Below are 71,681 nucleotides of genomic sequence, written 5' to 3'. Positions count from 1 at the left end.
ATTTCGTGCTCTTCTTTGCGAATTCAAGCCAGAAAACAACGAAAATCGGCGAGAAATCGTCGTTTTGCATCGAAATATGCGGTTTTCTGTAAGAATTTTGATAATTTCGTGCAGAATTCTGCTGTTTTCTTGCAATTCAGCCGTTGAATCTTGGTAAAAAGTCATGATTTTGTAGATTTTGTGCTCTTCTTTGCGAATTCAAGCCAGAAAACAACGAAAATCGGCGAGAAATCGTCGTTTTGCATCGAAATATGCGGTTTTCTGTAAGAATTTTGATGATTTCGTGCAGAATTCTGCTGTTTTCTTGCAATTCAGCCGTTGAATCTTGGTAAAAAGTCATGATTTTGTAGATTTCGTGCTCCTCTATGCTAATTCAAGCCAGAAAACAACGAAAATCGGCGAGAAATAATCGTTTTGCATCGAAATATGCGGTTTTCTGTGAGAATTTTGATGAGTTCGTGCAGTATTCTGCTGTTTTCTTGCAATTCAGCCGTTGAATCTTGGTAAAAAGTCATGATTTTGTAGATTTCGTGCTCCTCTATGCGAATTCAAGCCAGAAAACCACGAAAATCGGCGAGAAATCGTCGTTTTGCATCGAAATATGCGGTTTTCTCTAAGAATTTTGATGATTTCGTGCAGAATTCTGCTGTTTTCTTGCAATTCAGCCGTTGAATCTTGGTAAAAAGTCATGATTTTGTAGATTTCGTGCTCTTCTTTGCGAATTCAAGCCAGTAAACAACGAAAATCGGCGAGAAATCGTCGTTTTGCATCGAAATATGCGGTTTTCTGTAAGAATTTTGATGATTTCCTGCAGAATTCTGCTGTTTTCTTGCAATTCAGCCGTTGAATCTTGGTAAAAAGTCATGATTTTGTAGATTTCGTGCTCTTCTTTGCGAATTCAAGCCAGAAAACAACGAAAATCGGCGAGAAATCGTCGTTTTGCATCGAAAAATGCAGTTTTCTGTAAGAATTTTGATGATTTCGTGCAGAATTCTGCTGTTTTCTTGCAATTCGGCCGTTGAATCTTGGTAAAAAGTCATGATTTTGTAGATTTCGTGCTCTTCTTTGCGAATTCAAGCCAGAAAACAACGAAAATCGGCGAGAAATCGTCGTTTTGCATCGAAATATGCGGTTTTCTGTAAGAATTTTGATGATTTCGTACAGAATTCTGCTGTTTTCTTGCAATTCAGCCGTTGAATCTTGGTAAAAAGTCATGATTTTGTAGATTTCGTGCTCTTCTTTGCGAATTCAAGCCAGAAAACAACGAAAATCGGCGAGAAATCGTCGTTTTGCATCGAAATATGCGGTTTTCTGTAAGAATTTTGATAATTTCGTGCAGAATTCTGCTGTTTTCTTGCAATTCAGCCGTTGAATCTTGGTAAAAAGTCATGATTTTGTAGATTTTGTGCTCTTCTTTGCGAATTCAAGCCAGAAAACAACGAAAATCGGCGAGAAATCGTCGTTTTGCATCGAAATATGCGGTTTTCTGTAAGAATTTTGATGATTTCGTGCAGAATTCTGCTGTTTTCTTGCAATTCGGCCGTTGAATCTTGGTAAAAAGTCATGATTTTGTAGATTTCGTGCTCTTCTTTGCGAATTCAAGCCAGAAAACAACGAAAATCGGCGAGAAATCGTCGTTTTGCATCGAAATATGCGGTTTTCTGTAAGAATTTTGATGATTTCGTACAAAATTCTGCTGTTTTCTTGCAATTCAGCCGTTGAATCTTGGTAAAAAGTCATGATTTTGTAGATTTCGTGCTCTTCTTTGCGAATTCAAGCCAGAAAACAACGAAAATCGGCGAGAAATCGTCGTTTTGCATCGAAATATGCGGTTTTCTGTAAGAATTTTGATAATTTCGTGCAGAATTCTGCTGTTTTCTTGCAATTCAGCCGTTGAATCTTGGTAAAAAGTCATGATTTTGTAGATTTTGTGCTCTTCTTTGCGAATTCAAGCCAGAAAACAACGAAAATCGGCGAGAAATCGTCGTTTTGCATCGAAATATGCGGTTTTCTGTAAGAATTTTGATGATTTCGTGCAGAATTCTGCTGTTTTCTTGCAATTCAGCCGTTGAATCTTGGTAAAAAGTCATGATTTTGTAGATTTCGTGCTCCTCTATGCTAATTCAAGCCAGAAAACAACGAAAATCGGCGAGAAATAATCGTTTTGCATCGAAATATGCGGTTTTCTGTGAGAATTTTGATGAGTTCGTGCAGTATTCTGCTGTTTTCTTGCAATTCAGCCGTTGAATCTTGGTAAAAAGTCATGATTTTGTAGATTTCGTGCTCCTCTATGCGAATTCAAGCCAGAAAACCACGAAAATCGGCGAGAAATCGTCGTTTTGCATCGAAATATGCGGTTTTCTCTAAGAATTTTGATGATTTCGTGCAGAATTCTGCTGTTTTCTTGCAATTCAGCCGTTGAATCTTGGTAAAAAGTGATAATTTTGTAGATTTCGTGCTCTTCTTTGCGAATTCAAGCCAGAAAACAACGAAAATCGGCGAGAAATCGTCGTTTTGCATCGAAATATGCGGTTTTCTCTAAGAATGTTGACGATTTCGTGCAGAATTCTGCTGTTTTCTTGCAATTCAGCTGTTGAATCTAGGTAAAAAGTCATGATTTTGTAGATTTCGTGCTCTTCTTGGCGAATTCACGATAGAAAACAACGAAAATCGGCGAGAAATCGTTGTTTTGCATCGAAATATGCAGTTTTCTCTAAGAATTTTGATGATTTCGTGCAGAGTTCTGCTGTTTTCTTGCAATTCAGCCGTTGAATCTTGGTAAAAAGTCATGATTTTGTAGATTTCGTGCTCTTCTTTGCGAATTCAAGCCAGAAAACAACGAAAATCGGCGAGAAATCGTCGTTTTGCATCGAAATATGCGGTTTTCTGTAAGAATTTTGATGATTTCGTGCAGAATTCTGCTGTTTTCTTGCAATTCAGCCGTTGAATCTTGGTAAAAAGTCATGATTTTGTAGATTTCGTGCTCTTCTTTGCGAATTCAAGCCAGAAAACAACGAAAATCGGCGAGAAATCGTCGTTTTGCATCGAAATATGCGGTTTTCTGTAAGAATTTTGATGATTTCGTGCAGAATTCTCTGTTTTCTTGCAACTCAGCCGTTGAATCTTGGTAAAAAGTCATGATTTTGTAGATTTCGTGCTCTTCTTTGCGAATTCAAGCCAGAAATCAACGAAAATCGGCGAGAAATCGTCGTTTTGCATCGAAATATGCGGTTTTCTGTAAGAATTTTGATGATTTCGTGCAGAATTCTGCTGTTTTCTTGCAATTCAGCCGTTGAATCTTGGTAAAAAGTCATGATTTTGTAGATTCCGTGCTCTTCTTTACGAATTCAAGATAGAAAACAACGAAAATCAGCGAGAAATCGTCGTTTTGCATCGAAATATGCGGTTTTCTCTAAGAATTTTGATGATTTCGTGCAGAATTCTGCTGTTTTCTTGCAATTCAGCCGTTGAATCTTGGTAAAAAGTGATGATTTTGTAGATTTCGTGCTCTTCTTTGCGAATTCAAGCCAGAAAACAACGAAAATCGGCGAGAAATCGTCGTTTTGCATCGAAATATGCGGTTTTCTCTAAGAATTTTGATGATTTCGTGCAGAATTCTGCTGTTTTCTTGCAATTCAGCCGTTGAATCTTGGTAAAAAGTCATGATTTTGTAGATTTCGTGCTCTTCTTTGCGAATTCAAGCCAGAAAACAACGAAAATCGGCGAGAAATCGTCGTTTTGCATCGAAATATGCGGTTTTCTGTAAGAATTTTGATGATTTCGTGCAGAATTCTGCTGTTTTCTTGCAATTCAGCCGTTGAATCTTGGTAAAAAGTCATGATTTTGTAGATTTCGTGCTCTTCTTTGCGAATTCAAGCCAGAAAACAACGAAAATCGGCGAGAAATAATCGTTTTGCATCGAAATATGCGGTTTTCTGTAAGAATTTTGTTGATTTCGTGCAGAATTCTGCTGTTTTCTTGCAATTCAGCTGTTGAATCTTGGTAAAAAGTCATGATTTTGTAGATTTCGTGCTCTTCTTTGCGAATTCAAGCCAGAAAACAACGAAAATCGGCGAGAAATAATCGTTTTGCATCGAAATATGCGGTTTTCTGTAAGAATTTTGATGATTTCGTGCAGAATTCTGCTGTTTTCTTGCAATTCAGCCGTTGAATCTTGGTAAAAAGTCACGATTTTGTAGATTTCGTGCTCCTCTTTGCGAATTCAAGCCAAAAAACCACGAAAAACGGCGAGAAATCGTCGTTTTGCATCGAAATATGCGGTCTTCTCTAAGAATTTTGATGATTTCGTGCAGAATTCTGCTGTTTTCTTGCAATTCAGCCGTTGAATCTTGGTAAAAAGTCATGATTTTGTACATTTCGTGCTCATCTTTGCGAATTCAAGCCAGAAAACAACGAAAATCGGCGAGAAATCGTCGTTTTGCATCGAAATATGCGGTTTTCTTTAAGAATTTTGATGATTTCGTGCAGAATTCTGCTGTTTTCTTGCAATTCAGCCGTTGAATCTTAGTAAAAAGTCATGATTTTGTAGATTTCGTGCTCTTCTTTGCGAATTCAAGCCAGAAAACAACGAAAATCGGCGAGAAATAATCGCTTTGCATCGAAATATGCGGTTTTCTGTAAGAATTTTGATGATTTCGTGCAGAATTCTGCTGTTTTCTTGCAATTCAGCCGTTGAATCTTAGTAAAAAGTCATGATTTTGTAGATTTCGTGCTCTTCTTTGCGAATTCAAGCCAGAAAACAACGAAAATCGGCGAGAAATAATCGTTTTGCATCGAAATATGCGGTTTTCTGTAAGAATTTTGATGATTTCGTGCAGAATTCTGCTGTTTTCTTGCAATTCAGCCGTTGAATCTTGGTAAAAAGTGATGATTTTGTAGATTTCGTGCTCTTCTTTGCGAATTCAAGCCAGAAAACAACGAAAATCGGCGAGAAATCGTCGTTTTGCATCGAAATATGCGGTTTTCTCTAAGAATTTTGATGATTTCGTGCAGAATTCTGCTGTTTTCTTGCAATTCAGCCGTTGAATCTTGGTAAAAAGTCATGATTTTGTAGATTTCGTGCTCTTCTTTGCGAATTCAAGCCAGAAAACAACGAAAATCGGCGAGAAATCGTCGTTTTGCATCGAAATATGCGGTTTTCTGTAAGAAATTTGATGATTTCGTGCAGAATTCTGCTGTTTTCTTGCAATTCAGCCGTTGAATCTTGGTAAAAAGTCATGATTTTGTAGATTTCGTGCTCTTCTTTGCGAATTCAAGCCAGAAAACAACGAAAATCGGCGAGAAATAATCGTTTTGCATCGAAATATGCGGTTTTCTGTAAGAATTTTGTTGATTTCGTGCAGAATTCTGCTGTTTTCTTGCAATTCAGCTGTTGAATCTTGGTAAAAAGTCATGATTTTGTAGATTTCGTGCTCTTCTTTGCGAATTCAAGCCAGAAAACAACGAAAATCGGCGAGAAATAATCGTTTTGCATCGAAATATGCGGTTTTCTGTAAGAATTTTGATGATTTCGTGCAGAATTCTGCTGTTTTCTTGCAATTCAGCCGTTGAATCTTGGTAAAAAGTCACGATTTTGTAGATTTCGTGCTCCTCTTTGCGAATTCAAGCCAAAAAACCACGAAAAACGGCGAGAAATCGTCGTTTTGCATCGAAATATGCGGTCTTCTCTAAGAATTTTGATGATTTCGTGCAGAATTCTGCTGTTTTCTTGCAATTCAGCCGTTGAATCTTGGTAAAAAGTCATGATTTTGTACATTTCGTGCTCATCTTTGCGAATTCAAGCCAGAAAACAACGAAAATCGGCGAGAAATCGTCGTTTTGCATCGAAATATGCGGTTTTCTTTAAGAATTTTGATGATTTCGTGCAGAATTCTGCTGTTTTCTTGCAATTCAGCCGTTGAATCTTAGTAAAAAGTCATGATTTTGTAGATTTCGTGCTCTTCTTTGCGAATTCAAGCCAGAAAACAACGAAAATCGGCGAGAAATAATCGCTTTGCATCGAAATATGCGGTTTTCTGTAAGAATTTTGATGATTTCGTGCAGAATTCTGCTGTTTTCTTGCAATTCAGCCGTTGAATCTTAGTAAAAAGTCATGATTTTGTAGATTTCGTGCTCTTCTTTGCGAATTCAAGCCAGAAAACAACGAAAATCGGCGAGAAATAATCGTTTTGCATCGAAATATGCGGTTTTCTGTAAGAATTTTGATGATTTCGTGCAGAATTCTGCTGTTTTCTTGCAATTCAGCCGTTGAATCTTGGTAAAAAGTCATGATTTTGTAGATTTCGTGCTCCTCTTTGCGAATTCAAGCCAAAAAACCACGAAAATCGGCGAGAAATCGTCGTTTTGCATCGAAATATGCGGTCTTCTCTAAGAATTTTGATGATTTCGTGCAGAATTCTGCTGTTTTCTTGCAATTCAGCCGTTGAATCTTGGTAAAAAGTGATAATTTTGTAGATTTCGTGCTCTTCTTTGCAAATTCAAGCCAGAAAACAACGAAAATCGGCGAGAAATCGTCGTTTTGCATCGAAATATGCGGTTTTCTCTAAGAATTTTGACGATTTCGTGCAGAATTCTGCTGTTTTCTTGCAATTCAGCTGTTGAATCTAGGTAAAAAGTCATGATTTTGTAGACTTCGTGCTTTTCTTGGCGAATTCAAGATAGAAAACAACGAAAATCGGCGAGAAATCGTTGTTTTGCATCGAAATATGCAGTTTTCTCTAAGAATTTTGATGATTTCGTGCAGAGTTCTGCTGTTTTCTTGCAATTCAGCCGTTGAATCTTGGTAAAAAGTCATGATTTTGTAGATTTCGTGCTCTTCTTAGCGAATTCAAGCCAGAAAACAACGAAAATCGGCGATAAATCGTCGTTTTGCATCGAAATATGCGGTTTTTTGTAAGAATTTTGATGATTTCGTGCAGAATTCTGCTGTTTTCTTGCAATTCAGCCGTTGAATCTTGGTAAAAAGTCATGATTTAGTAGATTTCGTGCTCTTCTTTGCGAATTCAAGCCAGAAAACAACGAAAATCGGCAAAAAATCGTCGTTTTGCATCGAAATATGCGGTTTTCTGTAAGAATTTTGATGATTTCGTGCAGAATTCTGCTGTTTTCTTGCAATTCAGCCGTTCAATCTAGGTAAAAATTCATGATTTTGTAGATTTCGTGCTCTTCTTGGCGAATTCAAGATAGAAAACAACGAAAATCGGCGAGAAATCGTTGTTTTGCATCGAAATATGCGGTTTTCTGTAAGAATTTTGATGATTTCGTGCAGAATTCTGCTGTTTTCTTGCAATTCAGCCGTTGAATCTAGGTAAAAAGTCATGATTTTGTCGATTTCGTGCTCTTCTTTGCGAATTCAAGCCAGAAAACAACGAAAATCGGCGAGAAATCGTCGTTTTGCATCGAAATATGCGGTTTTCTCTAAGAATTTTGACGATTTCGTGCAGAATTCTGCTGTTTTCTTGCAATTCAGCCGTTGAATCTTGGTAAAAAGTCATGATTTTGTAGATTTCGTGCTCTCCTTTGCGAATTCAAGATAGAAAACAACGAAAATCAGCGAGAAATCGTCGTTTTGCATCGAAATATGCGGTTTTCTGTAAGAATTTTGATGATTTCGTGCAGAATTCTGCTGTTTTCTTGCAATTCAGCCGTTGAATCTTGGTAAAAAGTCATGATTTTGTAGATTTCGTGCTCTTCTTTGCGAATTCAAGCCAGAAAACAACGAAAATCGGCGAGAAATAATCGTTTTGCATCGAAATATGCGGTTTTCTGTAAGAATTTTGATGATTTCGTGCAGAATTCTGCTGTTTTCTTGCAATTCAGCCGTTGAATCTTGGTAAAAAGTCATGATTTTGTAGATTTCGTGCTCTTCTTTGCGAATTCAAGCCAGAAAACAACGAAAATCGGCGAGAAATAATCGTTTTGCATCGAAATATGCGGTTTTCTGTAAGAATTTTGATGATTTCGTGCAGAATTCTGCTGTTTTCTTGCAATTCAGCCGTTGAATCTTGGTAAAAAGTGATAATTTTGTAGATTTCGTGCTCTTCTTTGCGAATTCAAGCCAGAAAACAACGAAAATCGGCGAGAAATCGTCGTTATGCATCGAAATATGCGGTTTTCTCTAAGAATTTTGACGATTTCGTGCAGAATTCTGCTGTTTTCTTGCAATTCAGCCGTTGAATCTTGGTAAAAAGTCATGATTTTGTAGATTCCGTGCTCTTCTTTGCGAATTCAAGCCAGAAAACAACGAAAATCGGCGAGAAATCGTCGTTTTGCATCGAAATATGCGGTCTTCTCTAAGAATTTTGATGATTTCGTGCAGAATTCTGCTGTTTTCTTGCAATTCAGCCGTTGAATCTTGGTAAAAAGTGATGATTTTGTAGATTTCGTGCTCTTCTTTGCGAATTCAAGCCAGAAAACAACGCAAATCGGCAAGAAATCGTCGTCTTGCATCGAAATATGCGGTTTTCTCTAAGAATTTTGACGATTTCTTGCAGAATTCTGCTGTTTTCTTGCAATTCAGCCGTTGAATCTTGGTAAAATGTCATGATTTTGTAGATTTCGTGCTCTTCTTTGCGAATTCAAGCCAGAAAACAACGAAAATCGGCGAAAAATCGTCGTTTTGCATCGAAATATGCGGTTTTCTGTAAGAATTTTGATGATTTCGTGCAGAATTCTGATGTTTTCTTGCAATTCAGCCGTTGATCTAGGTAAAAAGTCATGATTTTGTAGATTTCGTGCTCTTCTTGGCGAATTCAAGATAGAAAACAACGAAAATCGGCGAGAAATCGTTGTTTTGCATCGAAATATGCGGTTTTCTGTAAGAATTTTGATGATTTCGTGCAGAATTCTGCTGTTTTCTTGCAATTCAGCCGTTGAATCTAGGTAAAAAGTGATGATTTTGTCGATTTCGTGCTCTTCTTTGCGAATTCAAGCCAGAAAACAACGAAAATCGGCGAGAAATCGTCGTTTTGCATCGAAATATGCGGTTTTCTCTAAGAATTTTGATGATTTCGTGCAGAATTCTGCTGTTTTCTTGCAATTCAGCCGTTGAATCTTGGTAAAAAGTCATGATTTTGTAGATTTCGTGCTCTTCTTTGCGAATTCAAGCCAGAAAACAACGAAAATCGGCGAAAAATCGTCGTTTTGCATCGAAATATGCGGTTTTCTGTAAGAATTTTGATGATTTCGTGCAGAATTCTGCTGTTTTCTTGCAATTCAGCCGTTGAATCTAGGTAAAAAGTCATGATTTTGTAGATTTCGTGCTCTTCTTGGCGAATTCAAGATAGAAAACAACGAAAATCGGCGAGAAATCGTTGTTTTGCATCGAAATATGCGGTTTTCTCTAAGAATTTTGACGATTTCTTGCAGAATTCTGCTGTTTTCTTGCAATTCAGCCGTTGAATCTAGGTAAAAAGTCATGATTTTGTCGATTTCGTGCTCTTCTTTGCGAATTCAAGCCAGAAAACAACGAAAATCGGCGAGAAATCGTCGTTTTACATCGAAATATGCGGTTTTCTCTAAGAATTTTGATGATTTCGTGCAGAATTCTGCTGTTTTCTTGCAATTCAGCCGTTGAATCTTAGTATAAAGTGATGATTTTGTAGATTTCGTGCTCTTCTTTGCGAATTCAAGCCAGAAAACAACGAAAATCGGCGAGAAATCGTCGTTTTGCATCGAAATATGCGGTTTTCTCTAAGAATTTTGACGATTTCGTGCAGAATTCTGCTGTTTTCTTGCAATTCAGCCGTTGAATCTTGGTAAAAAGTCATGATTTTGTAGATTTCGTGCTCTCCTTTGCGAATTCAAGATAGAAAACAACGAAAATCAGCGAGAAATCGTCGTTTTGCATCGAAATATGCGGTTTTCTGTAAGAATTTTGATGATTTCGTGCAGAATTCTGCTGTTTTCTTGCAATTCAGCCGTTGAATCTTGGTAAAAAGTCATGATTTTGTAGATTTTGTGCTCTTCTTTGCGAATTCAAGCCAGAAAACAACGCAAATCGGCAAGAAATCGTCGTCTTGCATCGAAATATGCGGTTTTCTCTAAGAATTTTGACGATTTCTTGCAGAATTCTGCTGTTTTCTTGCAATTCAGCCGTTGAATCTTGGTAAAAAGTCATGATTTTGTAGATTTCGTGCTCTTCTTTGCGAATTCAAGCCAGAAAACAACGAAAATCGGCGAAAAATCGTCGTTTTGCATCGAAATATGCGGTTTTCTGTAAGAATTTTGATGATTTCGTGCAGAATTCTGCTGTTTTCTTGCAATTCAGCCGTTGATCTAGGTAAAAAGTCATGATTTTGTAGATTTCGTGCTCTTCTTGGCGAATTCAAGATAGAAAACAACGAAAATCGGCGAGAAATCGTTGTTTTGCATCGAAATATGCGGTTTTCTGTAAGAATTTTGATGATTTCGTGCAGAATTCTGCTGTTTTCTTGCAATTCAGCCGTTGAATCTAGGTAAAAAGTGATGATTTTGTCGATTTCGTGCTCTTCTTTGCGAATTCAAGCCAGAAAACAACGAAAATCGGCGAGAAATCGTCGTTTTGCATCGAAATATGCGGTTTTCTCTAAAAATTTTGATGATTTCGTGCAGAATTCTGCTGTTTTCTTGCAATTCAGCCGTTGAATCTTGGTAAAAAGTCATGATTTTGTAGATTTCGTGCTCTTCTTTGCGAATTCAAGCCAGAAAACAACGAAAATCGGCGAAAAATCGTTGTTTTGCATCGAAATATGCGGTTTTCTGTAAGAATTTTGATGATTTCGTGCAGAATTCTGCTGTTTTCTTGCAATTCAGCCGTTGAATCTAGGTAAAAAGTCATGATTTTGTAGATTTCGTGCTCTTCTTGGCGAATTCAAGATAGAAAACAACGAAAATCGGCGAGAAATCGTTGTTTTGCATCGAAATATGCGGTTTTCTCTAAGAATTTTGACGATTTCTTGCAGAATTCTGCTGTTTTCTTGCAATTCAGCCGTTGAATCTAGGTAAAAAGTCATGATTTTGTCGATTTCGTGCTCTTCTTTGCGAATTCAAGCCAGAAAACAACGAAAATCGGCGAGAAATCGTCGTTTTGCATCGAAATATGCGGTTTTCTCTAAGAATTTTGATGATTTCGTGCAGAATTCTGCTGTTTTCTTGCAATTCAGCCGTTGAATCTTAGTATAAAGTGATGATTTTGTAGATTTCGTGCTCTTCTTTGCGAATTCAAGCCAGAAAACAACGAAAATCGGCGAGAAATCGTCGTTTTGCATCGAAATATGCGGTTTTCTCTAAGAATTTTGACGATTTCGTGCAGAATTCTGCTGTTTTCTTGCAATTCTGCCGTTGAATCTTGGTAAAAAGTCATGATTTTGTAGATTTCGTGCTCTCCTTTGCGAATTCAAGATAGAAAACAACGAAAATCAGCGAGAAATCGTCGTTTTGCATCGAAATATGCGGTTTTCTGTAAGAATTTTGATGATTTCGTGCAGAATTCTGCTGTTTTCTTGCAATTCAGCCGTTGAATCTTGGTAAAAAGTCATGATTTTGTAGATTTCGTGCTCTTCTTTGCGAATTCAAGCCAGAAAACAACGAAAATCGGCGAGAAATAATCGTTTTGCATCGAAATATGCGGTTTTCTGTAAGAATTTTGATGATTTCGTGCAGAATTCTGCTGTTTTCTTGCAATTCAGCCGTTGAATCTTGGTAAAAAGTCATGATTTTGTAGATTTCGTGCTCTTCTTTACGAATTCAAGCCAGAAAACAACGAAAATCGGCGAGAAATCGTTGTTTTGCATCGAAATATGCAGTTTTCTCTAAGAATTTTGATGATTTCGTGCAGAGTTCTGCTGTTTTCTTGCAATTCAGCCGTTGAATCTTGGTAAAAAGTCATGTATTTGTAGATTTCGTGCTCTTCTTTGCGAATTCAAGCCAGAAAACAACGAAAATCGGCGAGAAATCGTCGATTTGCTTCGAAATTTGCGGTTTTCTGTAAGAATTTTGATGATTTCGTGCAGAATTCTGCTGTTTTCTTGCAATTCAGCCGTTGAATCTTGGTAAAAAGTGATGATTTTGTAGATTTCGTGCTCTTCTTTGCGAATTCAAGCCAGAAAACAACGAAAATCGGCAAGAAATCGTCGTTTTGCATCGAAATGTGCGGTTTTCTCTAAGAATTTTGACGATTTCGTGCAGAATTCTGCCGTTTTCTTGCAATTCAGCCGTTGAATCTTGGTAAAAAGTCATGATTTTGTAGATTTCGTGCTCTCCTTTGCGAATTCAAGATAGAAAACAACGAAAATCAGCGAGAAATCGTCGTTTTGCATCGAAATATGCGGTTTTCTCTAAGAATTTTGATGATTTCGTGCAGAATTCTGCTGTTTTCTTGCAATTCAGCCGTTGAATCTTGGTAAAAAGTCATGATTTTGTACATTTCGTGCTCTTCTTTGTAAATTCATGCCAGAAAACAACGAAAATCGGCGAGAAATCGTCGTTTTGCAACGAAATATGCGGTTTTCTGTAAGAATTTTGATGATTTCGTGCAGAATTCTGCTGTTTTCTTGCAATTCAGCCGTTGAATCTTGGTAAAAAGTCATGATTTTGTAGATTTCGTGCTCTTCTTTGCGAATTCAAGCCAGAAAACAACGAAAATCGGCGAGAAATCGTCGTTTTGCATCGAAATATGCGGTTTTCTGTAAGAATTTTGATGATTTCGTGCAGAATTCTGCTGTTTTCTTGCAATTCAGCCGTTGAATCTAGGTAAAAAGTCATGATTTTGTAGATTTCGTGCTCTTCTTGGCGAATTCAAGATAGAAAACAACGAAAATCGGCGAGAAATCGTTGTTTTGGATCGAAATATGCGGTTTTCTGTAAGAAATTTGATGATTTCGTGCAGAATTCTGCTGTTTTCTTGCAATTCAGCCGTTGAATCTAGGTAAAAAGTCATGATTTTGTAGATTTCGTGCTCTTCTTGGCGAATTCAAGATAGAAAACAACGAAAATTGGCGAGAAATCGTCGTTTTGCGTCGAAAAATGCGGTTTTCTGTAAGGATTTTGATGATTTCGTGCAGAATTCTGCTGTTTTCTTGCAATTCAGCCGTTGAATCTTGGTAAAAAGTCATGATTTTGTAGATTTCGTGCTCTTCTTTGCGAATTCAAGCCAGAAAACAACGAAAATCGGCGAGAAATAATCGTTTTGCACCGAAATATGCGGTTTTCTGTAAGAATTCTGATGATTTCGTGCAGAATTCTGCTGTTTTCTTGCAATCCAGCCGTTGAATCTTGGTGAAAAATCATGATTTTGTAGATTTCGTGCTTTTCTTTGCGAATTCAAGCCAGAAAACCACGAAAATCGGCGAGAAATCGTCGTTTTGCATCGAAATATGCGGTTTTCTCTAAGAATTTTGATGATTTCGTGCAGAATTCTGCTGTTTTCTTGCAATTCAGCCGTTGAATCTTGGTAAAAAGTCATGATTTTGTAGATTTCGTGATCTTCTTTGCGAATTCAAGCCAGAAAACAACGAAAATCGGCGCGAAATCGTCGTTTTGCATCGAAATATGCGGTTTTCTGTAAGAATTTTGATGATTTCGTGCAGAATTCTGCTGTTTTCTTGCAATTCAGCAGTAGAATCTTGGTAAAATGTGATGATTTTGTAGATTTCGTGCTCTTCTTTGCGAATTCAAGCCAGAAAACAACGAAAATCGGCGAGAAATCGTTGTTTTGCATCGAAATATGCGGTTTTCTGTAAGAATGTTGATGATTTCGTGCAGAATTCTGCTGTTTTCTTGCAATTCAGCCGTTGAATCTTGATAAAAAGTCATGATTTTGTAGATTTCGTGCTCTTCTTTGCGAATTCAAGCCAGAAAACAACGAAAATCGGCGAGAAATCGTCGTTTTGCATCGAAATATGCGGTTTTCTGTAAGAATTTTGATGATTTCGTGCAGAATTCAGCTGTTTTCTTGCAATTCAGCCGTTGAATCTTGGTAAAAAGTCATGATTTTGTAGATTTCGTGCTCTTCTTTGCAAATTCAAGCCAGAAAACCACGAAAATCGGCGAGAAATCGTCGTTTTGCATCGAAATATGCGGTTTTCTGTAAGAATTTTGATGATTTCGTGCAGAATTCTGCTGTTTTCTTGCAATTCAGCCGTTGAATCTTGGTAAAAAGTCATGATTTTGTAGATTTCGTGCTCTTCTTTGCGAATTCAAGCCAGAAAACAACGAAAATCGGTGAGAAATAATCATTTTGCATCGAAATATGCGGTTTTCTGTAAGAATTCTGATGATTTCGTGCAGAATTCTGCTGTTTTCTTGCAATTCAGCCGTTGAATCTTGGTGAAAAATCATGATTTTGTAGATTTCGTGCTCTTCTTTGCGAATTCAAGCCAGAAAACCACGAAAATCGGCGAGAAATCGTCGTTTTGCATCGAAATATGCGGTTTTCTCTAAGAATTTTGATGATTTCGTGTAGAATTCTGCTGTTTTCTTGCAATTCAGCCGTTGAATCTTGGTAAAAAGTCATGATTTTGTAGATTTCGTGCTCTTCTTTGCGAATTCAAGCCAGAAAACAACGAAAATCGGCGCGAAATCGTCGTTTTGCATCGAAATATGCGGTTTTCTGTAAGAATTTTGATGATTTCGTGCAGAATTCTGCTGTTTTCTTGCAATTCAGCAGTAGAATCTTGGTAAAATGTGATGATTTTGTAGATTTCGTGCTCTTCTTTGCGAATTCAAGCCAGAAAACAACGAAAATCGGCGAGAAATCGTTGTTTTGCATCGAAATATGCGGTTTTCTGTAAGAATTTTGATGATTTCGTGCAGAATTCTGCTGTTTTCTTGCAATTCAGCCGTTGAATCTTGATAAAAAGTCATGATTTTGTAGATTTCGTGCTCTTCTTTGCGAATTCAAGCCAGAAAACAACGAAAATCGGCGAGAAATCGTCGTTTTGCATCGAAAAATGCGGTTTTCTGTAAGAATTTTGATGATTTCGTGCAGAATTCTGCTGTTTTCTTGCAATTCAGCCGTTGAATCTTGGTAAAAAGTCATGATTTTGTAGATTTCGTGCTCTTCTTTGGAAATTCAAGCCAGAAATCAACGAAAATCGGCGAGAAATCTTCGTTTTGCATCGAAATATGCGGTTTTCTATAAGAATTTTGATGATTTCGTGCAGAATTCTGCTGTTTTCTTGCAATTCAGCCGTTGAATCTTGGTAAAAAGTCATGATTTTGTAGATTCCGTGCTCTTCTTTGCGAATTCAAGATAGAAAACATCGAAAATCAGCGAGAAATCATCGTTTTGCATCGAAATATGCGGTTTTCTCTAAGAATTTAGATGATTTCGTGCAGAATTCTGCTGTTTTCTTGCAATTCAGCCGTTGAATCTTGGTAAAAAGTCATGATTTTGTAGATTTCGTGCTCTTCTTTGCGAATTCAAGATAGAAAACATCGAAAATCAGCGAGAAATCATCGTTTTGCATCGAAATATGCGGTTTTCTCTAAGAATTTTGATGATTTCGTGCAGAATTCTGCTGTTTTCTTGCAATTCAGCCGTTGAATCTTGGTAAAAAGTCATGATTTTGTAGATTCCGTGCTCTTCTTTGCGAATTCAAGATAGAAAACATCGAAAATCAGCGAGAAATCATCGTTTTGCATCGAAATATGCGGTTTTCTCTAAGAATTTTGATGATTTCGTGCAGAATTCTGCTGTTTTCTTGCAATTCAGCCGTTGAATCTTGGTAAAAAGTCATGATTTTGTAGATTCCGTGCTCTTCTTTGCGAATTCAAGATAGAAAACATCGAAAATCAGCGAGAAATCATCGTTTTGCATCGAAATATGCGGTTTTCTCTAAGAATTTAGATGATTTCGTGCAGAATTCTGCTGTTTTCTTGCAATTCAGCAGTAGAATCTTGGTAAAATGTGATGATTTTGTAGATTTCGTGCTCTTCTTTGCGAATTCAAGCCAGAAAACAACGAAAATCGGCGAGAAATCGTTGTTTTGCATCGAAATATGCGGTTTTCTGTAAGAATGTTGATGATTTCGTGCAGAATTCTGCTGTTTTCTTGCAATTCAGCCGTTGAATCTTGATAAAAAGTCATGATTTTGTAGATTTCGTGCTCTTCTTTGCGAATTCAAGCCAGAAAACAACGAAAATCGGCGAGAAATCGTCGTTTTGCATCGAAATATGCGGTTTTCTGTAAGAATTTTGATGATTTCGTGCAGAATTCAGCTGTTTTCTTGCAATTCAGCCGTTGAATCTTGGTAAAAAGTCATGATTTTGTAGATTTCGTGCTCTTCTTTGCAAATTCAAGCCAGAAAACCACGAAAATCGGCGAGAAATCGTCGTTTTGCATCGAAATATGCGGTTTTCTGTAAGAATTTTGATGATTTCGTGCAGAATTCTGCTGTTTTCTTGCAATTCAGCCGTTGAATCTTGGTAAAAAGTCATGATTTTGTAGATTTCGTGCTCTTCTTTGCGAATTCAAGCCAGAAAACAACGAAAATCGGTGAGAAATAATCATTTTGCATCGAAATATGCGGTTTTCTGTAAGAATTCTGATGATTTCGTGCAGAATTCTGCTGTTTTCTTGCAATTCAGCCGTTGAATCTTGGTGAAAAATCATGATTTTGTAGATTTCGTGCTCTTCTTTGCGAATTCAAGCCAGAAAACCACGAAAATCGGCGAGAAATCGTCGTTTTGCATCGAAATATGCGGTTTTCTCTAAGAATTTTGATGATTTCGTGTAGAATTCTGCTGTTTTCTTGCAATTCAGCCGTTGAATCTTGGTAAAAAGTCATGATTTTGTAGATTTCGTGCTCTTCTTTGCGAATTCAAGCCAGAAAACAACGAAAATCGGCGCGAAATCGTCGTTTTGCATCGAAATATGCGGTTTTCTGTAAGAATTTTGATGATTTCGTGCAGAATTCTGCTGTTTTCTTGCAATTCAGCAGTAGAATCTTGGTAAAATGTGATGATTTTGTAGATTTCGTGCTCTTCTTTGCGAATTCAAGCCAGAAAACAACGAAAATCGGCGAGAAATCGTTGTTTTGCATCGAAATATGCGGTTTTCTGTAAGAATTTTGATGATTTCGTGCAGAATTCTGCTGTTTTCTTGCAATTCAGCCGTTGAATCTTGATAAAAAGTCATGATTTTGTAGATTTCGTGCTCTTCTTTGCGAATTCAAGCCAGAAAACAACGAAAATCGGCGAGAAATCGTCGTTTTGCATCGAAAAATGCGGTTTTCTGTAAGAATTTTGATGATTTCGTGCAGAATTCTGCTGTTTTCTTGCAATTCAGCCGTTGAATCTTGGTAAAAAGTCATGATTTTGTAGATTTCGTGCTCTTCTTTGGAAATTCAAGCCAGAAATCAACGAAAATCGGCGAGAAATCTTCGTTTTGCATCGAAATATGCGGTTTTCTATAAGAATTTTGATGATTTCGTGCAGAATTCTGCTGTTTTCTTGCAATTCAGCCGTTGAATCTTGGTAAAAAGTCATGATTTTGTAGATTCCGTGCTCTTCTTTGCGAATTCAAGATAGAAAACATCGAAAATCAGCGAGAAATCATCGTTTTGCATCGAAATATGCGGTTTTCTCTAAGAATTTAGATGATTTCGTGCAGAATTCTGCTGTTTTCTTGCAATTCAGCCGTTGAATCTTGGTAAAAAGTCATGATTTTGTAGATTTCGTGCTCTTCTTTGCAAATTCATGCCAGAAAACAACGAAAATCGGCGCGAAATCGTGGTTTTGCATCGAAATATGCGGTTTTCTGTAAGAATTTTGATGATTTCGTGCAGAATTCTGCTGTTTTCTTGCAATTCAGCAGTAGAATCTTGGTAAAATGTGATGATTTTGTAGATTTCGTGCTCTTCTTTGCGAATTCAAGCCAGAAAACAACGAAAATCGGCGAGAAATCGTTGTTTTGCATCGAAATATGCGGTTTTCTGTAAGAATGTTGATGATTTCGTGCAGAATTCTGCTGTTTTCTTGCAATTCAGCTGTTGAATCTTGGTAAAAAGTCATGATTTTGTAGATTCCGTGCTCTTATTTGCGAATTCAAGATAGAAAACATCGAAAATCAGCGAGAAATCGTTGTTTTGCATCGAAATATGCAGTTTTCTCTAAGAATTTTGATGATTTCGTGCAGAATTCTGCTGTTTTCTTGCAATTCAGCCGTTGAATCTTGGTAAAAAGTCATGATTTTGTAGATTTCGTGCTCTTCTTTGCGAATTCATGCCAGAAAACAACGAAAATCGGCGAGAAATAATCGTTTTGCATCGAAATATGCGGTTTTCTGTAAGAATTTTGATGATTTCGTGCAGAATTCAGCTGTTTTCTTGCAATTCAGCCGCTGAATCTTGGTAAAAAGTCATGATTTTGTAGATTTCGTGCTCTTCTTTGCAAATTCAAGCCAGAAAACCACGAAAATCGGCGAGAAATCGTCGTTTTGCATCGAAATATGCGGTTTTCTGTAAGAATTTTGATGATTTCGTGCAGAATTCTGCTGTTTTCTTGCAATTCAGCTGTTGAATCTTGGTAAAAAGTCATGATTTTGTTGATTTCGTGCTCTTCTTTGCGAATTCAAGCCAGAAAACAACGAAAATCGGTGAGAAATAATCGTTTTGCATCGAAATATGCGGTTTTCTGTAAGAATTCTGATGATTTCGTGCAGAATTCTGCTGTTTTCTTGCAATTCAGCCGTTGAATCTTGGTGAAAAATCATGATTTTGTAGATTTCGTGCTCTTCTTTGCGAATTCAAGCCAGAAAACCACGAAAATCGGCGAGAAATCGTCGTTTTGCATCGAAATATGCGGTTTTCTCTAAGAATTTTGATGATTTCGTGCAGAATTCTGCTGTTTTCTTGCAATTCAGCCGTTGAATCTTGGTAAAAAGTCATGATCTTGTAGATTTCGTGCTCTTCTTTGCGAATTCAAGCCAGAAAACAACGAAAATCGGCGCGAAATCGTCGTTTTGCATCGAAATATGCGGTTTTCTGTAAGAATTTTGATGATTTCGTGCAGAATTCTGCTGTTTTCTTGCAATTCAGCAGTAGAATCTTGGTAAAATGTGATGATTTTGTAGATTTCGTGCTCTTCTTTGCGAATTCAAGCCAGAAAACAACGAAAATCGGCGAGAAATCGTTGTTTTGCATCGAAATATGCGGTTTTCTGCAAGAATTTTGATGATTTCGTGCAGAATTCTGCTGTTTTCTTGCAATTCAGCCGTTGAATCTTGATAAAAAGTCATGATTTTGTAGATTTCGTGCTCTTCTTTGCGAATTCAAGCCAGAAAACAACGAAAATCGGCGAGAAATCGTCGTTTTGCATCGAAAAATGCGGTTTTCTGTAAGAATTTTGATGATTTCGTGCAGAATTCTGCTGTTTTCTTGCAATTCAGCCGTTGAATCTTGGTAAAAAGTCATGATTTTGTAGATTTCGTGCTCTTCTTTGCAAATTCAAGCCAGAAAACAACGAAAATCGGCGAGAAATCTTCGTTTTGCATCGAAATATGCGGTTTTCTATAAGAATTTTGATAATTTCGTGCAGAATTCTGCTGTTTTCTTGCAATTCAGCCGTTGAATCTTGGTAAAAAGTCATGATTTTGTAGATTCCGTGCTCTTCTTTGCGAATTCAAGATAGAAAACATCGAAAATCAGCGAGAAATCATCGTTTTGCATCAAAATATGCGGTTTTCTCTAAGAATTTAGATGATTTCGTGCAGAATTCTGCTGTTTTCTTGCAATTCAGCCGTTGAATCTTGGTAAAAAGTCATGATTTTGTAGATTTCGTGCTCTTCTTTGCAAATTCATGCCAGAAAACAACGAAAATCGGCGAGAAATCGTCGTTTTGCATCGAAATATGCGGTTTTCTGTAAGAATTTTGATGATTTCGTGCAGAATTCTGCTGTTTTCTTGTAATTCAGCCGTTGAATTTTGGTAAAAAGTCATGATTTTGTAGATTTCGTGCCCTTCTTTGCGAATTCAAGCCAGAAAACAACGAAAATCGGCGAGAAATCGTCGTTTTGCATCGAAAAATGCGGTTTTCTGTAAGAATTTTGATGATTTCGTGCAGAATTCTGCTGTTTTCTTGCAATTCAGCTGTTGAATCTTGGTAAAAAGTCATGATTTTGTAGATTTCGTGCTCTTCTTTGCAAATTCAAGCCAGAAAACAACGAAAATCGGCGAGAAATCTTCGTTTTGCATCGAAATATGCGGTTTTCTATAAGAATTTTGATGATTTCGTGCAGAATTCTGCTGTTTTCTTGCATTCAGCCGTTGAATCTTGGTAAAAAGTCATGATTTTGTAGATTCCGTGCTCTTCTTTGCGAATTCAAGATAGAAAACATCGAAAATCAGCGAGAAATCGTCGTTTTGCATCGAAATATGCGGTTTTCTCTAAGAAGTTTGATGATTTCGTGCAGAATTCTGCTGTTTTCTTGCAATTCAGCCGTTGAATCTTGGTAAAAAGTGATGATTTTGTAGATTTCGTGCTCTTCTTTGCGAATTCAAGCCAGAAAACAACGAAAATCGGCGAGAAATCGTCGTTTTGCATCGAAAAATGCGGTTTTCTGTAAGAATTTTGATGATTTCGTGCAGAATTCTGCTGTTTTCTTGCAATTCAGCCGTTGAATCTTGGTAAAAAGTCATGATTTTGTAGATTTCGTGCTCTTCTTTGCAAATTCAAGCCAGAAAACAACGAAAATCGGCGAGAAATCTTCGTTTTACATCGAAATATGCGGTTTTCTTAAGAATTTTGATGATTTCGTGCAGAATTCTGCTGTTTTCTTGCAATTCAGCCGTTGAATCTTGGTAAAAAGTCATGATTTTGTAGATTTCGTGCTCTTCTTTGCGAATTCAAGCCAGAAAACAACGAAAATCGGTGAGAAATAATCGTTTTGCATCGAAATATGCGGTTTTCTGTAAGAATTCTGATGATTTCGTGCAGAATTCTGCTGTTTTCTTGCAATTCAGCCGTTGAATCTTGGTGAAAAATCATGATTTTGTAGATTTCGTGCTCTTCTTTGCGAATTCAAGCCAGAAAACCACGAAAATCGGCGAGAAATCGTCGTTTTGCATCGAAATATGCGGTTTTCTCTAAGAATTTTGATGATTTCGTGCAGAATTCTGCTGTTTTCTTGCAATTCAGCCGTTGAATCTTGGTAAAATGTGATGATTTTGTAGATTTCGTGCTCTTCTTTGCGAATTCAAGCCAGAAAACAACGAAAATCGGCGAGAAATCGTCGTTTTGCATCGAAATATGCGGTTTTCTGTAAGAATTTTGATGATTTCGTGCAGAATTCTGCTGTTTTCTTGTAATTCAGCCGTTGAATCTTGGTAAAAAGTCATGATTTTGTAGATTTCGTGCCCTTCTTTGCGAATTCAAGCCAGAAAACAACGAAAATCGGCGAGAAATCGTCGTTTTGCATCGAAATATGCGGTTTTCTGTAAGAATTTTGATGATTTCGTGCAGAATTCTGCTGTTTTCTTGCAATTCAGCCGTTGAATCTTGGTAAAAAGTCATGATTTTGTAGATTTCGTGCTCTTCTTTGCAAATTCAAGCCAGAAAACCACGAAAATCGGCGAGAAATCGTCGTTTTGCATCGAAATATGCGGTTTTCTGTAAGAATTTTGATGATTTCGTGCAGAATTCTGCTGTTTTCTTGCAATTCAGCCGTTGAATCTTGGTAAAAAGTGATGATTTTGTAGATTTCGTGCTCTTCTTTGCGAATTCAAGCCAGAAAACAACGAAAATCGGCAAGAAATCGTCGTTTTGCATCGAAATGTGCGGTTTTCTCTAAGAATTTTGACGATTTCGTGCAGAATTCTGCTGTTTTCTTGCAATTCAACCGTTGAATCTTGGTAAAAAGTCATGATTTTGTAGATTTCGTGCTGTCCTTTGCGAATTCAAGATAGAAAACAACGAAAATCAGCGAGAAATCGTCGTTTTGCATCGAAATATGCGGTTTTCTCTAAGAATTTTGATGATTTCGTGCAGAATTCTGCTGTTTTCTTGCAATTCAGCCGTTGAATCTTGGTAAAAAGTCATGATTTTGTACATTTCGTGCTCTTCTTTGTAAATTCATGCCAGAAAACAACGAAAATCGGCGAGAAATCGTCGTTTTGCAACGAAATATGCGGTTTTCTGTAAGAATTTTGATGATTTCGTGCAGAATTCTGCTGTTTTCTTGCAATTCAGCCGTTGAATCTTGGTAAAAAGTCATGATTTTGTAGATTTCGTGCTCTTCTTTGCGAATTCAAGCCAGAAAACAGCGAAAATCGGCGAGAAATCGTCGTTTTGCATCGAAATATGCGGTTTTCTGTAAGAATTTTGATGATTTCGTGCAGAATTCTGCTGTTTTCTTGCAATTCAGCCGTTGAATCTAGGTAAAAAGTCATGATTTTGTAGATTTCGTGCTCTTCTTGGCGAATTCAAGATAGAAAACAACGAAAATCGGCGAGAAATCGTTGTTTTGGATCGAAATATGCGGTTTTCTGTAAGAAATTTGATGATTTCGTGCAGAATTCTGCTGTTTTCTTGCAATTCAGCCGTTGAATCTAGGTAAAAAGTCATGATTTTGTAGATTTCGTGCTCTTCTTGGCGAATTCAAGATAGAAAACAACGAAAATTGGCGAGAAATCGTTGTTTTGCATCGAAATATGCAGTTTTCTCTAAGAATTTTGATGATTTCGTGCAGAATTCTGCTGTTTTCTTGCAATTCAGCCGTTGAATCTTGGTAAAAAGTCATGATTTTGTAGACTTCGTGCTCTTCTTTGCGAATTCAAGCCAGAAAACAACGAAAATCGGCGAGAAATCGTCGTTTTGCATCGAAATATGCGGTTTTCTGTAAGAATTTTGATGATTTCGTGCCGAATTCTGCTGTTTTCTTGCAATTCAGCCGTAGAATCTTGGTAAAAAGTGATGATTTTGTAGATTTTGTGCTCTTCTTTGCGAATTCAAACCAGAAAACAACGAAAATCGGCGAGAAATCGTTGTTTTGCATAGAAATATGCGGTTTTCTGTAAGAATTTTGATGATTTCGTGCAGAATTCTGCTGTTTTCTTGCAATTCAGCCGTTGAATCTTGGAATAAAGTCATGATTTTGTAGATTTCGTGCTTTTCTTTGCGAATTCAAGCCAGAAAACAACGAAAATCGGCGAGAAATCGTCGTTTTGCATCGAAAAATGCGGTTTTCTGTAAGGATTTTGATGATTTCGTGCAGAATTCTGCTGTTTTCTTGCAATTCAGCCGTTGAATCTTGGTGAAAAATCATGATTTTGTAGATTTCGTGCTTTTCTTTGCGAATTCAAGCCAGAAAACCACGAAAATCGGCGAGAAATCGTCGTTTTGCATCGAAATATGCGGTTTTCTCTAAGAATTTTGATGATTTCGTGCAGAATTCTGCTATTTTCTTGCAATTCAGCTGTTGAATCTTGGTAAAAAGTCATGATTTTGTAGATTTCGTGATCTTCTTTGCGAATTCAAGCCAGAAAACAACGAAAATCGGCGCGAAATCGTCGTTTTGCTTCGAAATATGCGGTTTTCTGTAAGAATTTTGATGATTTCGTGCAGAATTCTGCTGTTTTCTTGCAATTCAGCAGTAGAATCTTGGTAAAATGTGATGATTTTGTAGATTTCGTGCTCTTCTTTGCAAATTCAAGCCAGAAAACAACGAAAATCGGCGAGAAATCGTTGTTTTGCATCGAAATATGCGGTTTTCTGTAAGAATGTTGATGATTTCGTGCAGAATTCTGCTGTTTTCTTGCAATTCAGCCGTTGAATCTTGATAAAAAGTCATGATTTTGTAGATTTCGTGCTCTTCTTTGCGAATTCAAGCCAGAAAACAACGAAAATCGGCGAAAAATCGTCGTTTTGCATCGAAAAATGCGGTTTTCTGTAAGAATTTTGATGATTTCGTGCAGAATTCTGCTGTTTTCTTGCAATTCAGCTGTTGAATCTTGGTAAAAAGTCATGATTTTGTAGATTTCGTGCTCTTCTTTGCAAATTCAAGCCAGAAAACAACGAAAATCGGCGAGAAATCTTCGTTTTGCATCGAAATATGCGGTTTTCTATAAGAATTTTGATGATTTCGTGCAGAATTCTGCTGTTTTCTTGCATTCAGCCGTTGAATCTTGGTAAAAAGTCATGATTTTGTAGATTCCGTGCTCTTCTTTGCGAATTCAAGATAGAAAACATCGAAAATCAGCGAGAAATCGTCGTTTTGCATCGAAATATGCGGTTTTCTCTAAGAAGTTTGATGATTTCGTGCAGAATTCTGCTGTTTTCTTGCAATTCAGCCGTTGAATCTTGGTAAAAAGTGATGATTTTGTAGATTTCGTGCTCTTCTTTGCGAATTCAAGCCAGAAAACAACGAAAATCGGCGAGAAATCGTCGTTTTGCATCGAAAAATGCGGTTTTCTGTAAGAATTTTGATGATTTCGTGCAGAATTCTGCTGTTTTCTTGCAATTCAGCCGTTGCATCTTGGTAAAAAGTCATGATTTTGTAGATTTCGTGCTCTTCTTTGCAAATTCAAGCCAGAAAACAACGAAAATCGGCGAGAAATCTTCGTTTTGCATCGAAATATGCGGTTTTCTTAAGAATTTTGATGATTTCGTGCAGAATTCTGCTGTTTTCTTGCAATTCAGCCGTTGAATCTTGGTAAAAAGTGATGATTTTGTACATTTCGTGCTCTTCTTTGCGAATTCAAGCCAGAAAACAACGAAAATCGGCGAGAAATCGTCGTTTTGCATCGAAAAATGCGGTTTTCTGTAAGGATTTTGATGATTTCGTGCAGAATTCTGCTGTTTTCTTGCAATTCAGCCGTTGAATCTTGGTAAAAAGTCATGATTTTGTAGATTTCGTGCTCTTCTTTGCGAATTCAAGCCAGAAAACAACGAAAATCGGTGAGAAATAATCGTTTTGCATCGAAATATGCGGTTTTCTGTAAGAATTCTGATGATTTCGTGCAGAATTCTGCTGTTTTCTTGCAATTCAGCCGTTGAATCTTGGTGAAAAATTATGATTTTGTAGATTTCGTGCTCTTCTTTGCGAATTCAAGCCAGAAAACCACGAAAATCGGCGAGAAATCGTCGTTTTGCATCGAAATATGCGGTTTTCTCTAAGAATTTTGATGATTTCGTGCAGAATTCTGCTGTTTTCTTGCAATTCAGCCGTTGAATCTTGGTAAAATGTGATGATTTTGTAGATTTCGTGCTCTTCTTTGCGAATTCAAGCCAGAAAACAACGAAAATCGGCGAGAAATCGTCGTTTTGCATCGAAATATGCGGTTTTCTGTAAGAATTTTGATGATTTCGTGCAGAATTCTGCTGTTTTCTTGTAATTCAGCCGTTGAATCTTGGTAAAAAGTCATGATTTTGTAGATTTCGTGCTCTTCTTTGCAAATTCAAGCCAGAAAACCACGAAAATCGGCGAGAAATCGTCGTTTTGCATCGAAATATGCGGTTTTCTGTAAGAATTTTGATGATTTCGTGCAGAATTCTGCTGTTTTCTTGCAATTCAGCCGTTGAATCTTGGTAAAAAGTGATGATTTTGTAGATTTCGTGCTCTTCTTTGCGAATTCAAGCCAGAAAACAACGAAAATCGGCGAGAAATCGTCGTTTTGCATCGAAATATGCGGTTTTCTCTAAGAATTTTGATGATTTCGTGCAGAAATCTGCTGTTTTCTTGTAATTCAGCCGTTGAATCTTGGTAAAAAGTCATGATTTTGTAGATTTCGTGCTCTTCTTTGCGAATTCAAGCCAGAAAACAACGAAAATCGGCGAGAAATCGTCGTTTTGCATCGAAATATGCGGTTTTCTCTAAGAATTTTGACGATTTCGTGCAGAATTCTGCTGTTTACTTGCAATCCAGCCGTTGAATCTTGGTAAAAAGTCATGATTTTGTAGATTTCGTGCTCTTCTTTGCGAATTCAAGACAGAAAACAACGAAAATCAGCGAGAAATCGTCGTTTTGCATCGAAATATGCGGTTTTCTCTAAGAATTTTGATGATTTCGTGCAGAATTCTGCTGTTTTCTTGCAATTCAGCCGTTGAATCTTGGTAAAAAGTCATGATTTTGTAGATTTCGTGCTCTTCTTTGCAAATTCATGCCAGAAAACAACGAAAATCGGCGAGAAATCGTCGTTTTGCATCGAAAAATGCGGTTTTCTGTAAGAATTTTGATGATTTTGTGCAGAATTCTGCTGTTTTCTTGCAATTCAGCCGTTGAATCTTGGTAAGAAGTCATGATTTTGTAGATTTCGTGCTCTTCTTTGCGAATTCAAGCCAGAAAACAACGAAAATCGGCGAGAAATCGTCGTTTTGCGTCGAAATATGCGCTTTTCTGTAAGAATTTTGATGATTTCGTGCAGAATTCTGCTGTTTTCTTGCAATTCAGCCGTTGAATCGTGGTAAAAAGTCATGATTTTGTAGATTTCGTGCTCTTCTTTGCGAATTCATGCCAGAAAACAACGAAAATCGGCGAGAAATAATCGTTTTGCATCGAAATATGCGGTTTTCTGTAAGAATTTTGATGATTTCGTGCAGAATTCAGCTGTTTTCTTGCAATTCAGCTGTTGAATCTTGGTAAAAAGTCATGATTTTGTAGATTTCGTGCTCTTCTTTGCAAATTCAAGCCAGAAAACCACGAAAATCGGCGAGAAATCGTCGTTTTGCATCGAAATATGCGGTTTTCTGTAAGAATTTTGATGATTTCGTGCAGAATTCTGCTGTTTTCTTGCAATTCAGCCGTTGAATCTTGGTAAAAAGTCATGATTTTGTAGATTTCGTGCTCTTCTTTGCAAATTCATGCCAGAAAACAACGAAAATCGGCGAGAAATCGTCGTTTTGCATCGAAATATGCAGTTTTCTGTAAGAATTTTGATGATTTCGTGCAGAATTCCGCTGTTTTCTTGTAATTCAGCCGTTGAATCTTGGTAAAAAGTCATGATTTTGTAGATTTCGTGCCCTTCTTTGCGAATTCAAGCCAGAAAACAACGAAAATCGGCGAGAAATCGTCGTTTTGCATCAAAATATGCGGTTTTCTGTAAGAATTTTGATGATTTCGTGCAGAATTCTGCTGTTTTCTTGCAATTCAGCCGTTGAATCTAGGTAAAAAGTCATGATTTTGTAGATTTCGTGCTCTTCTTGGCGAATTCAAGATAGAAAACAACGAAAATCGGCGAGAAATCGTTGTTTTGCATAGAAATATGCGGTTTTCTGTAAGAATTTAGATGATTTCGTGCAGAATTCTGCTGTTTTCTTGCAATTCGGCCGTTGAATCTAGGTAAAAAGTCATGATTTTGTAGATTTCGTGCTCTTCTTGGCGAATTCAAGATAGAAAACAACGAAAATCGGCGAGAAATCGTTGTTTTGCATCGAAATATGCAGTTTTCTCTAAGAATTTTGATGATTTCGTGCAGAATTCTGCTGTTTTCTTGCAATTCAGCCGTTGAATCTTGGTAAAAAGTCATGATTTTGTAGATTTCGTGCTCTTCTTTGCGAATTCTAGCCAGAAAACTACGAAAATCGGCGAGATATCGTCGTTTTGCATCGAAAAATGCGGTTTTCTGTAAGAATTTTGATGATTTTGTGCAGAATTCTGCTGTTTTCTTGCAATTCAGCCGTTGAATCTTGGTAAGAAGTCATGATTTTGTAGATTTCGTGCTCTTCTTTGCGAATTCAAGCCAGAAAACAACGAAAATCGGCGAGAAATCGTCGTTTTGCGTCGAAATATGCGCTTTTCTGTAAGAATTTTGATGATTTCGTGCAGAATTCTGATGTTTTCTTGCAATTCAGCCGTTGAATCGTGGTAAAAAGTCATGATTTTGTAGATTTCGTGCTTTTCTTTGCGAATTCATGCCAGAAAACAACGAAAATCGGCGAGAAATAATCGTTTTGCATCGAAATATGCGGTTTTCTGTAAGAATTTTGATGATTTCGTGCAGAATTCAGCTGTTTTCTTGCAATTCAGCCGTTGAATCTTGGTAAAAAGTCATGATTTTGTAGATTTCGTGCTCTTCTTTGCAAATTCAAGCCAGAAAACCACGAAAATCGGCGAGAAATCGTCGTTTTGCATCGAAATATGCGGTTTTCTGTAAGAATTTTGATGATTTCGTGCAGAATTCTGCTGTTTTCTTGCAATTCAGCCGTTGAATCTTGGTAAAAAGTCATGATTTTGTAGATTTCGTGCTCTTCTTTGCAAATTCATGCCAGAAAACAACGAAAATCGGCGAGAAATCGTCGTTTTGCATCGAAATATGCGGTTTTCTGTAAGAATTTTGATGATTTCGTGCAGAATTCAGCTGTTTTCTTGCAATTCAGCCGTTGAATCTAGGTAAAAAGTCATGACTTTGTAGATTTCGTGCTCCTAATTCAAGATAGAAAACAACGAAAATCGGCGAGAAATCGTTGTTTTGCATCGAAATATGCGGTTTTCTGTAAGAATTTTGATGATTTCGTGCAGAATTCTGCTGTTTTCTTGCAATTCAGCCGTTGAATCTAGGTAAAAAGTCATGATTTTGTAGATTTCGTGCTCTTCTTTGCAAATTCAAGCCAGAAATCCACGAAAATCGGCGAGAAATCGTCGTTTTGCATCGAAATATGCGGTTTTCTGTAAGAATTTTGATGATTTCGTGCAGAATTCTGCTGTTTTCTTGCAATTCAGCCGTTGAATCGTGGTAAAAAGTCATGATTTTGTAGATTTCGTGCTCTTCTTTGCGAATTCATGCCAGAAAACAACGAAAATCGGCGAGAAATAATCGTTTTGCATCGAAATATGCGGTTTTCTGTAAGAATTTTGATGATTTCGTGCAGAATTCAGCTGTTTTCTTGCAATTCAGCCGTTGAATCTTGGTAAAAAGTCATGATTTTGTAGATTTCGTGCTCTTCTCTGCAAACTCAAGCCAGAAAACCACGAAAATCGGCGAGAAATCGTCGTTTTGCATCGAAATATGCGGTTTTCTGTAAGAATTTTGATGATTTCGTGCAGAATTCTGCTGTTTTCTTGCAATTCAGCTGTTGAATCTTGGTAAAAAGTCATGATTTTGTAGATTTCGTGCTCTTCTTTGCAAATTCATGCCAGAAAACAACGAAAATCGGCGAGAAATCGTCGTTTTGCATCGAAATATGCGGTTTTCTGTAAGAATTTTGATGATTTCGTGCAGAATTCTGCTGTTTTCTTGTAATTCAGCCGTTGAATCTTGGTAAAAAGTCATGATTTTGTAGATTTCGTGCCCTTCTTTGCGAATTCAAGCCAGAAAACAACGAAAATCGGCGAGAAATCGTCGTTTTGCATCGAAATATGCGGTTTTCTGTAAGAATTTTGATGATTTCGTGCAGAATTCTGCTGTTTTCTTGCAATTCAGCCGTTGAATCTAGGTAAAAAGTCATGATTTTGTATATTTCGTGCTCTTCTTGGCGAATTCAAGATAGAAAACAACGAAAATCGGCGAGAAATCGTTGTTTTGCATCGAAATATGCGGTTTTCTCTAAGAATTTTGATGATTTCGTGCAGAATTCTGCTGTTTTCTTGCAATTCAGCCGTTGAATCTTGGTAAAAAGTCATGATTTTGTAGATTTCGTGCTCTTCTTTGCAAATTCATGCCAGAAAACAACGAAAATCGGCGAGAAATCGTCGTTTTGCATCGAAAAATGCGGTTTTCTGTAAGAATTTTGATGATTTTGTGCAGAATTCTGCTGTTTTCTTGCAATTCAGCCGTTGAATCTTGGTAAGAAGTCATGATTTTGTAGATTTCGTGCTCTTCTTTGCGAATTCAAGCCAGAAAACAACGAAAATCGGCGAGAAATCGTCGTTTTGCGTCGAAATATGCGCTTTTCTGTAAGAATTTTGATGATTTCGTGCAGAATTCTGCTGTTTTCTTGCAATTCAGCCGTTGAATCGTGGTAAAAAGTCATGATTTTGTAGATTTCGTGCTCTTCTTTGCGAATTCATGCCAGAAAACAACGAAAATCGGCGAGAAATAATCGTTTTGCATCGAAATATGCGGTTTTCTGTAAGAATTTTGATGATTTCGTGCAGAATTCAGCTGTTTTCTTGCAATTCAGCCGTTGAATCTTGGTAAAAAGTCATGATTTTGTAGATTTCGTGCTCTTCTTTGCAAATTCAAGCCAGAAAACCACGAAAATCGGCGAGAAATCGTCGTTTTGCATCGAAATATGCGGTTTTCTGTAAGAATTTTGATGATTTCGTGCAGAATTCTGCTGTTTTCTTGCAATTCAGCCGTTGAATCTTGGTAAAAAGTCATGATTTTGTAGATTTCGTGCTCTTCTTTGCAAATTCAAGCCAGAAAACCACGAAAATCGGCGAGAAATCGTCGTTTTGCATCGAAATATGCGGTTTTCTGTAAGAATTTTGATGATTTCGTGCAGAATTCTGCTGTTTTCTTGCAATTCAGCCGTTGAATCTTGGTAAAAAGTCATGATTTTGTAGATTTCGTGCTCTTCTTTGCAAATTCATGCCAGAAAACAACGAAAATCGGCGAGAAATCGTCGTTTTGCATCGAAATATGCGGTTTTCTGTAAGAATTTTGATGATTTCGTGCAGAATTCTGCTGTTTTCTTGTAATTCAGCCGTTGAATCTTGGTAAAAAGTCATGATTTTGTAGATTTCGTGCCCTTCTTTGCGAATTCAAGCCAGAAAACAACGAAAATCGGCGAGAAATCGTCGTTTTGCATCAAAATATGCGGTTTTCTGTAAGAATTTTGATGATTTCGTGCAGAATTCTGCTGTTTTCTTGCAATTCAGCCGTTGAATCTAGGTAAAAAGTCATGATTTTGTAGATTTCGTGCTCTTCTTGGCGAATTCAAGATAGAAAACAACGAAAATCGGCGAGAAATCGTTGTTTTGCATAGAAATATGCGGTTTTCTGTAAGAATTTAGATGATTTCGTGCAGAATTCTGCTGTTTTCTTGCAATTCGGCCGTTGAATCTAGGTAAAAAGTCATGATTTTGTAGATTTCGTGCTCTTCTTTGCGAATTCTAGCCAGAAAACAACGAAAATCGGCGAGAAATCGTCGTTTTGCATCGAAAAATGCGGTTTTCTGTAAGAATTTTGATGATTTTGTGCAGAATTCTGCTGTTTTCTTGCAATTCAGCCGTTGAATCTTGGTAAGAAGTCATGATTTTGTAGATTTCGTGCTCTTCTTTGCGAATTCAAGCCAGAAAACAACGAAAATCGGCGAGAAATCGTCGTTTTGCGTCGAAATATGCGCTTTTCTGTAAGAATTTTGATGATTTCGTGCAGAATTCTGCTGTTTTCTTGCAATTCAGCCGTTGAATCGTGGTAAAAAGTCATGATTTTGTAGATTTCGTGCTTTTCTTTGCGAATTCATGCCAGAAAACAACGAAAATCGGCGAGAAATAATCGTTTTGCATCGAAATATGCGGTTTTCTGTAAGAATTTTGATGATTTCGTGCAGAATTCAGCTGTTTTCTTGCAATTCAGCCGTTGAATCTTGGTAAAAAGTCATGATTTTGTAGATTTCGTGCTCTTCTTTGCAAATTCAAGCCAGAAAACCACGAAAATCGGCGAAAAATCGTCGTTTTGCATCGAAATATGCGGTTTTCTGTAAGAATTTTGATGATTTCGTGCTGAATTCTGCTGTTTTCTTGCAATTCAGCCGTTGAATCTTGGTAAAAAGTCATGATTTTGTAGATTTCGTGCTCTTCTTTGCAAATTCTTGCCAGAAAACAACGAAAATCGGCGAGAAATCGTCGTTTTGCATCGAAAAATGCGGTTTTCTGTAAGAATTTTGATGATTTTGTGCAGAATTCTGCTGTTTTCTTGCAATTCAGCCGTTGAATCTTGGTAAGAAGTCATGATTTTGTAGATTTCGTGCTCTTCTTTGCGAATTCAAGCCAGAAAACAACGAAAATCGGCGAGAAATCGTCGTTTTGCGTCGAAATATGCGCTTTTCTGTAAGAATTTTGATGATTTCGTGCAGAATTCTGCTGTTTTCTTGCAATTCAGCCGTTGAATCGTGGTAAAAAGTCATGATTTTGTAGATTTCGTGCTCCTCTTTGCGAATTCATGCCAGAAAACAACGAAAATCGGCGAGAAATAATCGTTTTGCATCGAAATATGCGGTTTTCTGTAAGAATTTTGATGATTTCGTGCAGAATTCAGCTGTTTTCTTGCAATTCAGCCGTTGAATCTTGGTAAAAAGTCATGATTTTGTAGATTTCGTGCTCTTCTTTGCAAATTCAAGCCAGAAAACCACGAAAATCGGCGAGAAATCGTCGTTTTGCATCGAAATATGCGGTTTTCTGTAAGAATTTTGATGATTTCGTGCAGAATTCTGCTGTTTTCTTGCAATTCAGCCGTTGAATCTTGGTAAAAAGTCATGATTTTGTAGATTTCGTGCTCTTCTTTGCAAATTCAAGCCAGAAAACCACAAAAATCGGCGAGAAATCGTCGTTTTGCATCGAAATATGCGGTTTTCTGTAAGAATTTTGATGATTTCGTGCAGAATTCTGCTGTTTTCTTGCAATTCAGCCGTTGAATCTTGGTAAAAAGTCATGATTTTGTAGATTTCGTGCTCTTCTTTGCAAATTCATGCCAGAAAACAACGAAAATCGGCGAGAAATCGTCGTTTTGCATCGAAATATGCGGTTTTCTGTAAGAATTTTGATGATTTCGTGCAGAATTCTGCTGTTTTCTTGTAATTCAGCCGTTGAATCTTGGTAAAAAGTCATGATTTTGTAGATTTCGTGCCCTTCTTTGCGAATTCAAGCCAGAAAACAACGAAAATCGGCGAGAAATCGTCGTTTTGCATCAAAATATGCGGTTTTCTGTAAGAATTTTGATGATTTCGTGCAGAATTCTGCTGTTTTCTTGCAATTCAGCCGTTGAATCTAGGTAAAAAGTCATGATTTTGTAGATTTCGTGCTCTTCTTGGCGAATTCAAGATAGAAAACAACGAAAATCGGCGAGAAATCGTTGTTTTGCATAGAAATATGCGGTTTTCTGTAAGAATTTAGATGATTTCGTGCAGAATTCTGCTGTTTTCTTGCAATTCGGCCGTTGAATCTAGGTAAAAAGTCATGATTTTGTAGATTTCGTGCTCTTATTGGCGAATTCAAGATAGAAAACAACGAAAATCGGCGAGAAATCGTTGTTTTGCATCGAAATATGCAGTTTTCTCTAAGAATTTTGATGATTTCGTGCAGAATTCTGCTGTTTTCTTGCAATTCAGCCGTTGAATCTTGGTAAAAAGTCATGATTTTGTAGATTTCGTGCTCTTCTTTGCGAATTTTAGCCAGAAAACAACGAAAATCGGCGAGAAATCGTCGTTTTGCATCGAAAAATGCGGTTTTCTGTAAGAATTTTGATGATTTTGTGCAGAATTCTGCTGTTTTCTTGCAATTCAGCCGTTGAATCTTGGTAAGAAGTCATGATTTTGTAGATTTCGTGCTCTTCTTTGCGAATTCAAGCCAGAAAACAACGAAAATCGGCGAGAAATCGTCGTTTTGCGTCGAAATATGCGCTTTTCTGTAAGAATTTTGATGATTTCGTGCAGAATTCTGCTGTTTTCTTGCAATTCAGCCGTTGAATCGTGGTAAAAAGTCATGATTTTGTAGATTTCGTGCTTTTCTTTGCGAATTCATGCCAGAAAACAACGAAAATCGGCGAGAAATAATCGTTTTGCATCGAAATATGCGGTTTTCTGTAAGAATTTTGATGATTTCGTGCAGAATTCAGCTGTTTTCTTGCAATTCAGCCGTTGAATCTTGGTAAAAAGTCATGATTTTGTAGATTTCGTGCTCTTCTTTGCAAATTCAAGCCAGAAAACCACGAAAATCGGCGAAAAATCGTCGTTTTGCATCGAAATATGCGGTTTTCTGTAAGAATTTTGATGATTTCGTGCAGAATTCTGCTGTTTTCTTGCAATTCAGCCGTTGAGTCTTGGTAAAAAGTCATGATTTTGTAGATTTCGTGCTCTTCTTTGCAAATTCATGCCAGAAAACAACGAAAATCGGCGAGAAATCGTCGTTTTGCATCGAAATATGCGGTTTCCTGTAAGAATTTTGATGATTTCGTGCAGAATTCTGCTGTTTTCTTGCAATTCAGCCGTTGAATCTAGGTAAAAAGTCATGGTTTTGTAGATTTCGTGCTCTTCTTGGCTAATTCAAGATAGAAAACAACGAAAATCGGCGAGAAATCGTTGTTTTGCATCGAAATATGCGGTTTTCTGTAAGAATTTTGATGATTTCGTGCAGAATTCTGCTGTTTTCTTGCAATTCAGCCGTTGAATCTAGGTAAAAAGTCATGATTTTGTAGATTTCGTGCTCTTCTTTGCAAATTCAAGCCAGAAATCCACGAAAATCGGCGAGAAATCGTCGTTTTGCATCGAAATATGCGGTTTTCTGTAAGAATTTTGATGATTTCGTGCAGAATTCTGCTGTTTTCTTGCAATTCAGCCGTTGAATCGTGGTAAAAAGTCATGATTTTGTAGATTTCGTGCTCTTCTTTGCGAATTCATGCCAGAAAACAACGAAAATCGGCGAGAAATAATCGTTTTGCATCGAAATATGCGGTTTTCTGTAAGAATTTTGATGATTTCGTGCAGAATTCAGCTGTTTTCTTGCAATTCAGCCGTTGAATCTTGGTAAAAAGTCATGATTTTGTAGATTTCGTGCTCTTCTTTGCAAATTCAAGCCAGAAAACCACGAAAATCGGCGAGAAATCGTCGTTTTGCATCGAAAAATGCGGTTTTCTGTAAGAATTTTGATGATTTCGTGCAGAATTCTGCTGTTTTCTTGCAATTCAGCCGTTGAATCTTGGTAAAAAGTCATGATTTTGTAGATTTCGTGCTCTTCTTTGCAAATTCATGCCAGAAAACAACGAAAATCGGCGAGAAATCGTCGTTTTGCATCGAAATATGCGGTTTTCTGTAAGAATTTTGATGATTTCGTGCAGAATTCTGCTGTTTTCTTGCAATTCAGCCGTTGAATCTAGGTAAAAAGTCATGATTTTGTAGATTTCGTGCTCTTCTTGGCGAATTCAAGATAGAAAACAACGAAAATCGGCGAGAAATCGTTGTTTTGCATCGAAATATGCGGTTTTCTGTAAGAATTTAGATGATTTCGTGCAGAATTCTGCTGTTTTCTTGCAATTCAGCCGTTGAATCTAGGTAAAAAGTCATGATTTTGTAGATTTCGTGCTCTTCTTGGCGAATTCAAGATAGAAAACAACGAAAATCGGCGAGAAATCGTTGTTTTGCATCGAAATATGCAGTTTTCTCTAAGAATTTTGATGATTTCGTGCAGAATTCTGCTGTTTTCTTGCAATTCAGCCGTTGAATCTTGGTAAAAAGTCATGGTTTTGTAGATTTCGTGCTCTTCTTTGCGAATTCAAGCCAGAAAACAACGAAAATCGGCGAGAAATCGTCGTTTTGCATCGAAAAATGCGGTTTTCTGTAAGAATTTTGATGATTTTGTGCAGAATTCTGCTGTTTTCTTGCAATTCAGCCGTTGAATCTTGGTAAGAAGTCATGATTTTGTAGATTTCGTGCCCTTCTTTGCGAATTCAAGCCAGAAAACAACGAAAATCGGCGAGAAATCGTCGTTTTGCGTCGAAATATGCGCTTTTCTGTAAGAATTTTGATGATTTCGTGCAGAATTCTGCTGTTTTCTTGCAATTCAGCCGTTGAATCGTGGTAAAAAGTCATGATTTTGTAGATTTCGTGCTCTACTTTGCGAATTCATGCCAGAAAACAACGAAAATCGGCGAGAAATAATCGTTTTGCATCGAAATATGCGGTTTTCTGTAAAAATTTTGATGATTTCGTGCAGAATTCAGCTGTTTTCTTGCAATTCAGCCGTTGAATCTTGGTAAAAAGTCATGATTTTGTAGATTTCGTGCTCTTCTTTGCAAATTCAAGCCAGAAAACCACGAAAATCGGCGAGAAATCGTCGTTTTGCATCGAAATATGCGGTTTTCTGTAAGAATTTTGATGATTTCGTGCAGAATTCTGCTGTTTTCTTGCAATTCAGCCGTTGAATCTTGGTAAAAAGTCATGATTTTGTAGATTTCGTGCTCTTCTTTGCAAATTCATGCCAGAAAACAACGAAAATCGGCGAGAAATCGTCGTTTTGCATCGAAATATGCGGTTTTCTGTAAGAATTTTGATGATTTCGTGCAGAATTCTGCTGTTTTCTTGCAATTCAGCCGTTGAATCTAGGTAAAAAGTCATGATTTTGTAGATTTCGTGCTCTTCTTGGCGAATTCAAGATAGAAAACAACGAAAATCGGCAAGAAATCGTTGTTTTGCATCGAAATATGCGGTTTTCTGTAAGAATTTTGATGATTTCGTGCAGAATTCTGCTGTTTTCTTGCAATTCAGCCGTTGAATCTAGGTAAAAAGACATGATTTTGTAGATTTCGTGCTCTTCTTTGCAAATTCAAGCCAGAAATCCACAAAAATCGGCGAGAAATCGTCGTTTTGCATCGAAATATGCGGTTTTCTGTAAGAATTTTGATGATTTCGTGCAGAATTCTGCTGTTTTCTTGCAATTCAGCCGTTGAATCGTGGTAAAAAGTCATGATTTTGTAGATTTCGTGCTCTTCTTTGCGAATTCATGCCAGAAAACAACGAAAATCGGCGAGAAATCGTCGTTTTGCATCGAAAAATGCGGTTTTCTGTGAGAATTTTGATGATTTCGTGCAAAATTCTGCTGTTTTCTTGCAATTCAGCCGTTGAATCTTGGTAAAAAGTCATGATTTTGTAGATTTCGTGCTCTTCTTTGCGAATTCAAGATAGAAAACAACGAAAATCAGCGAGAAATCATCGTTTTGCATCGAAATATGCGGTTTTCTGTAAGAATTTTGATGATTTCGTGCAGAATTCTGCTGTTTTCTTGCAATTCAGCCGTTGAATCTAGGTAAAAAGTCATGATTTTGTAGATTTCGTGCTCTTCTTGGCGAATTCAAGATAGAAAACAACGAAAATCGGCGAAAAATCGTTGTTTTGCATCGAAATATGCAGTTTTCTCTAAGAATTTTGATGATTTCGTGCAGAATTCTGCTGTTTTCTTGCAATTCAGCCGTTGAATCTTGGTAAAAAGTCATGATTTTGTAGATTTCGTGCTCTTTTTTGCGAATTCAAGCCAGAAAACATCGAAAATCGGCGAGAAATCGTCGTTTTGCATCGAAATATGCGGTTTTCTCTAAGAATTTTGACGATTTCGTGCAGAATTCTGCTGTTTTCTTGCAATTCAGCCGTTGAATCTTGGTAAAAAGTCATGATTTTGTAGATTTCGTGCTCTTCTTTGCGAATTCAAGATAAAAAACAACGAAAATCAGCGAGAAATCGTCGTTTTGCATCGAAATATGCAGTTTTCTCTAAGAATTTTGATGATTTCGTGCAGAATTCTGCTGTTTTCTTGCAATTCAGCCGTTGAATCTTGGTAAAAAGTCATGGTTTTGTAGATTTCGTGCTCTTCTTTGCGAATTCAAGCCAGAAAACAACGAAAATCGGCGAGAAATCGTCGTTTTGCATCGAAAAATGCGGTTTTCTGTAAGAATTTTGATGATTTTGTGCAGAATTCTGCTGTTTTCTTGCAATTCAGCCGTTGAATCTTGGTAAGAAGTCATGATTTTGTAGATTTCGTGCTCTTCTTTGCGAATTCAAGCCAGAAAACAACGAAAATCGGCGAGAAATCGTCGTTTTGCGTCGAAATATGCGCTTTTCTGTAAGAATTTTGATGATTTCGTGCAGAATTCTGCTGTTTTCTTGCAATTCAGCTGTTGAATCGTGGTAAAAAGTCATGATTTTGTAGATTTCGTGCTCTACTTTGCGAATTCATGCCAGAAAACAACGAAAATCGGCGAGAAATAATCGTTTTGCATCGAAATATGCGGTTTTCTGTAAAAATTTTGATGATTTCGTGCAGAATTCAGCTGTTTTCTTGCAATTCAGCCGTTGAATCTTGGTAAAAAGTCATGATTTTGTAGATTTCGTGCTCTTCTTTGCAAATTCAAGCCAGAAAACCACGAAAATCGGCGAGAAATCGTCGTTTTGCATCGAAATATGCGGTTTTCTGTAAGAATTTTGATGATTTCGTGCAGAATTCTGCTGTTTTCTTGCAATTCAGCCGTTGAATCTTGGTAAAAAGTCATGATTTTGTAGATTTCGTGCTCTTCTTTGCAAATTCATGCCAGAAAACAACGAAAATCGGCGAGAAATCGTCGTTTTGCATCGAAATATGCGGTTTTCTGTAAGAATTTTGATGATTTCGTGCAGAATTCTGCTGTTTTCTTGCAATTCAGCCGTTGAATCTAGGTAAAAAGTCATGATTTTGTAGATTTCGTGCTCTTCTTGGCGAATTCAAGATAGAAAACAACGAAAATCGGCAAGAAATCGTTGTTTTGCATCGAAATATGCGGTTTTCTGTAAGAATTTTGATGATTTCGTGCAGAATTCTGCTGTTTTCTTGCAATTCAGCCGTTGAATCTAGGTAAAAAGACATGATTTTGTAGATTTCGTGCTCTTCTTTGCAAATTCAAGCCAGAAATCCACAAAAATCGGCGAGAAATCGTCGTTTTGCATCGAAATATGCGGTTTTCTGTAAGAATTTTGATGATTTCGTGCAGAATTCTGCTGTTTTCTTGCAATTCAGCCGTTGAATCGTGGTAAAAAGTCATGATTTTGTAGATTTCGTGCTCTTCTTTGCGAATTCATGCCAGAAAACAACGAAAATCGGCGAGAAATCGTCGTTTTGCATCGAAAAATGCGGTTTTCTGTGAGAATTTTGATGATTTCGTGCAAAATTCTGCTGTTTTCTTGCAATTCAGCCGTTGAATCTTGGTAAAAAGTCATGATTTTGTAGATTTCGTGCTCTTCTTTGCGAACTCAAGATAGAAAACAACGAAAATCAGCGAGAAATCATCGTTTTGCATCGAAATATGCGGTTTTCTGTAAGAATTTTGATGATTTCGTGCAGAATTCTGCTGTTTTCTTGCAATTCAGCCGTTGAATCTAGGTAAAAAGTCATGATTTTGTAGATTTCGTGCTCTTCTTGGCGAATTCAAGATAGAAAACAACGAAAATCGGCGAAAAATCGTTGTTTTGCATCGAAATATGCAGTTTTCTCTAAGAATTTTGATGATTTCGTGCAGAATTCTGCTGTTTTCTTGCAATTCAGCCGTTGAATCTTGGTAAAAAGTCATGATTTTGTAGATTTCGTGCTCTTTTTTGCGAATTCAAGCCAGAAAACATCGAAAATCGGCGAGAAATCGTCGTTTTGCATCGAAATATGCGGTTTTCTCTAAGAATTTTGACGATTTCGTGCAGAATTCTGCTGTTTTCTTGCAATTCAGCCGTTGAATCTTGGTAAAAAGTCATGATTTTGTAGATTTCGTGCTCTTCTTTGCGAATTCAAGATAAAAAACAACGAAAATCAGCGAGAAATCGTCGTTTTGCATCGAAATATGCGGTTTTCTCTAAGAATTTTGATGATTTCGTGCAGAATTCTGCTGTTTTCTTGCAATTCAGCCGTTGAATCTTGGTAAAAAGTCATGATTTTGTAGATTTCGTGCTCTTCTCTGCGAATTCAAGCCAGAAAACAACGAAAGTCGGCGAGAAATCGTCGTTTTGCATCGAAATATGCGGTTTTCTGTAAGAATTTTGATGATTTCGTGCAGAATTCTACTGTTTTCTTGCAATTCAGCCGTTGAATCTTGGTAAAAAGTCATGATTTTGTAGATTCTGTGCTCTTCTTTGCGAATTCAAGATAGAAAACAACGAAAATCAGCGAGAAATCGTCGTTTTGCATCGAAATATGCGGTTTTCTCTAAGAATTTTGATGATTTCGTGCAGAATTCTGCTGTTTTCTTGCAATTCAGCCGTTGAATCTTGGTAAAAAGTCATGATTTTGTAGATTTCGTGCTCTTCTTTGCAAATTCATGCCAGAAAACAACGAAAATCGGCGAGAAATCGTCGTTTTGCATCGAAATATGCGGTTTTCTGTAAGAATTTTGATGATTTCGTGCAGAATTCTGCTGTGTACTTGCAATTCAGCGGTTGAATCTTGGTAAAAAGTCATGATTTTGTAGATTTCGTGCTCTTCTTTGCGAATTCAAGCCAGAAAACAACGAAAATCGGCGAGAAATCGTCGTTTTGCATCGAAAAATGCGGTTTTCTGTAAGAATTTTGATGATTTCGTGCAGAATTCTGCTGTTTTCTTGCAATTCAGCCGTTAAATTTTGGTAAAAAGTCATGCTTTTGTAGATTTCGTGCTCTTCTTTGCGAACTCAAGCCAGAAAACAACGAAAATCGGCGAGAAATCCTCGTTTTGCATCGAAATATGCGGTTTTCTGTAAGAATTTTGATGATTTCGTGCAGAATTCTGCTGTTTTCTTGCAATTCAGCCGTTGAATCTTGGTAAAAAGTCATGATTTTGTAGATTTCGTGCTCTTCTTTGCGAATTCAAGATAGAAAACCACGAAAATCAGCGAGAAATCGTCGTTTTGCATCGAAATATGCGGTTTTCTCTAAGAATTTTGATGATTTCGTGCAGAATTCTGCTGTTTTCTTGCAATTCAGCCGTTGAATCTTGGTAAAAGTCATGATTTTGTAGATTTCGTGCTCTTCTTTGCGAATTCAAGCCAGAAAACAACGAAAATCGGCGAGAAATCGTCGTTTTGCATCGAAATATGCGGTTTTCTCTAAGAATTTTGATGATTTCGTGCAGAATTCTGCTGTTTTCTTGCAATTCAGCCGTTGAATCTTGGTAAAAAATAATGATTTTGTAGATTTCGTGCTCTTCTTTGCGAATTCAAGCCAGAAAACAACGAAAATCGGCGAGAAATCGTCGTTTTGCATCGAAATACGCGGTTTTCTGCAGGAATTTTGATGATTTTGTGCAGAATTCTGCTGTTTTCTTGCAATTCAGCCGTTGAATCTTGGTAAAAAGTCATGATTTTCTAGATTTCGTGCTCTTCTTTGCGAATTCAAGATAGAAAACAACGAAAATCAGCGAGAAATCGTCGTTTTGCATCGAAATATGCGGTTTTCTGTAAGAATTTTGATGATTTCGTGCAGAATTCTGCTGTTTTCTTGCAATTCAGCCGTTGAATCTTGGTAAAAAGTCATGATTTTGTAGATTTCGTGCTCTTCTTTGCAAATTCATGCCAGAAAACAACGAAAATCGGCGAGAAATCGTCGTTTTGCATCGAAATATGCGGTTTTCTGTAAGAATTTTGATGATTTCGTGCAGAATTCTGCTGTTTTCTTGCAATTCAGCCGTTGAATCTAGGTAAAAAGTCATGATTTTGTAGATTTCGTGCTCTTCTTGGCGAATTCAAGATAGAAAACAACGAAAATCGGCGAGAAATCGTTGTTTTGCATCGAAATATGCGGTTTTCTGTAAGAATTTAGATGATTTCGTGCAGAATTCTGCTGTTTTCTTGCAATTCAGCCGTTGAATCTAGGTAAAAAGTCATGATTTTGTAGATTTCGTGCTCTTCTTGGCGAATTCAAGATAGAAAACAACGAAAATCGGCGAGAAATCGTTGTTTTGCATCGAAATATGCAGTTTTCTCTAAGAATTTTGATGATTTCGTGCAGAATTCTGCTGTTTTCTTGCAATTCAGCCGTTGAATCTTGGTAAAAAGTCATGGTTTTGTAGATTTCGTGCTCTTCTTTGCGAATTCAAGCCAGAAAACAACGAAAATCGGCGAGAAATCGTCGTTTTGCATCGAAAAATGCGGTTTTCTGTAAGAATTTTGATGATTTTGTGCAGAATTCTGCTGTTTTCTTGCAATTCAGCCGTTGAATCTTGGTAAGAAGTCATGATTTTGTAGATTTCGTGCTCTTCTTTGCGAATTCAAGCCAGAAAACAACGAAAATCGGCGAGAAATCGTCGTTTTGCGTCGAAATATGCGCTTTTCTGTAAGAATTTTGATGATTTCGTGCAGAATTCTGCTGTTTTCTTGCAATTCAGCCGTTGAATCTTGGTAAAAAATAATGATTTTGTAGATTTCGTGCTCTTCTTTGCGAATTCAAGCCAGAAAACAACGAAAATCGGCGAGAAATCGTCGTTTTGCATCGAAATACGCGGTTTTCTGCAGGAATTTTGATGATTTTGTGCAGAATTCTGCTGTTTTCTTGCAATTCAGCCGTTGAATCTTGGTAAAAAGTCATGATTTTCTAGATTTCGTGCTCTTCTTTGCGAATTCAAGATAGAAAACAACGAAAATCAGCGAGAAATCGTCGTTTTGCATCGAAATATGCGGTTTTCTCTAAGAATTTTGATGATTTCGTGCAGAATTCTGCTGTTTTCTTGCAATTCAGCCGTTGAATCTTGGTAAAAAGTCATGATTTTGTAGATTTCGTGCTCTTCTCTGCGAATTCAAGCCAGAAAACAACGAAAGTCGGCGAGAAATCGTCGTTTTGCATCGAAATATGCGGTTTTCTGTAAGAATTTTGATGATTTCGTGCAGAATTCTACTGTTTTCTTGCAATTCAGCCGTTGAATCTTGGTAAAAAGTCATGATTTTGTAGATTCTGTGCTCTTCTTTGCGAATTCAAGATAGAAAACAACGAAAATCAGCGAGAAATCGTCGTTTTGCATCGAAATATGCGGTTTTCTCTAAGAATTTTGATGATTTCGTGCAGAATTCTGCTGTTTTCTTGCAATTCAGCCGTTGAATCTTGGTAAAAAGTCATGATTTTGTAGATTTCGTGCTCTTCTTTGCAAATTCATGCCAGAAAACAACGAAAATCGGCGAGAAATCGTCGTTTTGCATCGAAATATGCGGTTTTCTGTAAGAATTTTGATGATTTCGTGCAGAATTCTGCTGTGTACTTGCAATTCAGCGGTTGAATCTTGGTAAAAAGTCATGATTTTGTAGATTTCGTGCTCTTCTTTGCGAATTCAAGCCAGAAAACAACGAAAATCGGCGAGAAATCGTCGTTTTGCATCGAAAAATGCGGTTTTCTGTAAGAATTTTGATGATTTCGTGCAGAATTCTGCTGTTTTCTTGCAATTCAGCCGTTAAATTTTGGTAAAAAGTCATGCTTTTGTAGATTTCGTGCTCTTCTTTGCGAACTCAAGCCAGAAAACAACGAAAATCGGCGAGAAATCCTCGTTTTGCATCGAAATATGCGGTTTTCTGTAAGAATTTTGATGATTTCGTGCAGAATTCTGCTGTTTTCTTGCAATTCAGCCGTTGAATCTTGGTAAAAAGTCATGATTTTGTAGATTTCGTGCTCTTCTTTGCGAATTCAAGATAGAAAACCACGAAAATCAGCGAGAAATCGTCGTTTTGCATCGAAATATGCGGTTTTCTCTAAGAATTTTGATGATTTCGTGCAGAATTCTGCTGTTTTCTTGCAATTCAGCCGTTGAATCTTGGTAAAAGTCATGATTTTGTAGATTTCGTGCTCTTCTTTGCGAATTCAAGCCAGAAAACAACGAAAATCGGCGAGAAATCGTCGTTTTGCATCGAAATATGCGGTTTTCTCTAAGAATTTTGATGATTTCGTGCAGAATTCTGCTGTTTTCTTGCAATTCAGCCGTTGAATCTTGGTAAAAAATAATGATTTTGTAGATTTCGTGCTCTTCTTTGCGAATTCAAGCCAGAAAACAACGAAAATCGGCGAGAAATCGTCGTTTTGCATCGAAATACGCGGTTTTCTGCAGGAATTTTGATGATTTTGTGCAGAATTCTGCTGTTTTCTTGCAATTCAGCCGTTGAATCTTGGTAAAAAGTCATGATTTTCTAGATTTCGTGCTCTTCTTTGCGAATTCAAGATAGAAAACAACGAAAATCAGCGAGAAATCGTCGTTTTGCATCGAAATATGCGGTTTTCTGTAAGAATTTTGATGATTTCGTGCAGAATTCTGCTGTTTTCTTGCAATTCAGCCGTTGAATCTTGGTAAAAAGTCATGATTTTGTAGATTTCGTGCTCTTCTTTGCAAATTCATGCCAGAAAACAACGAAAATCGGCGAGAAATCGTCGTTTTGCATCGAAATATGCGGTTTTCTGTAAGAATTTTGATGATTTCGTGCAGAATTCTGCTGTTTTCTTGCAATTCAGCCGTTGAATCTAGGTAAAAAGTCATGATTTTGTAGATTTCGTGCTCTTCTTGGCGAATTCAAGATAGAAAACAACGAAAATCGGCGAGAAATCGTTGTTTTGCATCGAAATATGCGGTTTTCTGTAAGAATTTAGATGATTTCGTGCAGAATTCTGCTGTTTTCTTGCAATTCAGCCGTTGAATCTAGGTAAAAAGTCATGATTTTGTAGATTTCGTGCTCTTCTTGGCGAATTCAAGATAGAAAACAACGAAAATCGGCGAGAAATCGTTGTTTTGCATCGAAATATGCAGTTTTCTCTAAGAATTTTGATGATTTCGTGCAGAATTCTGCTGTTTTCTTGCAATTCAGCCGTTGAATCTTGGTAAAAAGTCATGGTTTTGTAGATTTCGTGCTCTTCTTTGCGAATTCAAGCCAGAAAACAACGAAAATCGGCGAGAAATCGTCGTTTTGCATCGAAAAATGCGGTTTTCTGTAAGAATTTTGATGATTTTGTGCAGAATTCTGCTGTTTTCTTGCAATTCAGCCGTTGAATCTTGGTAAGAAGTCATGATTTTGTAGATTTCGTGCTCTTCTTTGCGAATTCAAGCCAGAAAACAACGAAAATCGGCGAGAAATCGTCGTTTTGCGTCGAAATATGCGCTTTTCTGTAAGAATTTTGATGATTTCGTGCAGAATTCTGCTGTTTTCTTGCAATTCAGCCGTTGAATCGTGGTAAAAAGTCATGATTTTGTAGATTTCGTGCTCTACTTTGCGAATTCATGCCAGAAAACAACGAAAATCGGCGAGAAATAATCGTTTTGCATCGAAATATGCGGTTTTCTGTAAAAATTTTGATGATTTCGTGCAGAATTCAGCTGTTTTCTTGCAATTCAGCCGTTGAATCTTGGTAAAAAGTCATGATTTTGTAGATTTCGTGCTCTTCTTTGCAAATTCAAGCCAGAAAACCACGAAAATCGGCGAGAAATCGTCGTTTTGCATCGAAATATGCGGTTTTCTGTAAGAATTTTGATGATTTCGTGCAGAATTCTGCTGTTTTCTTGCAATTCAGCCGTTGAATCTTGGTAAAAAGTCATGATTTTGTAGATTTCGTGCTCTTCTTTGCAAATTCATGCCAGAAAACAACGAAAATCGGCGAGAAATCGTCGTTTTGCATCGAAATATGCGGTTTTCTGTAAGAATTTTGATGATTTCGTGCAGAATTCTGCTGTTTTCTTGCAATTCAGCCGTTGAATCTAGGTAAAAAGTCATGATTTTGTAGATTTCGTGCTCTTCTTGGCGAATTCAAGATAGAAAACAACGAAAATCGGCAAGAAATCGTTGTTTTGCATCGAAATATGCGGTTTTCTGTAAGAATTTTGATGATTTCGTGCAGAATTCTGCTGTTTTCTTGCAATTCAGCCGTTGAATCTAGGTAAAAAGACATGATTTTGTAGATTTCGTGCTCTTCTTTGCAAATTCAAGCCAGAAATCCACAAAAATCGGCGAGAAATCGTCGTTTTGCATCGAAATATGCGGTTTTCTGTAAGAATTTTGATGATTTCGTGCAGAATTCTGCTGTTTTCTTGCAATTCAGCCGTTGAATCGTGGTAAAAAGTCATGATTTTGTAGATTTCGTGCTCTTCTTTGCGAATTCATGCCAGAAAACAACGAAAATCGGCGAGAAATCGTCGTTTTGCATCGAAAAATGCGGTTTTCTGTGAGAATTTTGATGATTTCGTGCAAAATTCTGCTGTTTTCTTGCAATTCAGCCGTTGAATCTTGGTAAAAAGTCATGATTTTGTAGATTTCGTGCTCTTCTTTGCGAATTCAAGATAGAAAACAACGAAAATCAGCGAGAAATCATCGTTTTGCATCGAAATATGCGGTTTTCTGTAAGAATTTTGATGATTTCGTGCAGAATTCTGCTGTTTTCTTGCAATTCAGCCGTTGAATCTAGGTAAAAAGTCATGATTTTGTAGATTTCGTGCTCTTCTTGGCGAATTCAAGATAGAAAACAACGAAAATCGGCGAAAAATCGTTGTTTTGCATCGAAATATGCAGTTTTCTCTAAGAATTTTGATGATTTCGTGCAGAATTCTGCTGTTTTCTTGCAATTCAGCCGTTGAATCTTGGTAAAAAGTCATGATTTTGTAGATTTCGTGCTCTTTTTTGCGAATTCAAGCCAGAAAACATCGAAAATCGGCGAGAAATCGTCGTTTTGCATCGAAATATGCGGTTTTCTCTAAGAATTTTGACGATTTCGTGCAGAATTCTGCTGTTTTCTTGCAATTCAGCCGTTGAATCTTGGTAAAAAGTCATGATTTTGTAGATTTCGTGCTCTTCTTTGCGAATTCAAGATAAAAAACAACGAAAATCAGCGAGAAATCGTCGTTTTGCATCGAAATATGCAGTTTTCTCTAAGAATTTTGATGATTTCGTGCAGAATTCTGCTGTTTTCTTGCAATTCAGCCGTTGAATCTTGGTAAAAAGTCATGGTTTTGTAGATTTCGTGCTCTTCTTTGCGAATTCAAGCCAGAAAACAACGAAAATCGGCGAGAAATCGTCGTTTTGCATCGAAAAATGCGGTTTTCTGTAAGAATTTTGATGATTTTGTGCAGAATTCTGCTGTTTTCTTGCAATTCAGCCGTTGAATCTTGGTAAGAAGTCATGATTTTGTAGATTTCGTGCTCTTCTTTGCGAATTCAAGCCAGAAAACAACGAAAATCGGCGAGAAATCGTCGTTTTGCGTCGAAATATGCGCTTTTCTGTAAGAATTTTGATGATTTCGTGCAGAATTCTGCTGTTTTCTTGCAATTCAGCCGTTGAATCGTGGTAAAAAGTCATGATTTTGTAGATTTCGTGCTCTACTTTGCGAATTCATGCCAGAAAACAACGAAAATCGGCGAGAAATAATCGTTTTGCATCGAAATATGCGGTTTTCTGTAAAAATTTTGATGATTTCGTGCAGAATTCAGCTGTTTTCTTGCAATTCAGCCGTTGAATCTTGGTAAAAAGTCATGATTTTGTAGATTTCGTGCTCTTCTTTGCAAATTCAAGCCAGAAAACCACGAAAATCGGCGAGAAATCGTCGTTTTGCATCGAAATATGCGGTTTTCTGTAAGAATTTTGATGATTTCGTGCAGAATTCTGCTGTTTTCTTGCAATTCAGCCGTTGAATCTTGGTAAAAAGTCATGATTTTGTAGATTTCGTGCTCTTCTTTGCAAATTCATGCCAGAAAACAACGAAAATCGGCGAGAAATCGTCGTTTTGCATCGAAATATGCGGTTTTCTGTAAGAATTTTGATGATTTCGTGCAGAATTCTGCTGTTTTCTTGCAATTCAGCCGTTGAATCTAGGTAAAAAGTCATGATTTTGTAGATTTCGTGCTCTTCTTGGCGAATTCAAGATAGAAAACAACGAAAATCGGCAAGAAATCGTTGTTTTGCATCGAAATATGCGGTTTTCTGTAAGAATTTTGATGATTTCGTGCAGAATTCTGCTGTTTTCTTGCAATTCAGCCGTTGAATCTAGGTAAAAAGACATGATTTTGTAGATTTCGTGCTCTTCTTTGCAAATTCAAGCCAGAAATCCACAAAAATCGGCGAGAAATCGTCGTTTTGCATCGAAATATGCGGTTTTCTGTAAGAATTTTGATGATTTCGTGCAGAATTCTGCTGTTTTCTTGCAATTCAGCCGTTGAATCGTGGTAAAAAGTCATGATTTTGTAGATTTCGTGCTCTTCTTTGCGAATTCATGCCAGAAAACAACGAAAATCGGCGAGAAATCGTCGTTTTGCATCGAAAAATGCGGTTTTCTGTGAGAATTTTGATGATTTCGTGCAAAATTCTGCTGTTTTCTTGCAATTCAGCCGTTGAATCTTGGTAAAAAGTCATGATTTTGTAGATTTCGTGCTCTTCTTTGCGAATTCAAGATAGAAAACAACGAAAATCAGCGAGAAATCATCGTTTTGCATCGAAATATGCGGTTTTCTGTAAGAATTTTGATGATTTCGTGCAGAATTCTGCTGTTTTCTTGCAATTCAGCCGTTGAATCTAGGTAAAAAGTCATGATTTTGTAGATTTCGTGCTCTTCTTGGCGAATTCAAGATAGAAAACAACGAAAATCGGCGAAAAATCGTTGTTTTGCATCGAAATATGCAGTTTTCTCTAAGAATTTTGATGATTTCGTGCAGAATTCTGCTGTTTTCTTGCAATTCAGCCGTTGAATCTTGGTAAAAAGTCATGATTTTGTAGATTTCGTGCTCTTTTTTGCGAATTCAAGCCAGAAAACATCGAAAATCGGCGAGAAATCGTCGTTTTGCATCGAAATATGCGGTTTTCTCTAAGAATTTTGACGATTTCGTGCAGAATTCTGCTGTTTTCTTGCAATTCAGCCGTTGAATCTTGGTAAAAAGTCATGATTTTGTAGATTTCGTGCTCTTCTTTGCGAATTCAAGATAAAAAACAACGAAAATCAGCGAGAAATCGTCGTTTTGCATCGAAATATGCGGTTTTCTCTAAGAATTTTGATGATTTCGTGCAGAATTCTGCTGTTTTCTTGCAATTCAGCCGTTGAATCTTGGTAAAAAGTCATGATTTTGTAGATTTCGTGCTCTTCTCTGCGAATTCAAGCCAGAAAACAACGAAAGTCGGCGAGAAATCGTCGTTTTGCATCGAAATATGCGGTTTTCTGTAAGAATTTTGATGATTTCGTGCAGAATTCTACTGTTTTCTTGCAATTCAGCCGTTGAATCTTGGTAAAAAGTCATGATTTTGTAGATTCTGTGCTCTTCTTTGCGAATTCAAGATAGAAAACAACGAAAATCAGCGAGAAATCGTCGTTTTGCATCGAAATATGCGGTTTTCTCTAAGAATTTTGATGATTTCGTGCAGAATTCTGCTGTTTTCTTGCAATTCAGCCGTTGAATCTTGGTAAAAAGTCATGATTTTGTAGATTTCGTGCTCTTCTTTGCAAATTCATGCCAGAAAACAACGAAAATCGGCGAGAAATCGTCGTTTTGCATCGAAATATGCGGTTTTCTGTAAGAATTTTGATGATTTCGTGCAGAATTCTGCTGTGTACTTGCAATTCAGCGGTTGAATCTTGGTAAAAAGTCATGATTTTGTAGATTTCGTGCTCTTCTTTGCGAATTCAAGCCAGAAAACAACGAAAATCGGCGAGAAATCGTCGTTTTGCATCGAAAAATGCGGTTTTCTGTAAGAATTTTGATGATTTCGTGCAGAATTCTGCTGTTTTCTTGCAATTCAGCCGTTAAATTTTGGTAAAAAGTCATGCTTTTGTAGATTTCGTGCTCTTCTTTGCGAACTCAAGCCAGAAAACAACGAAAATCGGCGAGAAATCCTCGTTTTGCATCGAAATATGCGGTTTTCTGTAAGAATTTTGATGATTTCGTGCAGAATTCTGCTGTTTTCTTGCAATTCAGCCGTTGAATCTTGGTAAAAAGTCATGATTTTGTAGATTTCGTGCTCTTCTTTGCGAATTCAAGATAGAAAACAACGACAATCGGCGAGAAATCGTAGTTTTGTATCGAAATATGCGGTTTTCAGTAAGAATTTTGATGATTTCGTGCAGAATTCTGCTGTTTTCTTGCAATTCAGCCGTTGAATCTTGGTAAAAAGTCATGATTTTGTAGATTTCGTGCTCTTCTTTGCGAATTCAAGCCTGAAAACAACGAAAATCGGCGAGAAATCGTCGTTTTGCATCGAAATATGCGGTTTTCTGTAAGAATTTTGATGATTTCGTGCAGAATTCTGCTGTTTTCTTGCAATTCAGCCGTTGAATCTTGGTAAAAGGTCATGATTTTGTAGATTTCGTGCTCCTCTTTGCGAATTCAAGCCAAAAAACAACGAAAATCGGCGTGAAATAATCGTTTTGCATTGAAATATGCGGTTTTCTTTAAGAATTTTGATGATTTCGCGCAGAATTCTGCTGTTTTCTTGCAATTCAGCCGTTGAATCTTGGTAAAAAGTCATGATTTTGTAGATTTCGTGCTCTTCTTTGCAAATTCATGCCAGAAAACAACGAAAATCGGCGAGAAATCGTTGTTTTGCATCGTAATATGCGGTTTTCTCTAAGAATTTTGATGATTTCGTGCAAAATTCTGCTGTTTTCTTGCAATTCAGCCGTTGAATCTTGGTAAAAAGTCATGACTTTGTAGATTTCGTGCTCTTCTTTGCGAATTCAAGCCTGAAAACAACGAAAATCGGCGAGAAATCGTCGTCTTGCATCGAAATATGCGGTTTTCTGTAAGAATTTTGATGATTTCGTGCAGAATTCTGCTGTTTTCTTGCAATTCAGCCGTTGAATCTTGGTAAAATGTCATGATTTTGTAGATTTCGTGCTCTTCTTTGCAAATTCATGCCAGAAAACAACGAAAATCGGCGAGAAATCGTCGTTTTGCATCGAAATATGAGGTTTTCTTTAAGAATTTTGATGATTTCGTGCAGAATTCTACTGTTTTCTTGCAATTCAGCCGTTGAATCTTGGTAAAAAGTCATGATTTTGTAGATTTCGTGCTCTTCTTTGCGAATTCAAGCCAGAAAATATCGAAAATCGGCGAGAAATCGTCGTTTTGCATCGAAATATGCGGTTTTCTGTAAGAATTTTGATGATTTCGTGCAGAATTCTGCTGTTTTCTTGCAATTCAGCCGTTGAATCTAGGTAAAAAGTCATGATTTTGTAGATTTCGTGCTCTTCTTTGCGAATTCAAGCCAGAAAACAACGAAAATCGGCGAGAAATCGTCGTTTTGCATCGAAAAATGCGGTTTTCTGTAAGAATTTTGATGATTTCGTGCAGAATTCTGCTGTTTTCTTGCAATTTAGCCGTTGAATCTTGGTAAAAAGTCATGATTTTGTAGATTTCGTGCTCTTCTTTGCGAATTCAAGCCAGAAAACAACGAAAATCGGCGAGAAATCCTCGTTTTGCATCGAAATATGCGGTTTTCTGTAAGAATTTTGATGATTTCGTGCAGAATTCTGCTGTTTTCTTGCAATTCAGCCGTTGAATCTTGGTAAAAAGTCATGATTTTGTAGATTTCGTGCTCTTCTTTGCGAATTCAAGATAGAAAACAACGAAAATCGGCGAGAAATCGTAGTTTTGTATCGAAATATGCGGTTTTCTGTAAGAATTTTGATGATTTCGTGCAGAATTTTGCTGTTTTCTTGCAATTCAGCCGTTGAATCTAGGTAAAAAGTCATGATTTTGTAGATTTCGTGCTCTTCTTGGCGAATTCATAATAGAAAACAACGAAAATTGGCGAGAAATCGTTGTTTTGCATCGAAATATGAGGTTTTCTGTAAGAATTTTGATGATTTCGTGCAGAATTCTGCTGTTTTCTTGCAATTCAGCCGTTGAATCTTGGTAAAAAGTCATGATTTTGTAGATTTCGTGCTCTTCTTTGCAAATTCATGCCAGAAAACAACGAAAATCGGCGAGAAATCGTCGTTTTGCATCGAAATATGCGGATTTCTGTAAGAATTTTGATGATTTTGTGCAGAATTCTGCTGTTTTCTTCCAATTCAGCCGTAGAATCTTGGTAAAAAGTGATGATTTTGTAGATTTCGTGCCCTTTTTTGCGAATTCAAGCCAGAAAACAACGAAAATCGGCGAGAAATCGTTGTTTTGCATCGAAATATGCGGTTTTCTATAAGAATTTTGATGATTTCGTGCAGAATTCTGCTGTTTTCTTGCAATTCAGCCGTTGAATCTTGGTAAAAAGTCATGATTTTGTAGATTTCGTGGTCTTCTTTGCGAATTCAAGCCAGAAAACAACGAAAATCGGCCAGAAATCGTCGTTTTGCATCGAAATATGCGGTTTTCTGTAAGAATTTTGATGATTTTGTGCAGAATTCTGCTGTTTTCTTGCAATTCAGCCGTAGAATCTTGGTAAAAAGTGATGATTTTGTAGATTTCGTGCTCTTTTTTGCAAATTCAAGCCAGAAAACAACGAAAATCGGCGAGAAATCGTCGTCTTGCATCGAAATATGCGGTTTTCTGTAAGAATTTTGATGATTTCGTGCAGAATTCTGCTGTTTTCTTGCAATTCAGCCGTTGAATCTTGGTAAAAAGTCATGATTTTGTAGATTTCGTGCTCTTCTTTGCAAATTCATGCCAGAAAACAACGAAAATCGGCGAGAAATCGTCGTTTTGCATCGAAATATGAGGTTTTCTGTAAGAATTTTGATGATTTCGTGCAGAATTCTGCTGTTTTCTTGCAATTTAGCCGTTGAATCTTGGTAAAAAGTCATGATTTTGTAGATTTCGTGGTCTTCTTTGCGAATTCAAGCCAGAAAACAACGAAAATCGGCGAGAAATCGTCGTTTTGCATCGAAATATGCGGTTTTCTGTAAGAATTTTGATGATTTTGTGCAGAATTCTGCTGTTTTCTTGCAATTCAGCCGTAGAATCTTGGTAAAAAGTGATGATTTTGTAGATTTCGTGCTCTTTTTTGCAAATTCAAGCCAGAAAACAACGAAAATCGGCGAGAAATCGTCGTTTTGCATCGAAATATGCGGTTTTCTGTAAGAATTTTGATGATTTCGTGCAGAATTCTGCTGTTTTCTTGCAATTCAGCCGTTGAATCTAGGTAAAAAGTCATGATTTTGTAGATTTCGTGCTCTTCTTTGCGAATTCAAGCCAGAAAACAACGAAAATCGGCGAGAAATCGTCGTTTTGCATCGAAAAATGCGGTTTTCTGTAAGAATTTTGATGATTTCGTGCAGAATTCTGCTGTTTTCTTGCAATTTAGCCGTTGAATCTTGGTAAAAAGTCATGATTTTGTAGATTTCGTGCTCTTCTTTGCGAATTCAAGCCAGAAAACAACGAAAATCGGCGAGAAATCCTCGTTTTGCATCGAAATATGCGGTTTTCTGTAAGAATTTTGATGATTTCGTGCAGAATTCTGCTGTTTTCTTGCAATTCAGCCGTTGAATCTTGGTAAAAAGTCATGATTTTGTAGATTTCGTGCTCTTCTTTGCGAATTCAAGATAGAAAACAACGAAAATCGGCGAGAAATCGTAGTTTTGTATCGAAATATGCGGTTTTCTGTAAGAATTTTGATGATTTCGTGCAGAATTCTGCTGTTTTCTTGCAATTCAGCCGTTGAATCTAGGTAAAAAGTCATGATTTTGTAGATTTCGTGCTCTTCTTGGCGAATTCATAATAGAAAACAACGAAAATTGGCGAGAAATCGTTGTTTTGCATCGAAATATGAGGTTTTCTGTAAGAATTTTGATGATTTCGTGCAGAATTCTGCTGTTTTCTTGCAATTCAGCCGTTGAATCTTGGTAAAAAGTCATGATTTTGTAGATTTCGTGCTCTTCTTTGCAAATTCATGCCAGAAAACAACGAAAATCGGCGAGAAATCGTCGTTTTGCATCGAAATATGCGGATTTCTGTAAGAATTTTGATGATTTTGTGCAGAATTCTGCTGTTTTCTTCCAATTCAGCCGTAGAATCTTGGTAAAAAGTGATGATTTTGTAGATTTCGTGCCCTTTTTTGCGAATTCAAGCCAGAAAACAACGAAAATCGGCGAGAAATCGTTGTTTTGCATCGAAATATGCGGTTTTCTATAAGAATTTTGATGATTTCGTGCAGAATTCTGCTGTTTTCTTGCAATTCAGCCGTTGAATCTTGGTAAAAAGTCATGATTTTGTAGATTTCGTGGTCTTCTTTGCGAATTCAAGCCAGAAAACAACGAAAATCGGCGAGAAATCGTCGTTTTGCATCGAAATATGCGGTTTTCTGTAAGAATTTTGATGATTTTGTGCAGAATTCTGCTGTTTTCTTGCAATTCAGCCGTAGAATCTTGGTAAAAAGTGATGATTTTGTAGATTTCGTGCTCTTTTTTGCAAATTCAAGCCAGAAAACAACGAAAATCGGCGAGAAATCGTCGTCTTGCATCGAAATATGCGGTTTTCTGTAAGAATTTTGATGATTTCGTGCAGAATTCTGCTGTTTTCTTGCAATTCAGCCGTTGAATCTTGGTAAAAAGTCATGATTTTGTAGATTTCGTGCTCTTCTTTGCAAATTCATGCCAGAAAACAACGAAAATCGGCGAGAAATCGTCGTTTTGCATCGAAATATGAGGTTTTCTGTAAGAATTTTGATGATTTCGTGCAGAATTCTGCTGTTTTCTTGCAATTCAGCCGTTGAATCTTGGTAAAAAGTTATGATTTTGTAGATTTCGTGCTCTTCTTTGCGAATTCAAGCCAGAAAACATCGAAAATCGGCGAGAAATCGTCGTTTTGCATCGAAATATGCGGTTTTCTGCAAGAATTTTGATGATTTCGTGCAGAATTCTGCGGCTTTCTTGCAATTCAGCCGTTGAATCTAGGTAAAAAGTCATGATTTTGTAGATTTCGTGCTCTTCTTGGCGAATTCATAATAGAAAACAACGAAAATCGGCGAGAAATCGTTGTTTGGCATCGAAATATGCGGTTTTCTGTCAGAATTTTGATGATTTCGTGCAGAATTCTGCTGTTTTCTTGCAATTCAGCCGTTGAATCTAGGTAAAAAGTCATGATTTTGTAGATTTCGTGCTCTTCTTGGCGAATTCAAAATAGAAAACAACGAAAATCGGCGAGAAATCGTTGTTTTGCATCGAAATATGCAGTTTTCTCTAAGAATTTTGATAATTTCGTGCAGAATTCTGCTGTTTTCTTGCAATTCAGCCGTTGAATCTTGGTAAAACGTCATGATTTTGTAGATTTCGTGCTCTTCTTTGCAAATTCAAGCCAGAAAACAACGAAAATCGGCGAGAAATCGTCGTTTTGCATCGAAATATGCGGTTTTCTGTAAGAATTTTGATGATTTTGTGCAGAATTCTGCTGTTTTCTTGCAATTCAGCCGTAGAATCTTGGTAAAAAGTGATGATTTTGTAGATTTCGTGCTCTTTTTTGCGAATTCAAGCCAGAAAACAACGAAAATCGGCGAGAAATCGTCGTCTTGCATCGAAATATGCGGTTTTCTGTAAGAATTTTAATGATTTCGTGCAGAATTCTGCTGTTTTCTTGCAATTCAGCTGTTGAATCTTGGTAAAAAGTCATGATTTTGTAGATTTCGTGCTCTTCTTTGCAAATTCAGGCCAGAAAACAACGAAAATCGGCGAGAAATCGTCGTTTTGCATCGAAATATGAGGTTTTCTGTAAGAATTTTGATGATTTCGTGCAGAATTCTGCTGTTTTCTTGCAATTCAGTCGTTGAATCTTAGTAAAAAGTCATGATTTTGTAGATTTCGTGCTCTTCTTTGTGAATTCAAGCCAGAAAACATCGAAAATCGGCGAGAAATCGTCGTTTTGCATCGAAATATGCGGTTTTCTGTAAGAATTTTGATGATTTCGTGCAGAATTCTGCTGTTTTCTTGCAATTCAGCCGTTGAATCTAGGTAAAAAGTCATGATTTTGTAGATTTCGTGCTCTTCTTGGCGAATTCATAATAGAAAACAACGAAAATCGGCGAGAAATCGTTGTTTGGCATCGAAATATGCGGTTTTCTGTAAGAATTTTGATGATTTCGTGCAGAATTCTGCTGTTTTCTTGCAATTCAGCCGTTGAATCTAGGTAAAAAGTCATGATTTTGTAGATTTCGTGCTCTTCTTGGCGAATTCAAAATAGAAAACAACGAAAATCGGCGAGAAATCGTTGTTTTGCATCGAAATATGCGGTTTTCTATAAGAATTTTGATGATTTCGTGCAGAATTCTGCTGTTTTCTTGCAATTCAGCCGTTGAATCTTGGTAAAAAGTCATGATTTTGTAGATTTCGTGTTCTTCTTTGCGAATTCAAGCCAGAAAACAACGAAAATCGGCGAGAAATCGTCGTTTTGCATCGAAATATGCGGTTTTCTGAAAGAATTTTGATGATTTTGTGCAGAATTCTGCTGTTTTCTTGCAATTCAGCTGTAGAATCTTGGTAAAAAGTGATGATTTTGTAGATTTCGTGCTCTTTTTTGCGAATTCAAGCCAGAAAACAACGAAAATCGGCGAGAAATCGTTGTTTTGCATCGAAATATGCGGTTTTCTATAAGAATTTTGATGATTTCGTGCAGAATTCTGCTGTTTTCTTGCAATTCAGCCGTTGAATCTTGGTAAAAAGTCATGATTTTGTAGATTTCGTGTTCTTCTTTGCGAATTCAAGCCAGAAAACAACGAAAATCGGCGAGAAATCGTCGTTTTGCATCGAAATATGCGGTTTTCTGTAAGAATTTTGATGATTTTGTGCAGAATTCTGCTGTTTTCTTGCAATTCAGCCGTAGAATCTTGGTAAAAAGTGATGATTTTGTAGATTTCGTGCTCTTTTTTGCGAATTCAAGCCAGAAAACAACGAAAATCGGCGAGAAATCGTTGTTTTGCATCGAAATATGCGGTTTTCTGTAAGAATTTTTATGATTTTGTGCAAAATTCTGCTGTTTTCTTGCAATTCAGCCATTGAATCTAGGTAAAAAGTCATGATTTTGTAGATTTCGTGCTCTTCTTGGCGAATTCAAAATAGAAAACAACGAACATCGGCGAGAAATCGTTGTTTTGCATCGAAATATGCAGTTTTCTCTAAGAATTTTGATGATTTCGTGCAGAATTCTGCTGTTTTCTTGCAATTCAGCTGTTGAATCTTGGTAAAAAGTGATTATTTAGTAGATTTCGTGCTCTTCTTTGCGAATTCAAGCCAGAAAACAACGAAAATCGGCGAGAAATCGTTGTTTTGCATCGTAATATGCGGTTTTCTCTAAGAATTTTGATGATTTCGTGCAGAATTCTGCTGTTTTCTTGCAATTCAGCCGTTGAATCTTGGTAAAAAGTGATTATTTAGTAGATTTCGTGCTCTTCTTTGCGAATTCAAGCCAGAAAACAACGAAAATCGGCGAGAAATCGTTGTTTTGCATCGTAATGTGCGGTTTTCTCTAAGAATTTTGATGATTTCGTGCAGAATTCTGCTGTTTTCTTGCAATTCAGCCGTTGAATTTTGGTAAAAAGTCATGATTTTGTAGATTTCGTGCTCTTCTTTGCGAATTGAAGCCAGAAATCAACGAAAATCGGCGAGAAATCGTCGTCTTGCATCGAAATATGCGGTTTTCTGTAAGAATTTTGATGATTTCGTGCAGAATTCTGCTGTTTTCTTGCAATTCAGCTGTTGAATCTTGGTAAAAAGTGATTATTTGGTAGATTTCGTGCTCTTCTTTGCGAATTCAAGCCAGAAAACAACGAAAATCGGCGAGAAATCGTTGTTTTGCATCGTAATATGCAGTTGTCTCTAAGAATTTTGATGATTTCGTGCAAAATTCTGCTGTTTTCTTGCAATTCAGCTGTTGAATCTTGGTAAAAAGTGATTATTTAGTAGATTTCGTGCTCTTCTTTGCGAATTCAAGCCAGAAAACAACGAAAATCGGCGAGAAATCGTTGTTTTGCATCGTAATATGCGGTTTTCTCTAAGAATTTTGATGATTTCGTGCAGAATTCTGCTGTTTTCTTGCAATTCAGCCGTTGAATCTTGGTAAAAAGTCATGATTTTGTAGATTTCGTGCTCTTCTTTGCAAATTCAAGCCAGAAAACAACGAAAGTCGGCGAGAAATCGTTGTTTTGCATCGTAATATGCAGTTGTCTCTAAGAATTTTGATGATTTCGTGCAGAATTCTGCTGTTTTCTTGCAATTCAGCCGTTGAATCTTGGTAAAAAGTCATGATTTTGTAGATTTCGTGCTCTTCTTTGCGAATTCAAGCCAGAAAACAACGAAAATCGGCGAGAAATCGTCGTCTTGCATCGAAATATGCGGTTTTCTGTAAGATTTTTGATGATTTCGTGCAGAATTCTGCTGTTTTCTTGCAATTCAGCCGTTGAATCTTGGTAAAAAGTCATGATTTTGTAGATTTCGTGCTCTTTTTTGCGAATTCAAGGCAGAAAACAACGAAAATCGGCGAGAAATCGTCGTTTTGCATCGAAATATGCGGTTATCTCTAAGAATTTTGACGATTTCGTGCAGAATTCTGCTGTTTTCTTGCAATTCAGCTGTTGAATCTTGGTAAAAAGTGATTATTTAGTAGATTTCGTGCTCTTCTTTGCGAATTCAAGCCAGAAAACAACGAAAATCGGCGAGAAATCGTTGTTTTGCATCGTAATATGCAGTTGTCTCTAAGAATTTTGATGATTTCGTGCAAAATTCTGCTGTTTTCTTGCAATTCAGCTGTTGAATCTTGGTAAAAAGTGATTATTTAGTAGATTTCGTGCTCGTCTTTGCGAATTCAAGCCAGAAAACAACGAAAATCGGCGAGAAATCGTTGTTTTGCATCGTAATATGCGGTTTTCTCTAAGAATTTTGATGATTTCGTGCAGAATTCTGCTGTTTTCTTGCAATTCAGCCGTTGAATCTTGGTAAAAAGTCATGATTTTGTAGATTTCGTGCTCTTCTTTGCGAATTCAAGCCAGAAAACAACGAAAATCGGCGAGAAATCGTTGTTTCGCATCGTAATATGCGGTTTTCTCTAAGAATTTTGATGATTTCGTGAAAAATTCTGCTGTTTTCTTGCAATTTAGCCGTTGAATCTTGGTAAAAAGTCATGACTTTGTAGATTTCGTGCTCTTCTTTGCGAATTCAAGCCAGAAATCAACGAAAATCGGCGAGAAATCGTCGTCTTGCATCGAAATATGCGGTTTTCTGTAAGAATTTTGATGATTTCGTGCAGAATTCTGCTGTTTTCTTGCAATTCAGCCGTTGAATCTTGGTAAAAAGTCAAGATTTTGTAGATTTCGTGCTATTCTTTGCGAATTCAAGCCAGAAAACAACGAAAATCGGCGAGAAATCGTCGTTTTGCATCGAAATATGCGGTTTTCTCTAAGAATTTTGACGATTTCGTGCAGAATTCTGCTGTTTTCTTGCAATTCAGCCGTTGAATCTTGGTAAAAAGTAATGATTTTGTAGATTTCGTGCTCTTCTTTGCGAATTCAAGATGGAAAACAACGAAAATCAGCGAGAAATCGTCGTTTTGCATCGAAATATGCGGTTTTCTCTAAGAATTTTGATGATTTCGTGCAGAATTTTGCTGTTTTCTTGCAATTCAGCCGTTGAATCTTGGTAAATAGTCATGATTTTGTAGATTTCGTGCTCTTCTTTACAAATTCATGCCAGAAAACAACGAAAATCGGCGAGAAATCGTCGTTTTGCATCGAAATATGAGGTTTTCTGTAAGAATTTTGATGATTTCGTGCAGAATTCTGCTGTTTTCTTGCAATTCAGCCGTTGAATCTTGGTAAAAAGTCATGATTTTGTAGATTTCGTGCTCTTCTTTGCGAATTCAAGCCAAAAAACAACGAAAATCGGCGAGAAATCGTCGTTTTGCATCGAAATATGCGGTTTTCTGTAAGAATTTTGATGATTTCGTGCAGAATTCCGCTGTTTTCTTGCAATTCAGCCGTTGAATCTAGGTAAAAAGTCATGATTTTGTAGATTTCGTGCTCTTCTTGGCGAATTCATAATAGAAAACAACGAAAATCGGCGAGAAATCGTTGTTTGGCATCGAAATATGCGGTTTTCTGTAAGAATTTTGATGATTTCGTGCAGAATTCTGCTGTTTTCTTGCAATTCAGCCGTTGAATCTAGGTAAAAAGTCATGATTTTGTAGATTTCGTGCTCTTCTTGGCGAATTCAAAATAGAAAACAACGAAAATCGGCGAGAAATCGTTGTTTTGCATCGAAATATGCAGTTTTCTCTAAGAATTTTGATGATTTCGTGCAGAATTCTGCTGTTTTCTTGCAATTCAGCCGTTGAATCTTGGTAAAAAGTCATGATTTTGTAGATTTCGTGCTCTTCTTTGCGAATTCAAGCCAGAAAACAACGAAAATCGGCGAGAAATCGTCGTTTTGCATCGAAATATGCGGTTTTCTGTAAGAATTTTGATGATTTTGTGCAGAATTCTGCTGTTTTCTTGCAATTCAGCCGTAGAATCTTGGTAAAAAGTGATGATTTTGTAGATTTCGTGCTCTTTTCTGCGAATTCAAGCCAGAAAACAACGAAAATCGGCGAGAAATCGTTGTTTTGCATCGAAATATGCGGTTTTTTGTAAGAATTTTGATGATTTCGTGCAGAATTCTGCTGTTTTCTTGCAATTCAGCCGTTGAATCTTGGTAAAAATTTATGATTTTGTAGATTTCGTGCTCTTCTTTGCAAATTCAAGCCAGAAAACAACGAAAATCGGCGAGAAATCGTCGTTTTGCATCGAAATATGCAGTTTTCTCTAAGAATTTTGATGATTTCGTGCAAAATTCTGCTGTTTTCTTGCAATTCAGCCGTTGAATCTTGGTAAAAAGTCATGATTTTGTAAATTTCGTGCTCTTCTTTGCGAATTCAAGCCAGAAAACAACGAAAATCGGCGAGAAATCGTCGTTTTGCATCGAAATATGCGGTTTTCTGTAAGAATTTTGATGATTTTGTGCAGAATTCTGCTGTTTTCTTGCAATTCAACCGTTGAATCTAGGTAAAAAGTCATGATTTTGTAGATTTCGTGCTCTTCTTGGCGAATTCATAATAGAAAACAACGAAAATCGGCGAGAAATCGTTGTTTGGCATCGACATATGCGGTTTTCTGTAAGAATTTTGATGATTTCGTGCAGAATTCTGCTGTTTTCTTGCAATTCAGCCGTTGAATCTAGGTAAAAAGTCATGATTTTGTAGATATCGTGCTCTTCTTGGCGAATTCAAAATAGAAAACAACGAAAATCGGCGAGAAATCGTCGTTTTGCATCGAAATATGCGGTTTTCTGTAAGAATTTTGATGATTTCGTGCAGAAATCTGCTGTTTTCTTGCAATTCAGCCGTTGAATCTAGGTAAAAAGTCATGATTTTGTAGATTTCGTGCTCTTCTTGGCGAATTCATAATAGAAAACAACGAAAATCGGCGAGAAATCGTTGTTTGGCATCGAAATATGCGGTTTTCTGTAAGAATTTTGATGATTTCGTGCAGAATTCTGCTGTTTTCTTGCAATTCAGCCGTTGAATCTAGGTAAAAAGTCATGATTTTGTAGATTTCGTGCTCTTCTTGGTAAATTCAAAATAGAAAACAACGAAAATCGGCGAGAACTCGTTGTTTTGCATCGAAATATGCAGTTTTCTCTAATAATTTTGATGATTTCGTGCAGAATTCTGCTGTTTTCTTGCAATTCAGCCGTTGAATCTTGGTAAAAAGTCATGATTTTGTAGATTTCGTGCTCTTCTTTGCGAATTCAAGCCAGAAAACAACGAAAATCGGCGAGAAATCGTCGTTTTGCATCGAAAAATGCGGTTTTCTGTAAGAATTTTGATGATTTCGTGCAGAATTCTGCTGTTTTCTTGCAATTCAGCCGTTGAATCTTGGTAAAAAGTCATGATTTTGTAGATTTCGTGCTCTTCTTTGCGAATTCAAGCCAGAAGACAACGAAAATCGACGAGAAATCGTCGTTTTGCATCAAAATATGCGGTTTTCTGTTAGAATTTTGATGATTTTGTGCAGAATTCTGCTGTTTTCTTGCCATTCAGCTGTTGAATCTAGGTAAAAAGTCATGATTTTGTAGATTTCGTGCTCTTCTTGGCGAATTCATAATAGAAAACAACGAAAATCGGCGAGAAATCGTTGTTTTGCATCGAAATATGCAGTTTTCTCTAAGAATTTTGATGATTTCGTGCAGAATTCTGCTGTTTTCTTGCAATTCAGCCGTTGAATCTTGGTAAAAAGTCATGATTTTGTGGATTTCGTGCTCTTCTTTGCGAATTCAAGATAGAAAACAACGAAAATCAGCGAGAAATCGTCGTTTTGCATCGAAATATGCGGTTTTCTCTAAGAATTTTGATGATTTCGTGCAGAATTCTGCTGTTTTCTTGCAATTCAGCCGTTGAATCTTGGTAAAAAGTCATGATTTTGTAGATTTCGTGCTCTTCTTTGCAAATTCATGCCAGAAAACAACGAAAATCGGCGAGAAATCGTCGCTTTGCATCGAAATATGAGGTTTTCTGTAAGAATTTTGATGATTTCGTGCAGAATTCTGCTGTTTTCTTGCAATTCAGCCGTTGAATCTTGGTAAAAAGTCATGATTTTGTAGATTTCGTGCTCTTCTTTGCGAATTCAAGCCAGAAATCAACGAAAATCGGCGAGAAATCGTCGTTTTGCATCGAAATATGCGGTTTTCTGTAAGAATTTTGGTGATTTCGTGCAGAATTCTGCTGTTTGCTTGCAATTCAGCCGTTGAATCTAGGTAAAAAGGCATGATTTTGTAGATTTCGTGCTCTTCTTGGTGAATTCATAATAGAAAACAACGAAAATCGGCGAGAAATCGTTGTTTGGCATCGAAATATGCGGTTTTCTGTAAGAATTTTGATGATTTCGTGCAGAATTCTGCTGTTTTCTTGCAATTCAGCCGTTGAATCTTGGTAAAAAGTCATGATTTTGTAGATTTCGTGCTCTTCTTTGCGAATTCAAGCCAGATAACAACGAAAATCGGCGAGAAATCGTCGTTTTGCATCGAAATATGCGGTTTTCTGTAAGAATTTTGATGATTTTGTGCAGAATTCTGCTGTTTTCTTGCAATTCAGCCGTAGAATCTTGGTAAAAAGTGATGATTTTGTAGATTTCGTGCTTTTTTTTGCAAATTCAAGCCAGAAAACAACGAACATCGGCGAGAAATCGTTGTTTTGCATCGAAATATGCGGTTTTCTGTAAGAATTTTGATGATTTCGTGCAGAATTCTGCTGTTTTCTTGCAATTCAGCCGTTGAATCTTGGTAAAAATTCATGATTTTGTAGATTTCGTGCTCTTCTTTGCAAATTGAAGCCAGAAAACAACGAAAATCGGCGAGAAATCGTCGTTTTGCATCGAAATATGCGGTTTTCTGTAAGAATTTTGATGATTTCGTGCAGAATTCTGCTGTTTTATTGCAATTCAGCCGTTGAATCTAGGTAAAAAGTCATGATTTTGTAGATTTCGTGCTCTTCTTGGCGAATTCATAATAGAAAACAACGAAAATCGGCGAGAAATCGTTGTTTGGCATCGAAATATGCGGTTTTCTGTAAGAATTTTGATGATTTCGTGCAGAATTCTGCTGTTTTCTTGCAATTCAGACGTTGAATCTAGGTAAAAAGTCATGATTTTGTAGATTTCGTGCTCTTCTTGGCGAATTCAAAATAGAAAACATCGAAAATCGGCGAGAAATCGTTGTTTTGCATCGAAATATGCAGTTTTCTCTAAGAATTTTGATGATTTCGTGCAGAATTCTGCTGTTTTCTTGCAATTCAGCCGTTGAATCTTGGTAAAAAGTCATGATTTTGTAGATTTCGTGCTCTTCTTTGCGAATTCAAGCCAGAAGACAACGAATATCGACGAGAAATCGTCGTTTTGCATCAAAATATGCGGTTTTCTGTAAGAATTTTGATGATTTTGTGCAGAATTCTGCTGTTTTCTTGCCATTCAGCTGTTGAATCTAGGTAAAAAGTCATGATTTTGTAGATTTCGTGCTCTTCTTGGCGAATTCATAATAGAAAACAACGAAAATCGGCGAGAAATCGTTGTTTTGCATCGAAATATGCAGTTTTCTCTAAGAATTTTGATGATTTCGTGCAGAATTCTGCTGTTTTCTTGCAATTCAGCCGTTGAATCTTGGTAAAAAGTCATGATTTTGTAGATTTCGTGCTCTTCTTTGCGAATTCAAGCCAGAAATCAACAAAAATCGGCGAGAAATCGTCGTTTTGCATCGAAATATGCGGTTTTCTGTAAGAATTTTGATGATTTCGTGCAGAATTCTGCTGTTTGCTTGCAATTCAGCCGTTGAATCTAGGTAAAAAGTTATGATTTTGTAGATTTCGTGCTCTTATTGGTGAATTCATAATAGAAAACAACGAAAATCGGCGAGAAATCGTTGTTTGGCATCGAAATATGCGGTTTTCTGTAAGAATTTTGATGATTTCGTGCAGAATTCTGCTGTTTTCTTGCAATTCAGCCGTTGAACCTAGGTAAAAAGTCATGATTTTGTAGATTTCGTGCTCTTCTTGGCGAATTCAAAATAGAAAACTACGAAAATCGGCGAGAAATCGTTGTTTTGCATCGAAATATGCAGTTTTCTCTAAGAATTTTGATGATTTCGTGCAGAATTCTGCTGTTTTCTTGCAATTCAGCCGTTGAATTTTGGTAAAAAGTCATGATTTTGTAGATTTCGTGCTCTTCTTTGCGAATTCAAGCCAGATAACAACGAAAATCGGCGAGAAATCGTCGTTTTGCATCGAAATATGCGGTTTTCTGTAAGAATTTTGATAATTTTGTGCAGAATTCTGCTGTTTTCTTGCAATTCAGCCGTAGAATCTAGGTAAAAAGTGATGATTTTGTAGATTTCGTGCTTTTTTTTGCAAATTCAAGCCAGAAAACAACGAACATCGGCGAGAAATCGTTGTTTTGCATCAAAATATGCGGTTTTCTGTAAGAATTTTGATGATTTCTTGCAGAATTCTGCTGTTTTCTTGCAATTCAGCCGTTGAATCTTGGTAAAAATTCATGATTTTGTAGATTTCGTGCTCTTCTTTGCAAATTGAAGCCAGAAAACAACGAAAATCGGCGAGAAATCGTCGTTTTGCATCGAAATATGCGGTTTTCTGTAAGAATTTTGATGATTTCGTGCAGAATTCTGCTGTTTTCTTGCAATTCAGCCGTTGAATCTAGGTAAAAAGTCATGATTTTGTAGATTTCGTGCTCTTCTTGGCGAATTCATAATAGAAAACAACGAAAATCGGCGAGAAATCGTTGTTTGGCATCGAAATATGCGGTTTTCTGTAAGAATTTTGATGATTTCGTGCAGAATTCTGCTGTTTTCTTGCAATTCAGACGTTGAATCTAGGTAAAAAGTCATGATTTTGTAGATTTCGTGCTCTTCTTGGCGAATTCAAAACAGAAAACATCGAAAATCGGCGAGAAATCGTTGTTTTGCATCGAAATATGCAGTTTTCTCTAAGAATTTTGATGATTTCGTGCAGAATTCTGCTGTTTTCTTGCAATTCAGCCGTTGAATCTTGGTAAAAAGTCATGATTTTGTAGATTTCGTGCTCTTCTTTGCGAATTCAAGCCAGAAGACAACGAAAATCGACGAGAAATCGTCGTTTTGCATCAAAATATGCGGTTTTCTGTAAGAATTTTGATGATTTTGGGCAGAATTCTGCTGTTTTCTTGCCATTCAGCTGTTGAATCTAGGTAAAAAGTCATGATTTTGAAGATTTCGTGCTCTTCTTGGCGAATTCATAATAGAAAACAACGAAAATCGGCGAGAAATCGTTGTTTGGCATCGAAATATGCGGTTTTCTGTAAGAATTTTGATGATTTCGTGCAGAATTCTGCTGTTTTCTTGCAATTCAGCCGTTGAATCTAGGTAAAAAGTCATGATTTTGTAGATTTCGTGCTCTTCTTGGCGAATTCATAATAGAAAACAACGAAAATCGGCGAGAAATCGTTGTTTGGCATCGAAATATGCGGTTTTCTGTAAGAATTTTGATGATTTCGTGCAGAATTCTGCTGTTTTCTTGCAATTCAGACGTTGAATCTAGGTAAAAAGTCATGATTTTGTAGATTTCGTGCTCTTCTTGGCGAATTCAAAATAGAAAACATCGAAAATCGGCGAGAAATCGTTGTTTTGCATCGAAATATGCAGTTTTCTCTAAGAATTTTGATGATTTCGTGCAGAATTCTGCTGTTTTCTTGCAATTCAGCCGTTGAATCTTGGTAAAAAGTCATGATTTTGTAGATTTCGTGCTCTTCTTTGCGAATTCAAGCCAGAAGACAACGAAAATCGACGAGAAATCGTCGTTTTGCATCAAAATATGCGGTTTTCTGTAAGAATTTTGATGATTTTGGGCAGAATTCTGCTGTTTTCTTGCCATTCAGCTGTTGAATCTAGGTAAAAAGTCATGATTTTGAAGATTTCGTGCTCTTCTTGGCGAATTCATAATAGAAAACAACGAAAATCGGCGAGAAATCGTTGTTTGGCATCGAAATATGCGGTTTTCTGTAAGAATTTTGATGATTTCGTGCAGAATTCTGCTGTTTTCTTGCAATTCAGCCGTTGAATCTAGGTAAAAAGTCATGATTTTGTAGATTTCGTGCTCTTCTTGGCGAATTCAAAATAGAAAACAACGAAAATCGGCGAGAAATCGTCGTTTTGCATCGAAATATGCGGTTTTCTGTAAGAATTTTGATGATTTCGTGCAGAATTCTGCTGTTTTCTTGCAATTCAGCCGTTGAATCTAGGTAAAAAGTCATGATTTTGTAGATTTCGTGCTCTTCTTGGCGAATTCATAATAGAAAACAACGAAAATCGGCGAGAAATCGTTGTTTGGCATCGAAATATGCGGTTTTCTGTAAGAATTTTGATGATTTCGTGCAGAACTCTGCTGTTTTCTTGCAATTCAGCCGTTGAATCTAGGTAAAAAGTCATGATTTTGTAGATTTCGTGCTCTTCTTGGCAAATTCAAAATAGAAAACAACGAAAATCGGCGAGAAATCGTTGTTTTGCATCGAAATATGCAGTTTTCTCTAAGAATTTTGATGATTTCGTGCAGAATTCTGCTGTTTTCTTGCAATTCAGCCGTTGAATCTTGGTAAAAAGTCATGATTTTGTAGATTTCGTGCTCTTCTTTGCGAATTCAAGCCAGAAAACAACGAAAATCGGCGAGAAATCGTCGTTTTGCATCGAAATATGCGGTTTTCTCTAAGAATTTTGATGATTTCGTGCAGAATTCTGCTGTTTTCTTGCAATTCAGCCGTTGAATCTTGGTAAAAAGTCATGATTTTGTAGATTTCGTGCTCTTCTTTGCAAATTCATGCCAGAAAACAACGAAAATCGGGGAGAATTCGTCGTTTTGCATCGAAATATGAGGTTTTCTGTAAGAATTTTGATGATTTCGTGCAGAATTCTGCTGTTTTCTTGCAATTCAGCCGTTGAATCTTGGTAAAAAGTCATGATTTTGTAGATTTCGTGTTCTTCTTTGCGAATTCAAGCCAGAAAACAACGAAAATCGGCGAGAAATCGTCGTTTTGCATCGAAATATGCGGTTTTCTGTAAGAATTTTGATGATTTCGTGCAGAATTCTGCTGTTTTCTTGCAATTCAGCCGTTGAATCTAGGTAAAAAGTCATGATTTTGTAGATTTCGTGCTCTTCTTGGCGAATTCAAAATAGAAAACAACGAAAATCGGCGAGAAATCGTCGTTTTGCATCGAAATATGCGGTTTTCTGTAAGAATTTTGATGATTTTGTGCAGAATTCTGCTGTTTTCTTGCCATTCAGCTGTTGAATCTAGGTAAAAAGTCATGATTTTGTAGATTTCGTGCTCTTCTTGGCAAATTCAAAATAGAAAACAACGAAAATCGGCGAGAAATCGTTGTTTTGCATCGAAATATGCAGTTTTCTCTAAGAATTTTGATGATTTCGTGCAGAACTCTGCTGTTTTCTTGCAATTCAGCCGTTGAATCTAGGTAAAAAGTCATGATTTTGTAGATTTCGTGCTCTTCTTGGCGAATTCAAAATAGAAAACAACGAAAATCGGCGAGAAATCGTCGTTTTGCATTGAAATATGCGGTTTTCTGTAAGAATTTTGATGATTTCGTGCAGAATTCTGCTGTTTTCTTGCAATTCAGCCGTTGAATCTAGGTAAAAAGTCATGATTTTGTAGATTTCGTGCTCTTCTTGGCAAATTCATGATAGAAAACAACGAAAATCGGCGAGAAATCGTTGTTTGGCATCGAAATATGCGGTTTTCTGTAAGAATTTTGATGATTTCGTGCAGAACTCTGCTGTTTTCTTGCAATTCAGCCGTTGAATCTAGGTAAAAAGTCATGATTTTGTAGATTTCGTGCTCTTCTTGGCAAATTCAAAATAGAAAACAACGAAAATCGGCGAGAAATCGTTGTTTTGCATCGAAATATGCAGTTTTCTCTAAGAATTTTGATGATTTCGTGCAGAATTCTGCTGTTTTCTTGCAATTCAGCCGTTGAATCTTGGTAAAAAGTCATGATTTTGTAGATTTCGTGCTCTTCTTTGCGAATTCAAGCCAGAAAACAACGAAAATCGGCGAGAAATCGTCGTTTTGCATCGAAATATGCGGTTTTCTCTAAGAATTTTGATGATTTCGTGCAGAATTCTGCTGTTTTCTTGCAATTCAGCCGTTGAATCTTGGTAAAAAGTCATGATTTTGTAGATTTCGTGCTCTTCTTTGCAAATTCGTGCCAGAAAACAACGAAAATCGGCGAGAAATCGTCGTTTTGCATCGAAATATGCGGTTTTCTCTAAGAATTTTGACGATTTCGTGCAGAATTCTGCTGTTTTCTTGCAATTCAGCCGTTGAATCTTGGTTAAAGGTCATGATTTTGTAGATTTCGTGCTCTTCTTTGCGAATTCAAGATAGAAAACAACGAAAATCAGCGAGAAATCGTCGTTTTGCATCGAAATATGCGGTTTTCTCTAAAAATTTTGATGATTTCGTGCAGAATTCTGCTGTTTTCTTGCAATTCAGCCGTTGAATCTTGGCAAAAAGTCATGATTTTGTAGATTTCGTTCTCTTCTTTGCAAATTCTTGCCAGAAAACAACGAAGATCGGCGAGAAATCGTCGTTTTGCATCGAAATATGCGGTTTTCTGTAAGAATTTTGATGATTTCGTGCAGAATTCTGCTGTTTTCTTGCAATTCAGCCGTTGAATCTTGGTAAAAAGTCATGATTTTGTAGATCTCGTGCTCTTCTTTGCGAATTCAAGATAGAAAACAACGAAAATCGGCGAGAAATCGTTGTTTTGCATCGAAATATGCAGTTTTCTCTAAGAATTTTGATGATTTCGTGCAGAATTCTGCTGTTTTCTCGCAATTCAGCCGTAGAATCTTGGTAAAAAGTGATGATTTTGTAGATTTCGTGCTCTTCTTTGCGAATTCAAGCCAGAAAACAACGAAAATCGGCGAGAAATCGTCGTTTTGCATCGAAATATGCGGTTTTCTCTAAGAATTTTGACGATTTCGTGCAGAATTCTGCTGTTTTCTTGCAATTCAGCCGTTGAATCTTGGTAAAAAGTCATGATTTTGTAGATTTCGTGCTCTTCTTTGCGAATTCAAGATAGAAAACTACGAAAATCAGCGAGAAATCGTCGTTTTGCATCGAAATATGCGGTTTTCTCTAAGAATATTGATGATTTCGTGCAGAATTCTGCTGTTTTCTTGCAATTCAGCCGTTGAATCTTGATAAAAAGTCATGATTTTGTAGATTTCGTGCTCTTCTTTTGCAAATTCATGCCAGAAAACAACGAAAATCGGCGAGAAATCGTCGTTTTGCATCGAAATATGCGGTTTTCTGTAAGAATTTTGATGATTTCGTGCAGAATTCTGCTGTTTTCTTGCAATTCAGCCGTTGAATCTTGGTAAAAAGTGATGATTTTGTAGATTTCGTGCTCTTCTTTGCGAATTCAAGCCAGAAAACAACGAAAATCGGCGAGAAATCGTCGTTTTGCATCGAAATATGCGGTTTTCTCTAAGAATTTTGACGATTTCGTGCAGAATTCTGCTGTTTTCTTGCAATTCAGCCGTTGAATCTTGATAAAAGTCATGATTTTGTAGATTTCGTGCTCTTCTTTGCAAATTCATGCCAGAAAACAACGAAAATCGGCGAGAAATCGTCGTTTTGCATCGAAATATGCGGTTTTCTCTAAGAATTTTGATGATTTCGTGCAGAATTCTGCTGTTTTCTTGCAATTCAGCCGTTGAATCTTGGTAAAAAGTGATGATTTTGTAGATTTCGTGCTCTTCTTCGCGAATTCAAGCCAGAAAACAACGAAAATCAGCGAGAAATCGTCGTTTTGCATCGAAATATGCGGTTTTCTCTAAGAATTTTGATGATTTCGTGCAAAATTCTGCTGTTTTCTTGCAATTCAGCCGTTGAATCTTGGTAAAAAGTGATGATTTTGTAGATTTCGTGCTCTTCTTTGCGAATTCAAGCCAGAAAACAACGAAAATCGGCGAGAAATCGTCGTTTTGCATCGAAATATGCGGTTTTCTCTAAGAATTTTGACGATTTCGTGCAGAATTCTGCTGTTTTCTTGCAATTCAGCCGTTGAATCTTGGTAAAAAGTCATGATTTTGTAGATTTCGTGCTCTTCTTTGCGAATTCAAGATAGAAAACAACGAAAATCAGCGAGAAATCGTCGTTTTGCATCGAAATATGCGGTTTTCTCTAAGAATTTTGACGATTTCGTGCAGAATTCTGCTGTTTTCTTGCAATTCAGCCGTTGAATCTTGGTAAAAAGTCATGATTTTGTAGATTTCGTGCTCTTCTTTGCGAATTCAAGATAGAAAACTACGAAAATCAGCGAGAAATCGTCGTTTTGCATCGAAATATGCGGTTTTCTCTAAGAATATTGATGATTTCGTGCAGAATTCTGCTGTTTTCTTGCAATTCAGCCGTTGAATCTTGATAAAAAGTCATGATTTTGTAGATTTCGTGCTCTTCTTTTGCAAATTCATGCCAGAAAACAACGAAAATCGGCGAGAAATCGTCGTTTTGCATCGAAATATGCGGTTTTCTGTAAGAATTTTGATGATTTCGTGCAGAATTCTGCTGTTTTCTTGCAATTCAGCCGTTGAATCTTGGTAAAAAGTGATGATTTTGTAGATTTCGTGCTCTTCTTTGCGAATTCAAGCCAGAAAACAACGAAAATCGGCGAGAAATCGTCGTTTTGCATCGAAATATGCGGTTTTCTCTAAGAATTTTGACGATTTCGTGCAGAATTCTGCTGTTTTCTTGCAATTCAGCCGTTGAATCTTGATAAAAGTCATGATTTTGTAGATTTCGTGCTCTTCTTTGCAAATTCATGCCAGAAAACAACGAAAATCGGCGAGAAATCGTCGTTTTGCATCGAAATATGCGGTTTTCTCTAAGAATTTTGATGATTTCGTGCAGAATTCTGCTGTTTTCTTGCAATTCAGCCGTTGAATCTTGGTAAAAAGTGATGATTTTGTAGATTTCGTGCTCTTCTTCGCGAATTCAAGCCAGAAAACAACGAAAATCAGCGAGAAATCGTCGTTTTGCATCGAAATATGCGGTTTTCTCTAAGAATTTTGATGATTTCGTGCAAAATTCTGCTGTTTTCTTGCAATTCAGCCGTTGAATCTTGGTAAAAAGTGATGATTTTGTAGATTTCGTGCTCTTCTTTGCGAATTCAAGCCAGAAAACAACGAAAATCGGCGAGAAATCGTCGTTTTGCATCGAAATATGCGGTTTTCTCTAAGAATTTTGACGATTTCGTGCAGAATTCTGCTGTTTTCTTGCAATTCAGCCGTTGAATCTTGGTAAAAAGTCATGATTTTGTAGATTTCGTGCTCTTCTTTGCGAATTCAAGATAGAAAACAACGAAAATCAGCGAGAAATCGTCGTTTTGCATCGAAATATGCGGTTTTCTCTAAGAATTTTGATGATTTCGTGCAGAATTCTGCTGTTTTCTTGCAATTCAGCCGTTGAATCTTGATAAAAAGTCATGATTTTGTAGATTTCGTGCTCTTCTTTTGCAAATTCATGCCTAAAAACAACGAAAATCGGCGAGAAATCGTCGTTTTGCATCGAAATATGCGGTTTTCTGTAAGAATTTTGATGATTTCGTGCAGAATTCTG

Source organism: Gnatocerus cornutus, unplaced genomic scaffold, assembly GCF_029298725.1.
Source record: "Gnatocerus cornutus isolate USDA-ARS CGAHR unplaced genomic scaffold, icGnaCorn1.1 ctg00000032.1, whole genome shotgun sequence".
Classification (NCBI taxonomy): Eukaryota; Metazoa; Arthropoda; class Insecta; order Coleoptera; family Tenebrionidae; genus Gnatocerus; species Gnatocerus cornutus.
Note: the sequence above shows the minus strand (reverse complement) of the source record.